General features: G+C 39.2%; 2 protein-coding genes and 1 pseudogene across 5 annotated transcripts in view; 2 read left to right on the forward strand and 1 right to left on the reverse strand.

Moving 5' to 3' along the window:
* Positions 1 to 2156: 2156 nt before the first annotated feature.
* Positions 2157 to 28124, reverse strand: LOC135713402 (negative elongation factor E-like; annotated as a pseudogene).
* Positions 28125 to 30517: 2393 nt separating this feature from the next.
* Positions 30518 to 32754, forward strand: LOC135713412 (zinc finger protein 3 homolog). Of its 2 annotated transcripts, none has more exons than XM_065236523.1 (3): positions 30518 to 30748; positions 30804 to 30925; positions 30983 to 32754. In XM_065236523.1, the coding sequence occupies exons 1-3, from the start codon at positions 30626 to 30628 to the stop codon at positions 32343 to 32345; spliced, it is 1608 nt and encodes a 535-aa protein (XP_065092595.1). In that variant the 5' UTR covers positions 30518 to 30625; the 3' UTR covers positions 32346 to 32754. The 2 variants fall into 2 exon arrangements, with proteins under 2 accessions (XP_065092595.1, XP_065092596.1); XM_065236524.1 differs by having other exon boundaries at positions 30986 to 32754.
* A 15050-nt stretch (positions 32755 to 47804) lies between these two features.
* na (sodium leak channel non-selective protein na) overlaps positions 47805 to 72089 on the forward strand; it is a 26940-nt gene continuing 2655 nt past the window's right edge. Inside the window, exons 1-12 of one of the 3 annotated variants that reach the window (XM_065236502.1) lie at positions 47805 to 48319; positions 50695 to 50880; positions 50950 to 51302; positions 51366 to 51514; positions 51571 to 52538; positions 52593 to 53500; positions 58113 to 59163; positions 59231 to 59425; positions 59483 to 59700; positions 65690 to 65913; positions 65980 to 66253; positions 66312 to 66471. In XM_065236502.1, coding sequence (XP_065092574.1) covers positions 48218 to 48319; positions 50695 to 50880; positions 50950 to 51302; positions 51366 to 51514; positions 51571 to 52538; positions 52593 to 53500; positions 58113 to 59163; positions 59231 to 59425; positions 59483 to 59700; positions 65690 to 65913; positions 65980 to 66253; positions 66312 to 66471 — 4788 coding nt within the window. In that variant the 5' untranslated portion in view covers positions 47805 to 48217. Of the gene's footprint in view, positions 48320 to 50694; positions 50890 to 50949; positions 51303 to 51365; positions 51515 to 51570; positions 52539 to 52592; positions 53501 to 58112; positions 59164 to 59230; positions 59426 to 59482; positions 59701 to 65689; positions 65914 to 65979; positions 66254 to 66311; positions 66472 to 72089 lie in introns of those variants that run through there. The other 2 variants (XM_065236503.1, XM_065236504.1) reach the window with 2 other exon arrangements.

Below are 72089 nucleotides of genomic sequence, written 5' to 3' on the forward strand. Positions count from 1 at the left end.
TTTTGTTTTATATCTACTATGAACCTATTTGTTGTCAAATCATGACCGAATCGTATATGTAAGTTTGTAAATCGTCGAGGACATCAGTTGATTTGTCTACTAGATCAACCAAGACTACAATAATGTCTGTAGTATCGAAAAATGTCCAATCATATTCAAAGTGTCTATGTGGATCATGCATGATCTATTTCCGAGTAATCCAGATGTTGTAGGTTCTTCAAATCGTCCTGGAGTTCAAATAATTTGATCTACTAGATCAACCGAGATTGGGACAATCCCCCTTATTCTGCGAGTCACGTGACTCTCTGTCACCGGTGAGGTGACAATTGTCACCTCGTGTGAGGTGACTCTCCGTGCAAATCAAATGGGGAGTCACCTCACACGAGGTGACTATTGTCACCTCACCGGTGAGAGAGAATCACGTGACTCGCAGAATAGGGGGGAATATCTTTAGTATCGAAATATTTCCCGGCAGATGCACAATGTCTATGTGGATCATGAATGAACTATTGCTATGTATACCAGATGTTTTAAGATCTCTAAATCATTCTGGAGTTTAGATGATTTATTCTACTAGATCAACCACCACTGGAATAAAGTCTGTAGTATCGAAATATGTCCAAACAGATTCATAGTGTCTATATGGATAATGATTTATTTCCACGTATACCAGATGATCTAGGTTCTCCAAATTGTCCTGCAGTTCTAGATGTTTTACTAGATCAACAAAGACTGGGATAATATCGAAATATCGATATGGAAATCCTAGAACATTTGACTTGCACGAAAATAGGTCGGGCACGATCCACATAGACACTTTCCCCCCTATTCTGCGAGTCACGTGACTCTCTCTCACCGGTGAGGTGACAATAGTTACATGGAGAGTCACCTCACACGAGGTGACAATTGTCACCTCACTGGTGACAGAGAGTCACGTGACTCGCAGAATAAGGGGGTTTGAATCTGTTTGGACATATTTCGATACTACATACATTATTGCAGTCTTGGTTGATATAGTAGAACCTTGAGTAGAACAAATCAACTGAACTCCAGGACGATTTAGAGAACCTAGAATATCCGATACACATGTCAATTACTCGCATATATACGATTCGTGTATGATTTGATAACGAAAAATGTTATGTTCATATTGAAAATAAAAAAAAAAACCATGAAAATGTCTCACATTGGACAGACCCCAGGGAATTTCCGTGTAAATCCGGACGTATGGAATTGAGATCATTTCTTGATTATTTGCAGGGTGTTTGGTTTGAACCGGTAAAAAATTGAGAGCCAAATGAACAACAAAATTGATGACAGCAAAATAATCCGGGACGGAAAGATTACAATGAATTCCACAATTTTTGTGACAGCACATCAGTCCCTTTGCGATTTTCACGACATTTTTTAATGTTTCCGCGACTGAAAGTACAAATCCGCGACAAATCGCGAAATTCGCGAAATCCGCGCCTGTTGTAACAGCCCTGCCATCGGGATCCGTCTAAGGAATCCCCATCGGGATCCGTATTCGGATTCCCCATAGGGATCCGCACTCGGATTCTCCATCGGGATCCATATTGGGATTCCCCATCGGGATCTATTCGTATTCTTATCGGAATCCTTGGTCGTATATACCATCGGGATCCATGTTCGGATTTTTCATAAAATGCACTTCGGATTCCCCATCTGGATATATTATTTTGTTTTCCCCATCGATTCATCTGGTCCTGTCTACGGATTCCACCTCTGTATCCATGTTCGGATGCCTCTTCAGAATCCGTGTTCAGATCCCTCATCGGGATGTGTTCGGAATCCCCATAGTGATCCGTCATCGGATTCTCCATCGGTAAACTAAAAACAAGTAAAAATGTTGATTCATGATACCACGGAATAATGGAAAGTATACTTACTTGGCGGTTTTCTGCGGTGAAAATATGACAAGCAATGCATAAGGTATAGAAAAAACGTGACGAAACGGTGGATATTTTTTTCCTGAATTTCGCGTGACGTACTTAATACATGCTTCCTTAAGGCCCAAGCGCAATGCCAGCGGAAGCGGAACGGCAGCGGCAGCGGAAAAGCCGGATCTGAGTAAGCCTACTTGTCGGATTGAAAACTAGTTAGAACCAAATCGACTTCGGTTAGGCATCTTGATGTCATTTGTGACAACTGTCAAACTTTCCGTTTCCGTTCCGCTTCCGCCCATATTGCGTTTGGGCCTTTAGAGACCGACCTAAAGCTGACCCCGTCGCCGAAGATCCTGCATCGTTGATTGGGTTTATCTGCGGTTGTCGTCTTGCCAGCAGTGCAATTCCTCCAACAGTTTTGCTGTAAATCTGAAACGAAAAAATAATAGTCAACACACGTCTAGTTTTCCCCAAATCATACCAGAAATACCTCGCTGATAGCACGATCATCCGATTCGGTTTTTGGTAAACGTAATAAATCCCTTGCCCTTTCCTTTTTCCAGACATTTAATGTTCAATATTTCACCGAACTCGATGAAATGCTTTTTTAGGAAGTCCTCCGTCACTTTGTTGCTAGAAACGTAAACCGTATTGCCCGAACGAGGCTGGCCCCGGGTGATTCTCCAGCTTTACCCGCTTGTTCCTCTTTATGGCGTTCATTTGCAAACTGCTGATACAGATTTTGCACGCGAGCCGGATCTTTCTCCGTTGGCGTATCGGGGCTAGTAGGTACAACCGGATTGGCGGGAGGTGTTTCAACTGATGAAAACGATTGATACGACTGAGTACCGGGACATCCGAAGCCATCACTTCGTTCGAAACACTGTAGCAGGAAGGAGGAATTTGTTTTCCGGTTACTCTCCTGCACCTGCGCTGCCGACTTATTATGAATGTTTTTTAATGACGGCTGACATGACAGCAGAGACCGCACACTGAAAAAAAGGATAGTACAAAGTGGATAAGAAATATTAGGTGGGTTTGAAAAGATTAGACGAGAATCAAAGATATTTAGAAAGGATTAGAATATATTAGCTAAAGTATTAGATATAAATATTACAATGTCTTGCCCCTCGAAGTAATGTAACTTTCTATCCTGGAGAGGAAAAATAAAATGGTTAATTGCACTGTCATATAAACGTTAAACATACATTAGATAACATCAAATGATGTTACGTTGCTTCTTCCAGTTCCACTCTTCCACTCCCGCAAACAATGCACCCCATCCCCAATTCGGCGCAACCAGCATCCCGCCCACGCATGCCAACACCACCATCAGATAGGGGACATTTTCCCCTACCTATTGGCGGCGCCACAACGCGCGGGCGAGCCACCAACCACACCAAACCGACCATCAAACGCACTGCCCACAAAAGCAGACACGTCCCCTCGAAAATGCAATCGAGAAATGTATAAGAACAATCTTCAACTGGAACAGATCATATTATATGTATGTATGTAAGGTAGCCACCATCCCTTCAAAGATCTTGTCTTGTATGCAGCTCCACTTAATAGCAAGATCAATTTGAGCTACCGATCTGAATTCACAATATCACTGTATGAAGGGCCAAAAACAGAGGTGCGGACCCGTAAGCAGAGACACTTACACGAAATCCACGGGAATTTAAGAATCTCATTCCAACGATACGATCCAACAAATCGAATAACACAATTCGCAATACTTATTAAGCTTCCTACAGGATGGTTTGTAAAGAAGGGCGCATCAATCTCACTGAAACTGTTGAAGTAGAATTCACACCACCACAATCGAATCGGTAGGATAAAGAAAATGATAGTGTTTATTCCCTCCTAGACTCCGGTTGTCATACCACTCCATCGTCCAGTCCCAGATCAAATGATACCCTGATGCTCCCTCCCAACTCAGTATTTATTTATATAATGAAAATATATGTAGTGGAGAAATGAAATATATCAAAACATTAAATATGAAATAATGAATATAAATTTATATAGATAAAATAATTGATATTCTGATAAGATGCAGCTCTATGTTTCCTCAGCTCACAATATCAAGTGGATGTAACACTGAAATTTCAAGGTTACATTAAGCAAATATATTGAAGTAATGAAATTGGGTTGTTAGCGGAATGCTAAATAAAACAGCAAAAAAGGTTATCTTCCATTTAATTCCACTTAATTAATTTTGGTATCCATGACAGATACGTATTTCGACTACAATGTGCAGTCTTCATCAGTGTCATTCCCACTAAAGAACTTATCAAAATCTAACCCCCTTAAGTACTCATCCCCTAGGTAAAAAAGTCAAGATCATAGGTATAAAAATGAAACTACAATGTGTTGAATCGGAACCTACCTAACTAATAAAAACCAAAGATTTAAGTAAGCTAAAGGAGAAAAATCTATACAACTCTCTAATAAGGAAAATCCCCAAAGGCTTGGTAGCCATCATAATGAAGTAATGAAATTGGGTTGTTAGCGGAATGCTAAATAAAACAGCAAAAAAGGTTATCTGCTGCTACTTCTTCAAGCGGTGTTAAAAACAGCACTCTCGCCTTTCGGTTCTCACACAGCAGAGCAAACCCCATCCACCACGAAATACACTCTAGAGGGATCTCAGCAGAGGAAAAAAGGACTGCATCCACTTTCCATCACCAATCACTCGCGACGCCAGCTCCGATCACTTTTGTAAGCCGTAAACTACTGATTCACGGTAACTTCGACCACCGAATCACCACTAAAACTCGCGACGGACACATTATATGCACTTTGCCCGGCTAATTTTCCAACTGGACCGTGTTCAAACTCGCACCCGGTGACGGCAAAAAAAGGAATCGGTGGGCAATTTTGTGATACGGAATTTCCACAATAAACCGGGAATGCACGAATTTCACCACATCCAACTGCGAAACACGTTTAGGAGCACTTTTGGTACACTTTCGATCGAACAAACTAATTTTTTTTTTCAAAAATAGTTGCGAGTGAACCAACATCATTACCGCGTAAATAAACTAAAATTAAAATTATCACTCGCGATGGCACAAGTTTCTGGTCCGGGAGAAAAAATCAACCAACGCAGATAGCATGAAATCTTCTGTTGCTTGCAAACATGATGAATCATGTTTTCTTTTTCGATTCTAAAACTTCTCGGAAAGCGAGAAAACCAATCACACACGTATAACCGTCCGGGAGGCAGAGTGCCAGCGCTAATCCGGCAAATGCAACCGAAAACTATGAATGCGAACGCACGCACAAAACAGAGAACAAACTTAAAACACAACCGTATCCAAAGGCATTCGAAACTGAACTGTGTTATGAGAAACGAATATTTCAATATTACAAAATACAAATATGGAAATGGCTCTAATGTTGGCCTATGGATCCAAGATTGGGCCTATAGTCAAAAATCTGCTATTTATCAATTTTATCTACATGAACGCGTCATTGGGACGGTCCCAATGGATATTCCTGGTCGCTATAGAAAACTTAGTCGATTGCTGAATTTATGTATGGGCCCAAATTAGGGGCATTTAGGCCGACATTACATCCATTAACCTTATTTTCCTGACAGAATAATGTATGTATGAGGTAAGCTTAAAATAGGAAATCATAATGGTAAACGTCCATTGATGTTGCATAAACAAAAACCTGAAATAAACTATAATGATATAAATAGATGGGTTCCACATTGTTTTTGTAATATTGGTATCCAATAGATTCTGCTGTTCTTCTGAACTCTATATGTATACAAAATTTTATTGTGGTTTATTAACAATTAGAATAAATAGAAATAGATGGCGACATGCTGGATTAATATTCACTAAAGAAGTATTATCGGATAATTTTGCAATTAAGACTGATAATACTACAGCTTTTTTTAATAATTTGGGTATCATGTAACAACGCATGCTTGGCTTATAATTAGATTGATGATCACAAACGAGTTAGTTCAACTAAATTTACTTGAAAATGCAATCCTATCATCGTCAAGGAATAACTGAAGTTCCAAATAAAGTAGCGTTCAGCCCAGCTCTCAAGGGCTTTCTTTGTTCACATATTGATTTGCCTTCGAAAATTACTAAGAAAATTTGGGATTAATTCAGATCTTAATTTGATAACACAATTGAAAGCTTTAATCACTTGACTAAGATCTAACCAATTCGTTTTACAGCAAGCATTTAAGGATCGTTTGTTTTTATCCATTTGTTTGTATTATTTACAGAAAATGAAATACCTGTAACAATGAAAATTATGGGAAAATATACATGCAGCCTGGTTGAAAACCTAAATGAAAAAGTGGATTTAATAAATGTATCATCATTTCCACCACTTGTTTTTTTTTTTTTTAATTCAGCACATAAAATAATAAGATTTCATGACTCAGACCTGTTTATAGAACAGCAGAATACATTTGATGACGAATTCCTGCTACTTGCTGCCCTCTCGCGTAGCTGTGCACCACCAATATCAGGCATAACATTTGATAACGGCACAAAAGCATTTGTAAACAAACCCTCTAAGGCCCTTTACACGCGAACCAAAGTACGCCCACGCAAACCATCAACATCATCGCATAGGGGCAACTATCACCTTTCCGTAAGTGGTATTGGTTTGCGTGGGCGTACTTTAGTTCACGTGTAAAGGGCCTTAGAATGCTTGTCCACAAATGCCCCTGTGCCGTTATCAAATGTTATGCCTGATATAATGTCAACTTTCCTGAACGGTTCAAAATAGACCTATAATTGAGTGCGCAGAACCGGGTCTAGGTTTCAAAATATTATTTAATAGAAGCATGAATAAGGAACAAAAGGAAAAGTAATCATAAAACCAACCAACAATTAATTTAAATGATCATGAAATTAGAAGTAGGTAACAGAAATGAGAATAAAAGTTCGAAAAATGATGGTTTACAAAATCACGACAGCACTGTGCAACTGAGACCCTAACGCACCAACACCAACATAGTTCTCCAAACCTAAAACACTTCTCTGAACGCTCAAACGTCAGCGTACAAAGTAAGCAACTCCAAGTACATATACCATCGTATCTACACTCTAACCAAGAGCTCCAACCAACACTTGGAGAGTCGAGAGTCCAATCCTCGCATTCCATTCTATACTGTTCTATGTAAATCCAGCTCTAACCGCCGTGCCACGTACTCTGTCACTGTATGCTAAGGCCATCCATAAATGACGTAGCATATTATTGACGAATTTTAAACCCCCCGTCCCACCTCGTAGCGTATTTAACATAGCCGATCACAACAACTAATAGCGGCTCTCCCTCCTCAAATGCTAAATCATTTATGGATGATCCCTAAAAAGAAAGGGAAGGTCACATCGCTTTCTTTTTATTCCTCGTGTAATATCCAAGGGGGGGAGGTGGCTGTCAAATACGAACAATCGTCGCCTACCTCGCATGCCTCGCAAAACTGGTTCCAAAGGTAAACAAGCCATAAGAAACCTACAGCGATTGTTTACGTTTGGAGCCAGTTTCATACAAGAATGATCAGTAGGCTGATTTGACAGCACGTCCCCCCTTAGGTAATATCTACTCTCTCTACTACGGCTCGAGCCTCACACTCTCGAGTCCTCAGAATGATTCGGTCTAAACGCGCACCTACACAAACAACCAACCCATACACTTTCACGCAAATTCTTACATACACTTGACGGTGTTGCGGAAGTCAATAGTCTATGGTGGTTTGAGATAAATATACAAAATCTGGTCTTGCAATAGACGAAACACTAGGGCACTTCGTATGAAGCACAACCTTTAAAATATAATAATAATCAATAACTTATCTGTGTTGATGTCATTCCGCTTGTTAGCCACGTCACTCCGCAACACCCTCATAACAGCCCGTTCAAGAATACACATCCTTGGGCTTTGCCAAAGAAAGTGAAACAGCAAATACCACTTAACGGAATGCTTTTTAACACTAACACGACGTCTCTGCCGCAACCGTGTATTTTTTTTCTTCGGAAGCAACGCACTCACACCAACATTCCAAAAATCATGTTTAGCCCTGTTTTACCATATGCACTTCTTGATTTTCTTCTTCTTTAGTTCCGTTGGCTCAAGATTAGCTGTAATCAAGCATCTATTCTTTCCAATGCTAACATGATCAATTATCTTCTGAAACACAATATCGAATCCTAAAACCACAAACCAAACCAATGAGAACAGATCATATTATATGTATGTATGTATGTAAGGTAGCCACCATCCCTTCGAAGATCTTGTCTTGTATGCAGCTCCACTTAATAGCAAGATCAATTTGAGCTACCGATCTGAATTCACAATATCGCTGTATGAAGGGCCAAAAACGGTGGGGTGGACCCGTAAGCAGAGACACTTACGCGAAATCCACGGAAATTTAAGAATCTCCTTCCAACGATACGATCCAACAAATCGAATAACGCAATTCGCAATACTTATTAAGCTTCCTACAGGATGGTTTGTTAAGAAGGGCGCGTCAATCTCACTGAAACTGTTGGAGTAGAATTCACACCATCACAATCGAATCGGTAGGATAAAGAAAATGATAGTGTTTATTCCCTCCTAGACTCCGGTTGTCATACCACTCCAATCGTCCAGTTTCAGGTCAAATGATACCCTGATGCTCCCTCCCAACCCAGTATTTATTTATATATATTGTAAACATATGTAATGGAGAAATGAAATATATCAGAACATTAAAATACGTAATAATGAAAATACATTTATATGGATAAAAAAAACTGGTATTCCGCAATGAAAATAATAATTATTTTACATACAATATGATGCAGCTCTATGTCTCCTCAGCTCCCAATAAGGAAGATGTAACCCTGAAATTTCCAACAAAAGACACAGAAAAGGAGATTTTGTTAGTAAGTTGGGTTCGTTGGATCAGGATTCACCTTGATAAGTGATGCGACCATGGTTTTAAATGAATCAGTGTTATCATGCATTATACTTGGATTTGCCCGAAGCCAAAACCAAATGGTGTATCATTGGGCCTTATTACGGGTGTCACTACACGGTGATAAGAAAGTGATACTCAGAATAAGAGCCGTGATTACCGTACAAATCAAATGGGAATCACTTCACCGTGACGACAAGTGACAACTTTTCACCGTGATGTGACATCCGCAATAAGCCCCATTATAATACAAATCTGAAGACGTTCCATCATCGAAATGCTGAAAATGAACTTAGAGCATGAGCATGAGCAAAATTGATCGCCCGCGACTGCCAACACCAAAGAGCTGAAAACCAATTCAAACAAATCAAATCAACAGACAAAACCAGGGTGAAAGCTGTAAGAGCGAATCATTACAGTATAAATCTAGTGATGTTCCGTCATCAAAGAGCTGGAAGAAAACTCAAATAATTTAAATCAATAGATCCAGTCTGAATGAAGGCTGCAAAAAGAGAATAATTATACAGCAATGACCCCATTTTGTCAGCTAGCAAAGTATGTGTATCTTAAACATTCATCTTGAAGGAGGAAGGTATGAAATTACAATTATGTGGAATTATTGAAAAATAACAGTCTGATGCGCGGAAAGATTGACAGGATCGGGTCATAACTGTAATGTGAATATTAGGAAGATTTATCATCATCAAACTATTCTTGAATTGACCTGGAAGAATGCTTGTGAATAATTGTTATACAGATAAATTAAATTGATAAACTAAATGGTTCAAACAACAACTCCAGCCTGTAAAAAAGCTGAAAATAGGGAATCTTTACAATGTGGATCCCCGACGGTCTTCTACTCAGTAAGCAAAAGCGGCAGCCACCAGGCTAGTCGATCTGCTGAATTTAAATATTGAAACCTTATTTTATGAAGTTCTTAAAAATACCAATTGAAACACAATGTAAACAAATAAAAGTTAAGAGTCTCATCCGAATCAAATGATTCCAAACGATACGCATTCATAGAAATTAAGTTTAAATAGACAAAAGTAGAAAAATGGAACAATCTCACCAAATCAGTCCAACTGAATCCCTTGCAAGCAGCTATGTCACGCTTGGTGTAGTAGCTCCGATCATAGACCCGCCCTACGGGGATCAATCCTCTGGTCGAATGTAGTCGATTGCTCCATGACGCGAACACGAAGCGACCGCTCACAAAATCATACAACGCGTAAACAAACTGAAATCAAAAACTATCACACGCGACGCCACAAATTTCTGTACCGGGAGCACAAGCGAAGAAAAAAACAAACAACGCAGATAGCGACACTTCTTCTGATGCCTGCAAACATGATGCATCACGTTTTCTTTTTCGATTCCAAAACTTCTCGGAAAGCGAGAAAACCACCAATCACACACGTATAACCGTCCGGGAGGCAGAGTGCCAGCGCTAATCTGGCAAAATCAGTGAACGCACGCACAAAACAGAAATAAACTTATACACAACCGTATCCGAACAGGTTCGAAGCTGAACTGATGAGAACAGATCATATTATATTATAATAAAATAAAATGTAAGTAATACCCTGGACAGACTATGGCTTATATCATGTAATATAGGCTGTCTTGAAATGAGCACTCATACATAGGATTTCCAGTGAAAACTAGATGTATGAGTGCTCATTGCAAGCTAGCCTATATTACATGATATAAGCCATAGTCTGTCCGGGGTATAACAGTGATATGATTTAATACACCTTCTGGTCGTTCAGGATTTGGATAAGACGGAGCATCTGCTCTAGCAGTATAAAGCACAGAAATGGCTTACGGAAAATATTTCGTAAATTTGGGAGGAAGAAATTTGGCCCCCAAAGCAGTCCCGATATCAATCCGTTGGATTATTTTGTATAGGGCGTCGTCCAACGGGATACCAATAGAACCCCTCACACCACACTTAAGTCGCTAAAAGCTAAAATCAAGGCAGTGATGACATCTATGGATCGAAACATTTTAAAACGTGCATACTGCAGTTTCCGGAAGCGTCTAACTACACAGCAAAAAAATAATTTTGATATCACGTCAAAGTGGATGCACTACAATCATGTCGAAAATATGGTGTGATATTACTTGCTAAAAAGGACAAAATTATCATTAATACAATGCATGAACTGACATTACGCTGCTTTTACTGCATTTGTTTATTTATTTGGTCATAAAAATTACATGAAATTTTCGACATGATTGTAGTGCATCCACTTTGATGTGATATCAAAATTATTTTTTTGCTGTGTACAGTCGTCGAAAGGGAAGGCAATTTTTTTGAATAAATTTACTTACAACTTCCATATGTTGCGAAAGAAAATAAATCGCACAAAATTCATTGCTAGAATAACTAACTAGTGTATTTTTTCTCAAATATGCCATTTACTGCAAAAATTCGTCACGCACCCGTAGGCGAAAATTTCGAACTCATGTTTAAATCATCATCACTTTAACATAGTTCTCAATTGATTTTAGTATAGGTCCTATGTCCATTTGTCGATTAAAGAATCGATAAACTTGATTCGGTTTCTATCCCCGAATAGAAATTTACATTAGCCCAACGTTTGATTTTGATGTCTACATCAGCATCGAAATCAAATGTATGCCTGATGTCAAACATTAGAAAACATTATGATTTAGTTGTATTTAAGCAACGTAACATGGTGTATACATCAGAAATTTTGGAACAAAATTTTGCCATTCTAATGTCGGTCTGACGTCAAAAATTTCAATCTATTGACATTAGAACCAAACGTTTTAAGGATGTTTTCGGATGTACAAAACGTTAGAACTAAACGTTGTTCGGATGTTTTTATATGTAAACGTTTTCTGATGTTTTCATATGTAGATGTTTCCTGATGTTAAAACCAAACGTTTTTGGATGTTTTCAGATGTAAAAAACGTTAGAACTAAACGTTGTTCGGATGTTTTTATATGTAAATGTTTTCAGATGTTTTTTAATGTAGATGTTTCCTGATGTTAGAATCAAACGTTTTTCGGTTGTTTTCGGATGTAAAAAACGTTAGAACTAAACGTTGTTGGTATGTTTTTATATGTAAATGTATTCTGATGTTTTCTAACGTAGATGTTTCCTGATGCTAGAACCAAACGTTTTTTGGATGTTTTCGGATGTACACAACGTTAGAACTAAACGTGGTTCTGATGTTTTCAATTGTACTTCGTGTTTGTTGTTCTCTGATGTTTTCAGATGTACAAAACGTATGAAGTAAACGTTGTTTGAATGTTTTCAAATGTATAAACATCTACATTTGAAAACATTCAAACAACGTTTCCTTTAAACGTTTTGTACATCTGAAAACATCAGAGAACATGTTTTTAGATATACAGAACACTAGAATCTTACTTTTCAAATGCTTTCAATTATATTTACAACACATTAGAATTAGAAACATGATCGTGTGAACACTACACACCATAATTGTTAGATAACATCATAAAAATGCGTACATAATAGTCAATGCTGAAGCTCCCGTTTCCCACCAGTCAGTTAACTGACCTTAGCTAACCTAATATCATTGCGGCAACTCTCTATGCGGCAGGGGAACTATGCCATTAGCGCGCTAAGAGTTGTTAGACCACTGACATAGGCGCCAATTTGTAGGTGACGAGGCACTTGGTGACATTACAGCGAGCTTGACGATTGTTGCAGCATTTTTTTTTAGCAAACTACCAGTTAAGGTTTGTAGTGTTTACAAGATCATGTTTCTAGCTGTAATGCTTTGTACAATTGAAAGCATTGGAAAAGTTAATTCTCATGTTTTGCACAACCAAAACCATCAGAAAACATAAAATTGTACAAAAAAAAACATCCATTCTGGTAGATTATCTCTTAAATGCATACAGAATAGCCATTGCTTAAGCTCCCGTTTCCCACCAGTCAGTTAACTGACCTTAGCTAACCTAATATCATTGTGGCAACTCTCTATGCGGCAGGGGAACTATGCCATTAGCACGCTAAGAGTTATTAGACCACTGACATAGGCGCCAATTTGTAGGTGACGAGGCACTTGGTGACATTACAGCGAGCTTAGCGATTGTTATAGCATTTTTGAGTAAACTACCAGACAATCATGACAATGTGATAGCTGCGCCTCCAGATCTCCCTTTAAATCGACCCGCTGTGCCAATTTGCCAATAATGCAAGACACTTTGGACGGGGTTGCTGGCTTGTTTGGTCCACTGTTACAAGTGGCAAGCCTTCCACTTCACGGATCGCTCCAAAAATTGCTGCCTGTTCCACAGATGATCCAAAAATGCGGAAAGTTTTGGGCTGCCTTATTGACGAACTGCAAATATATAATAAACAAAATTATTGTGCACGAAAAATATGACAATAGACAATGCTCGAGAAGCACTGGGAGTTTTCGAACGACGCGTGCTTAGGACCATCTTTGGCAGGGTATATGAAGTGTATGTGTATGGAGGAGAAGAATGAACCACGAACTGGCGTAACTTTATGGCGAACCCAATATCCAGAAAGTCGCTAAAGGTGGAAGGGTACAATGGGCGGGACACGTTGTAAGAATGCCGGACAACAATCCCGCAAAAATTGTGTTTTCCTCAAATCCGGCCGGTACAAGACGCAGAGAAGCACAGCGTGCTAGGTGGTTAGACCAAGTGGAGCAAGATGTAGGAAGTGTGGGACGCTCGAGAAATTAATTATATGATTTGAGTAGTAGCTATGCTGAAAATCCGAGAGATGTCGTCCCTTCAGTGGTAGGAAAATCATTTTTGCAGTATGAAGAATATCAGAAAATCCACGATTTGTGACTAAATCAAGAGCAAATTTTCATTACGTCGAATGTAACAAAGGTAAACAAAGTCGAGCTATCAGTGTCAATCGATGCTCCTGCTATTACACTATATATTGTCCGAATATAGGATCACATCCCATTTTTAAATTTATTTACCAGTCAAATTGCTTTTTGACGTAATCACCTTCCGATCAAAATAGTTTTCGATGTTACTTACGTCACCCGATTTCTATGGACATGCCGTTTGCCTTAAGTAACAGCACTGAGAAACCCGTGAAAAGTGTACTTTCGTCGTTTCGCTTTCTCATTATTAAAGTGAATAAATCGAAGTGTTTGTTGCTAAGATGATTTCGGTGGTCCTAAAATGATGAATGGGCTGCACGTAAGGAGACATAATTGATAATTCTCCCGAATATCCTGGTAAATGCACTTTGACTTAAGTAACAATAGGGGCCACTAAACGACGTATAAGAACTAGCTAGCGATTTGCCTTTGTATGATTAAAACCCGGCTAAATATGTTAAACATTGCTATCACTATGAGATTATATGTGTTTAATTGGAAATAGGAATAACTTTTCGGTCATCAAAACAAAACTTTATTTTTCTCGGATCGGTGCGAATGTTACTTACGACATAATAAAAATTTGCTCTTGAAATATGCTTTCACAGAAGGAAACAAATAAACCAGTGTTTACCTTATCACTATAGTAATGTACTCGTGCAATTTTTGGGCACCTAAAACTGCCCATAAAGACGATAATGAATAAAAACTGGAAATTTTCATGCATTTCCAAATGGTTTCCCACCATAGGCGAATCCAAAAGAAACTAAGCGATCGTTTCAGCCTCTTGCGGTTAATAGGGGAACCCTCAAAAGAGTGATGAGGGTGGAAATTTTCACCGTGAAGCATAGGAGGAGGTCAATATTTTCACCTTCCTGATTAATTCATCCACCGCAGGTGCTTGAAATCATCATCCACGTGGAATATTTTGTTTTCCGTATCGGGTTTGCAGTGATCTGGCTGGTGCTTCCATATATTTTTGATAAGAAAAATTAAGATTTATTAAATTGTCCCAGCGGTTATGATCTTCCGGATTTTTAATGTGTGGTTATTTCAGCTGTAAATCAGTTCAGATCTGTAGTTAATCGAACAATACGACCACTCCCGATGGAAATTTACAAGTTGTGCAATAAAATGTAGATTGTTTTGAGTTTTGAAAATCGTCATTATGATGTAAACAAATGGATTGGATGACATTTCCTTTCAAAATCGGCTAGCGCACTCTACATTGATGGTGTATGAAAAGAGCCTATTCCCATACATTCGAAGTGACTGGCCCTCTGGATTTGGATGATGTCAAAAACCACAAAACATGATTAATTGGAGACAAGCAGCCAGGGACCGAGTTAGTTGGCACAACTTTGTTATACAGGTCAAATCTTGAGGGACATCGGACCAGCAAAAGTAAAGTATCTTATACGTTGGCCAAATTGTTATCCGAACTGCTTAAAAATTCGAAGAAATAGTTATTGAAGTACAGAATTCTAAATTGATGTTATTTATGAAAAATTTACATTAGAATTCAAGAGCAAATTTTCATTATGTCGTAAGTAACATTCGCACCAATCCGAGAAAAATAAAGTTTTGTTTTGATGACCGAAAAGTTATTCCTATTTCCAAGTAAACACATATAATCTCATAGTGATAGCAATGTTTAACATATTTAGCAGGGTTTTAATCATACAAATGCAAATCGCTAGCTTTCATGCTAAAAAATACTGGTTTTTGAGTCAAAAGTTATTATACGTCGTTTGGTGGCCCCTATTGTTACTTAAGTCAAAGTGTATTTACCAGGATATTCGGGAGAATTATCAATTGCGTCTCCTTACGTGCAGCCCATTCATCATTTTAGAACTACCGAAATCATCTTAGCAACAAACAGTTCGATTTATTCACTCTAATAATGAGAAAGCGAAACGACGAACGTACACTTTTCACGGGTTTCTCAGCGCTGTTACTTAAGTCAAACGGCAACTCCATAGAAATTGGGTGACTTAAGTAACATCGAAAACTATTTTGATCGGAAGGTGATTACGTCAAAAAGCAATTTGACTGGCAAATAAATTTAAAAATGGAATTTGATCCTATATTCGGACAGTATATAGTGTAATAGCAGGAGAATCGATTGACACTGATAGCTCGACTTTGTTTACCTTTGTTACATTCGACGTAATGAAAATTTGCTCTTGAATTGTGCTTTCTTAAATCTCAGTCTTTCCCTGATTGCGAACCACACTTTAAATTTTATATAAACTTGTGGCCCATTTTGTGTACCATCATAATGCTTGATGAAACTTATTCCGCCCGGAAACATGTTTTTTCGGAATTATGAAGTCATTATACGTTATGATGACATTTTGTATTTTTAAGTTACAAGAGGACGTTGCAAAGGATGAGTTTGACGTATAAAACCTGGGCATTTAATTTTCAGAGAGTCACAATCAGCGAATTCATTAAAAATCACTTATGGCTGTACACAGCAAAAAAAAATGTAATATCGATCAACGTAATTCAAGCTGATGTATGAAATAATGATGTAATAGCAAGAAGCAGATACAATAATAGCAACAATCAATACGAAACTAACGATTTTAAATTGGCTGAATACTTGACTAGCCTATTGGTCCCAAGCAAACGATTAACGTACCCCATTCTAGTCAAAATTCTAGTACTTCACAATGTTTGTTTTGATTCGCTATGAAAGTTTGACAGATAAAATGAGGGGTTAGATAATTCGAGGGGTGAATCGATTAGCTTGGGACCGAAGATAGTACCAGAGCTGAGCCAAAAAGTTGAGCACGTTTCTTCGGGACCTACTAGTTTCCCCATCGGGATCCGTATTCGGTTTCCCCATCGGGATCCGTATTCGGTTTCCCCATCAGGATACGTATTCGGAATCCCCATCGGGATCCTTCTACGGAATCCCAATCGGGATCCGTATTGGATTTCCCCATTGGGACCCGTATTCGGTTTCCCCATCGAGATCTGTATTCGGTTTCCCCATCAGGATTCGTATTCGGTTTCCCCATCGGGATCCGTCTATGAAATCCCCATCAAGACCCGTATTCGGTTTCCCCATCGGGATCCGTATTCGGATTCCCCATTGGAATTCGTATTCGGTTTCCCCATCGGGATCCGTCTACGGAATCCCCATCAAGACCCGTATTCGGTTTCCCCATCGGGATTCGTATTCGGTTTCCCCATCGGGATCCGTATTCGGTTCCCCCGTCGGGATCCGTATTCGGTTTCCCCATCGGGATTCGTATTTGGTTTCCCCATCGGAATCCGTCTAAGAAATCGCCATCAAGACCCGTATTCGGTTTCCCCATCGGGATCCGTATTCGGGTTCCCCATTGAAATTCGTATTCGGTTTCCCCATCGGGATCCGTCTACGGAATCCCCATCAAGACCCGTATTCGGTTTCCCCATCGGGATTCGTATTCGGTTTCCCCATCGGGATTCGTATTCGGTTTCCCCATCGGGATCCGTATTCGGTTTCCCCATCGGGATCCGTATTCGGTTTCCCCATCAAGACCCGTATTCCGTTTCCCCATCGGGATTCGTATTCGGTTTCCTCATTGGGATCCGTATTCGGTTTCCCCATCGGGATCCGTATTCGGTTTCCCCATCGAGATCCTTTTACGGAATCCCAATCCGGACTCGTATTGGATTTCCCCATTGGGACCCGTATTCGGTTTCCCCATCGAAATCCGTATTCGGTTTCCCCATCGGGATTCGTATTCGGTTTCCCCATCGGGATCCGTCTATGAAATCCCCATCAAGACCCGTATTCGGTTTCCCCATCGGGATCTGTATTCGGTTTCCCCATCAAGACCCGTATTCGGTTTCCCCATCGGGATTCGTATTCGGTTTCCCCATCGGGATCCGTATTCGGTTTCCCCATCGGGATCCGTATTCGGTTTCCCCATCGGGATCCGTATTCGGGTTCCCCATTGGAATTCGTATTCGGTTTCCCCATCGGGATCCGTCTATGAAATCCCCATCAAGACCCGTATTCGGTTTCCCCATCGGGATCCGTATTCGGGCTCCCCATTGGAATTCGTATTCGGTTTCCCCATCGGGATCCGTCTACGGAATCCCCATCAAGACCCGTATTCGGTTTCCCCATCGGGATCCGTATTCGGGTTCCCCATTGGAATTCGTATTCGGTTTCCCCATCGGGATCCGTCTACGGAATCTCCATCAAGACCCGTATTCGGTTTCCCCATCGGGATCCGTATTCGGATTCCCCATTGGAATTCGTATTCGGTTTCCCCATCGGGATCCGTCTACGGAATCCCCATCAAGACCCGTATTCGGTTTCCCCATCGGGATTCGTATTCGGTTTCCCCATCGGGATCCGTATTCGGTTCCCCCGTCGGGATCCGTATTCGGTTTCCCCATCGGGATTCGTATTTGGTTTCCCCATCGGAATCCGTCTAAGAAATCGCCATCAAGACCCGTATTCGGTTTCCCCATCGGGATCCGTATTCGGGTTCCCCATTGAAATTCGTATTCGGTTTCCCCATCGGGATCCGTCTACGGAATCCCCATCAAGACCCGTATTCGGTTTCCCCATCGGGATCCGTATTCGGGTTCCCCATTGGAATTCGTATTCGGTTTCCCCATCGGGATCCGTCTACGGAATCTCCATCAAGACCCGTATTCGGTTTCCCCATCGGGATCCGTATTCGGATTCCCCATTGGAATTCGTATTCGGTTTCCCCATCGGGATCCGTCTACGGAATCCCCATCAAGACCCGTATTCGGTTTCCCCATCGGGATTCGTATTCGGTTTCCCCATCGGGATCCGTATTCGGTTCCCCCGTCGGGATCCGTATTCGGTTTCCCCATCGGGATTCGTATTTGGTTTCCCCATCGGAATCCGTCTAAGAAATCGCCATCAAGACCCGTATTCGGTTTCCCCATCGGGATCCGTATTCGGGTTCCCCATTGAAATTCGTATTCGGTTTCCCCATCGGGATCCGTCTACGGAATCCCCATCAAGACCCGTATTCGGTTTCCCCATCGGGATTCGTATTCGGTTTCCCCATCGGGATTCGTATTCGGTTTCCCCATCGGGATCCGTATTCGGTTTCCCCATCGGGATCCGTATTCGGTTTCCCCATCAAGACCCGTATTCCGTTTCCCCATCGGGATTCGTATTCGGTTTCCTCATTGGGATCCGTATTCGGTTTCCCCATCGGGATCCGTATTCGGTTTCCCCATCGAGATCCTTTTACGGAATCCCAATCCGGACTCGTATTGGATTTCCCCATTGGGACCCGTATTCGGTTTCCCCATCGAAATCCGTATTCGGTTTCCCCATCGGGATTCGTATTCGGTTTCCCCATCGGGATCCGTCTATGAAATCCCCATCAAGACCCGTATTCGGTTTCCCCATCGGGATCTGTATTCGGTTTCCCCATCAAGACCCGTATTCGGTTTCCCCATCGGGATTCGTATTCGGTTTCCCCATCGGGATCCGTATTCGGTTTCCCCATCGGGATCCGTATTCGGTTTCCCCATCGGGATCCGTATTCGGGTTCCCCATTGGAATTCGTATTCGGTTTCCCCATCGGGATCCGTCTATGAAATCCCCATCAAGACCCGTATTCGGTTTCCCCATCGGGATCCGTATTCGGGCTCCCCATTGGAATTCGTATTCGGTTTCCCCATCGGGATCCGTCTACGGAATCCCCATCAAGACCCGTATTCGGTTTCCCCATCGGGATCCTTATTCGGTTTCCCCATCGGGATCCGTATTCGGTTTCCCCATCGGGATCCGTATTCGGTTTCCCCATCGGGATCCGTATACGGTTTCCCCATCAAGACCCGTATTCGGTTTCCCCATCGGGATTCGTATTCGGTTTCCCCATTGGGATCCATATTCGGAATCCCCATCGGGATCCGTATTCGGTTTTCCCATCGAGATCCTTTTACGGAATCCCAATCCGGACTCGTATTGGATTTCCCCATTGGGACCCGTATTCGGTTTCCCCATCGAGATCCGTATTCGGTTTCCCCATCGGGATTCGTATTCGGTTTCCCCATCGGGATCCGTCTATGAAATCCCCATCAAGACCCGTATTCGGTTTCCCCATCGGGATCCGTATTCGGGTTCCCCATTGGAATTCGTATTCGGTTTCCCCATCGGGATCCGTCTACGGAATCCCCATCAAGACCCGTATTCGGTTTCCCCATCGGGATTCGTATTCGGTTTCCCCATCGGGATCCGTATTCGGTTTCCCCATCGGGATCCGTATTCGGTTTCTCCATCGGGATCCGTATTCGGGTTCCCCATCAAGACCCGTATTCGGTTTCCCCATCGGGATTCGTATTCGGTTTCCCCATTGGGATCCGTATTTGGAATCCCCATCGGGATCCGTATTCGGTTTTCCCATCGAGATCCTTTTACGGAATCCCAATCCGGACTCGTATTGGATTTCCCCATTGGGACCCGTATTCGGTTTCCCCATCGAGATCCGTATTCGGTTTCCCCATCGGGATTCGTATTCGGTTTCCCCATCGGGATCCGTCTATGAAATCCCCATCAAGACCCGTATTCGGTTTCCCCATCGGGATCCGTATTCGGGTTCCCCATTGGAATTCGTATTCGGTTTCCCCATCGGGATCCGTCTACGGAATCCCCATCAAGACCCGTATTCGGTTTCCCCATCGGGATCCGTATTCGGGTTCCCCATTGGAATTCGTATTCGGTTTCCCCATCGGGATCCGTTTACGGAATCCCCATCAAGACCCGTATTCGGTTTCCCCATCGGGATTCGTATTCGGGTTCCCCATCGGGATCCGTCTACGGAATCCCCATCAAGACCCGTATTCGGTTTCCCCATCGGGATCCGTATTCGGGTTCCCCATCGGGATCCGTCTACGGAATCCCCATCAAGACCCGTATTCGGTTTCCCCATCGGGATTCGTATTCGGTTTCCCCATCGGGATCCGTATTCGGTTTCCCCATCGGGATCCGTATTCGGTTTCTCCATCGGGATCCGTATTCGGTTTCCCCATCAAGACCCGTATTCGGTTTCCCCATCGGGATTCGTATTCGGTTTCCCCATTGGGATCCGTATTCGGAATCCCCATCGGGATCCGTATTCGGTTTTCCCATCGAGATCCTTTTACGGAATCCCAATCCCGACTCGTATTGGATTTCCCCATTGGGACCCGTATTCGGTTTCCCCATCGAGATCCGTATTCGGTTTCCCCATCGGGATTCGTATTCGGTTTCCCCATCGGGATCCGTCTATGAAATCCCCATCAAGACCCGTATTCGGTTTCCCCATCGGGATCCGTATTCGGGTTCCCCATTGGAATTCGTATTCGGTTTCCCCATCGGGATCCGTCTACGGAATCCCCATCAAGACCCGTATTCGGTTTCCCCATCGGGATCCGTATTCGGGTTCCCCATTGGAATTCGTATTCGGTTTCCCCATCGGGATCCGTCTACGGAATCTCCATCAAGACCCGTATTCGGTTTCCCCATCGGGATTCGTATTCGGTTTCCCCATCGGGATCCTTATTCGGTTTCCCCATCGGGATCCGTATTCGGTTTCCCCATCGGGATCCGTATTCGGTTTCCCCATCGGGATCCGTATACGGTTTCCCCATCAAGACCCGTATTCGGTTTCCCCATCGGGATTCGTATTCGATTTCCCCATTGGGATCCATTTACGGAATCCCCATCGGGATCCGTATTCGGTTTTCCCATCGAGATCCTTTTACGGAATCCCAATCCGGACTCGTATTGGATTTCCCCATTGGGACCCGTATTCGGTTTCCCCATCGAGATCCGTATTCGGTTTCCCCATCGGGATTCGTATTCGGTTTCCCCATCGGGATTCGTCTATGAAATCCCCATCAAGACCCGTATTCGGTTTCCTCATCGGGATCCGTATTCGGGTTCCCCATTGGAATTCGTATTCGGTTTCCCCATCGGGATCCGTCTACGGAATCCCCATCAAGACCCGTATTCGGTTTCCCCATCGGGATTCGTATTCGGTTTCCTCATCGGGATCCGTATTCGGTTTCCCCATCGGGATCCGTATTCGGTTTCCCCATCGGGATCCGTATTCGGTTTCCCCATCGGGATCCGTATTCGGTTTTCCCATCGAGATCCTTTTACGGAATCCCCATCCGGACTCGTATTCGGTTTCCCCATCGGGATCCGTATTCGGTTTCCCCATCGGGATCTGTCTATGGAACCCGTCATTGGGATCCGTCTACGGAACCCGTTATCGGGATCCGTCTACGGAACCCGTTATCGGGATCCGATTACGGAACCCATCATTGGGATCCGTCATCGGATTTCCAACGGGGTCCACTTCCACTTAGTATTTAGTATTTACCGGAGAACTTTGAGATTTGGACGTAATTGCTTTTGTAAACAAACACGTCTATCGCCGATTAATCGTAAATTGAAACTTATTATCGCGAACAAACCATACTAAATGATAAAGGAATCATTTCTCTACCTGTTTGTGCCGTTAATTTTTTAGATTGAGCTTTAATTGGCGAGAAATTGGCGATTGACGTGTTTGTTTACAAAAGCAATTACGCCCTAATCTCAAAGTTCTCCGGATTTATTTATTTATTCGTCCATAAAAAAAAACACATGCACTAACCTGCAGAGATCCGGCTTCGTACTCCCCGCCGGGTTCCAGCGTCAGACTTCCTACCGGGATCCGGCTTCGGACTGGTGCACTTTTCTAAAAAAAAAACTTAATTACATTAAATAGGTACATTAATTCACATTTACTTACCTGAAAAACAGCCTTGCTGATTTACCACCACTTTCCCGGACTAATTTGCCAAAACAACACACACCGCGAAAACACGGCCAATGTGATCGACGCAAATTTGAATACAGTGTACTCAAAATCAAAAAAAAAGTGCAGGAACGCAACGATGAGTAAATTTGCCTCGATATTTGCCTCATGTTTTCCTGTGGAAAACCTTAAAAATCTTCCAGAAAATTAGAATTGACGAAAATCCACAGAATCCAATCTTTACTTTTCTTATTTTCGGAAAATTTTTCCTGGAAAAACCTGGAAAACCTGGAAAAACAGAGGGAAATTAACTCAAAACTGAGTTCCTGTACTTTTTGCGATTTATGAGTGATCTAAACTCAAATTTGGGTGTTCTCATTTGCCGTGTAGTGCTGACTCGGACAAAACAAACTTTGCATGCGCAACACGGTGTTTCTTGAAAACCCATTTATGGGTAAAAAAAAATACCCATTTTCAAACCATGTATGCAGCTGTCAAAAAATGGGGGAATTTGGAAATCATAAAAAATCACCCATTTAATGGGTGAAAAAATACCCATTTTATGAATCAGTTCACGATTGCATAATGGGTATATTTTTTACCCACTAATGGGTGAAAAAACACTTCGAAATTTTATCGTCTCATTCCGTCACCGACCATTAAAAAATGCAAACAGTTTCTGTCCGCTTTTTTTTTAGCAAAAATGGACGATCTCCGGAAAAGGTTAGATTCCGAAACATTGGAGAGGCTTACGGATAAGTCTATTCAGTTTTATCCAATATGGTATTGTAATATCTCGTGTAATTTTTTTTTTCGCTACAACTGCATTTATTTTCAATGTAAATATTTGAAAGTTTTTTATATCAACGAGGACAAATAACCCAGCACCAGCATCCTCCATTTGAAGCAATGGGTATTTTTTACCCATTTTACGAAAAACACAATTTAAGAAGATGGGTAAAAAACACCCATTTATTGACAGATCCCCCTTTTACCCATTAATGAGTAAACCATAGTTTACCCATTAAATGAAGAGGGGCACTTTTAGCGGAAATGGGTGTTTTTATACCCATTAATGGGTTTTTGCGAAACACCGTGAAGGGCCTCAGGGACTCTAGTTTTCTTTTTGCGATTCAGCTAATAAACGCCAAATAACGCGAATTATTGACAGGTCAACATCAGTTGTTTGTAATGGAACGTCCATCTGACACCTACACCCTGAATAATTTTGGTATACGCTAATGCAGCAGCGATGTATAGAGCTTTACTTCAAAAATGAGAACGACAATGACCTTTCTGTCGTTCATAACACGCACACTTGCGCAATCCCATTTTCAAGTGCGAAGTTTGTTATCCTCACTTTCGCTTAAGCCAGATATGCTGGTTTGTTATTGTTATCCTCACATTCGGACCATCAATACTCGAGCGCATAGAATGTACCGAGGAATGCATATGCATGCAGGCTGCGCCGGCCCATGCAGGGTTTCTAGATGGTTTTCTTCGTTTGCCTTGGAATTAATATTATCGTTTCAAATGAAAACCTCGTTGAAAACGTTCTGTATACGTTAAACATAACGTCGGACATAGTGTGCTGTATTCGTACACTGATGCGGTATACAGCACACTATAGAGATTGCTGACGTTTATCGTACGCACACTACGTCACGTATACGTATACGCAAAATGTTTTCATCGGGAAAAAAAACTTCATAGCAGAAAATTTTCCCGATGAAAACAAATCACTGACACAATCATACTTTAGCAATCTCTATGGCCGACGTTATGTTTAACGTATAGAACAAGAGTAAAATCGGGTTTCAATTGAAACGATAATAATCAATTAAAACACTAATTAACTCTTGCACTGTAACGTCACCAGGGCATTTGTTTTACATACAAATAAACATTGACCACAGGGCATGCCACAATTTCCTTCAGTGATTTGAGGCTATGTCAGTCGTGTAAGAGTTAATGATGGTAAGCTCTACCTTGTAATCGCAATGTGCTATTTTATATGATTGCGCCGAGAATTGCGCATTGGGCACGGAAACACTAATAAAAGTGCGGTTTTACGTTAAATTGTTGTTGTGTCTTCATCGCACTTATTCCTTGGTGAATGAATAATAAGTGCGCAGAAGGCGTCAAGACGATACAACGTCTAAGTGCACTTTTATTAGCGTCTCCACTCTTCTAAAGAGTTCAATTTTATTTGCAATTAATAATGTCACAAAACTATGCATAGGAGGCATCACTGCACTGCAAGCCTCTTTTTATTGTTGTGTCATAGGATGTATTCTAATGTTTTATGCGTGCAACAATTTACATCGTGATGAACTTTGATTCTAATGTAACGTTAGGTCCTGTTGTCATTGGATGTATTCTGATGTTTTATGCGTGCAACAAATTACATCGTTATGAAGTTTGATTCTAATGTAACGTTAGGTTCTGTTGTCATTGGATGTATTCTGATGTTTTATCCATGCAACAAATTACATCGTGATGAAGTTTGATTCTAATGTAACGTTTGGTTCTGTTGTCATTGGATGTATTCTGATGTTTTATGCGTGCAACAAATTACATCGTGATGAAGTTTGATTCTAATGTAACGTTAGGTTCTGTTGTCATTGGATGTATTCTGATGTTTTATGCGTGCAACAAATTACATCGTGATGAATTTTGATTCTAATGTAACGTTAGGTTCTGTTGTCATTGGATGTATTCTGATGTCAAATTTTACATCGTCAAGACGTTTGATTCTGATGTAACGTTTGAGGCTAATGTATTTTTATGTACTTGGACGTCACACTGAAGTCTGAATACATTAAGGGTACAGCAATACACGTTAAAATTTAATGTATTGAAGATGTCTGCTGATGTTTTCTACATTACAATTTCTATTCGGGTCGTGAGCTGAGCTGTGTGTTTGCAATATTTTTGTATGCAACCAAGTTTAAAGTATGATATTTTGATTTCAAGTATCAATATAGCAAATCCACCACTCAAATCGTGGTAGAATGCGAATATCGTTAAGTTAATCGATTAATGAATCAATTAACAAATGAACAAAGTGCCAATTTTAAAATCATTCGAAAGTTCTTCTATTCTCTACGGGGGCTAACCTCGGGGCTATTCTTTGGTGCAAGCAATGGAAATATTTACCTTATTTTACAAAAGTCGGGTAGATGAATCGAAAATACTCAAGTTGATAGCCCCTCGACGTCGGTGCTATTACTTTGATTCGCCAGTATACATTGCAATTTTCCTCGCAATCTTCTCAAGCTTGCAATTGCTCATTACAGCTAAAATGCTATTTTTCGTAATTATGACACTATAAAATACTAAATCTATAAGAAGCAAGAAGAGGCGGTAAAGTTTGTGTATGATAAATAAAATTTGTCAATTTTGCTTTCAGAAGGTCACAACTAGCGATTTTATGAACGCTGATTGCTCACTCATCGTTAGAGATCATCACTATTGTGACCCTCTGAAAGCTAAATTGACAGGTTTTATTTGGCACTTTACCTTCTCTTCTTAGATCTTGTAAGTAAGAATTATCATTAATATATCTCATAGCTTCAAACATCCGAAAAATAGCATTTTAGCTGTAATGAGCATTTGTAAGCTTGCTTCCACCATCACGTAATATTAGAATAGTCCACTGATCGAGTATTTGGTTATGCTGCATAGGCCATGACCGTTAAAAAGTACACGCTAAGATGCACATACCTAAAAGTCGGTAAAGAATACCTAGATATCGGTAAAAATTACCGATAATCGAAGAGAGTGCACATACCTTGACGTTAAAAATGTCCTAATTTATAGTAAAAAATAGCCTAACTAGAGTAAAGAGTAACGATTTTTATCGATAAAAAGTACCGATAATTTTAGGTAATTGTAGCTTAGAGTGTAGAAAAGTAATTTTCTACTGACACGCTATTTCAAAACTTCCCAAATTTGGGTTCAATCCACCCAGATCGGTCAAAACTAAACCCACCCAAAAATGGGTAAACTGTGTTGGGAGTGACAAGTTGACAAATGAACAACATTCCCGCATAAACAATAACCATAAGAAGCGCCTAACCACCAATTCGGGATATCATCCCAACTTTATGTGGGATAGTCGTACCATCTATGATATCGTTAGAGTATGGTACCCGTTTATTAGGGTTGACATGAATCCGATCGACGTTGTTCATTTTTCAGCAACACAGTTTACCCATTTTTGGGTGGGTTCAGTTTTGACCGTCTGGGTGGATTGTACCCAAATTTGGGTAGTTTTGAAATAGCGTATATCTTGACGATCCTCACGCTCATTCTGGTCAATTTAAAATTGAGTCGAATGTACTCATCTCAGCGGCAAGTACGACTACTCAAAATTGAGTAGCCTTATGTTGGCTCACTTTTGAGTAATCGAAGTTCTTACTTAGACTGAGTCAAATCCATTCGATGATATTTTCAGTTGCGGGGAAGGTTTTTGTTTTGATTTTTATTCAAGGAAATGGAAATTTCCTGCTCGGGATGCATTCTACAGGAGCAGAAAATAGTAACGCCGTTTCCATACACGCACTTCAGCTTACTCACCGGGTTAGACACCGTCACAGCGACTGGCGTTTATGAGGCACAGCTCCTCAGGCCAACAAATCGAAACTCCAACAACAGCAACAACACCGGGTTAGTCGAAAAAATGCCAGTCGGAGGAAACGTCATAAGAAATGTTACTCAAAACCAAGGGGGGGAGGTGACTGTCAAATACGAACAATCTTCGCCTACCTCGCATAACTGGTTCCAAACGTAAACAAGCCATAAGAAACCTACAGCGTTTGTTTACGTTTGGAACCAGTTTCATACAAGATGATCAGTAGGCTGATTTGACAGCACATCCCCCCCAGCTCAAAACCGGCTGAAATGCCTTCACGGTAACCAGCGTAAACACATAAATGAGTAAAAATAAACACATTTTTTTATATTTATATGCAGCTGTCAAAAAATGTGTAAATTTGGAGACCTTAAAATGTGTAAAAAAATACACATTTTAAGAATTTAGTACCAGTCAAAAAATGTGTATTTTTATACTCATTAATGGGTAAAGGCTGTCCACGAATCAAATTTCAATTGCCACATACAAAATTGATTCGCAAAATTCGAGTTTTCATCCGATTGCCATCAAATTTTCAGGGATTGAGAAATAACTATTAAACTTCATTTTACCATTTTACTCGTATTTTATTTACAGTCCATACGCAAATGCCCGCACCTTGGCCTTAACCCCGGCCATAAGATTCTGCACAACCTGTGAATCAACCGTTTTTTGCATGTAAACCCATACTTTCTTCAGTTCCTCGACTGTCTTCACTACCTTAGGTCGTTTAAGAAGGTGCTGCTTCATAATCGCCCAGTACTTCTCGATGGGGCGGAGCTCCGGAGTGTTGGGAGGGTTGAACATTTTCGGCACGAAATTGACCTTATTGTCCGCATACCACTTCAGCACGTCCTTGGAGTAGTGGCATGAGGCCAAATCCGACCAGAAGATTCTTGGGACGTTGTGAGTCTTCAGGAGAGGAAGCAGCCGCTTCTGGAGGCACTCTTTTATGTACACCTGTCCGTTCATCGTGTCCTGGGTCACGAAAGGTGCACTTCGCTTCCCGCACGTGCAGATGGCTTGCCAAACCAGGAATTTCTTCGCAAATTTGGACATCTTCTGAGTGCGGACATGCTCCGGAACGCTGAACTTATCCTTGGCCGTGAAAAACAGGTTGCCGGGGATCTGTTTGAAGTCGGCCTTCACATATGTTTCGTCGTCCATGATGTAGCATTTAACTTTCGTCAGCATGTTGAGGTACAACTTCCTGGCACGGGTTTTGGCGGACTTGTTCTGCTTCTCGTCGCGATTAGGGGCCTTTTGTACCTTGAACGTTCGAAGCCCAGCCTTAGTTTTGGCCTTCTGGACAAAACTTCGGCTTAGGTGCAGCTTCTTAGCCACATCCCTAACGGAGGCGTTCGGATTTCGGTTGAAGGCCCCAACTACGCGGTTGTGATTTTTGGTGTTGTACGGAATACTTTTTCCTTCACTTCTGGGCTTCCGATCGGTGGTCAACCGTTCCTCGAACCGCTTAATCACTCGCGACACCGTGGAATTCGCGATTCCCAACGTTTTAGCGATGGAACGATGCGAGAGATCCTTGTTCTCGTGATGAATGCGCAAGATTTTATCACGCACGAGCTGTTCTTTCGACTCCATTTCCGCGAGTTTTGATCACAGGACTTTAAAACTTGCAGGATGTAAATAATGCACTATGAACTAAATCCACCCAAATTTTCATTTAATTCTACCCAACGGTTAAAAAGTTAGAGCAATTTCATAGTGTGGCAATTTCATCGTGGACACCCTTTAAAACAAAACTTCAAGCTTTGCTGTATCCTGTCTTGTTTACGCAAGTAATTTGCATATATTTAAGTGACAGTACAACAGGAAAATGAAGGAACTACGGTCCAAGCTGGACAGTGCAACGATGGACATACTAGAGGCACAGACAAACAGACGTAACTCTTCATTGTGTATCTTCGTTCACGCATTTAACGGTTGATTTGAATATTATCAGTTTCGCGAACTACTCGCCGCTGCGCTGGCATCGGATCACTTTGACGTTTCTATACATTCTGTAGAACTTTCATGCAATATTGTTCGCGAGTTAGGGAGCAAGCTTGTTTTCCGCGAGAAGCCTGATAGATGTCGTTACTGAGGTCCTATGTTTTGAGATACTATGTTTTCAAGAACAACTTTTTCAAAGAGTTACGTCTGTTTGTCTGTGCTAGAGGTATTATTTTTTTTATATTTTCACATTTGAGTTTTAGAAAAAAAAATAATCACTGTCCGGTGTCTCGCTGCTTGCTTCATACTGATTTTTGTTTTTTCCTTGATTTGTTTTCCGTGCTGAGCACCAATGCTACTGACGCCAGGAAGGCAGCTTCCACACCTGGATCCTACCTATCGATCCATCAACTCATGAACCGGGAACCAATGGCTTTACTTCCCTTCCGAAGGCGTGATTCTCGGCGTGATCAGAGATATTATGCCTCAGAACATCCCATCGGTGCCGACTGGGATTGAAATCAGGCCTGCTGGGGTAAGAGGTAATCACGCTTATCACTACACCACCGGCGCCGCTACGGATTTTTTTGGCATACCTTTTTTTTAATAAAATATTATTGTATTCGTGCAATCTTTATTTTATCATTGACACAAATAAGAAAATTCCGAAGTTAATAAAAAACCATGCGCACCCATTATATTTCTAGAAATGATTACTTTTTACACATTTTGTTGTAAAAACCGTTCTTGGAAAACGTGTAAAAAATACACTTCTATTGACGTTTGCTGGATTTACACATTTTATGAGTAGGCCCCTTTTTCACGAAATGTGTGAAATTTTACACATTAATGTGTTTACGCTGGTTACCGTGTTCAGGTAACTAGTAATTGCTTACACGGTAACCGCAAAATACCCAATAATGACTACAAAGTAAGCATTTTCGAGGGAGACTACACAGCAAAAAAAAATGTGATATCGATCAACGTAATTCAAGCTGATGTATAAAATAATGATGTAATAGCAAAAAGCAGATACAATATTACATCAATGGATGTAATTTTGTTCGCAAAATCGATGTACATCGTACAATGTGATATTACACAACCGATGGATTGACCTGGTTGTAAAAATCTTACCCATTTATGAGTATTTGTTACTCAAAAATGAATACTTACTACTTGTTTTTGTAGTTGTAATTACTCATAAATGGGTAAAATTTTACTCATTTAATGGGTAGTCCCAGTTTCCCTCAAAAATGCTTACTTTGTAGTCATTATTAGATATTTTGCGGTTACCGTGTAGGGAAACGGTGTTGAACTATTTTCTGACTATCCAGCTCTCGATTATGAGTTGTTTCGATTTTCCGTGTGCGTGCTGATTAAACGTCAAAAAGCTCTAAAAAATCCCCAGTCGTCGTTAAAAACAAGACAATAATTAAATTTTGATTCTAGATTTCTTTTCTTCTAATAATTTACTGATACTCTCATGGTTTGAACTGTGCGGTTTTTCATCAATCAAAATGTTTGAAGTTTGCTGCCGCCTGTGTTTGGAACAGGCACCCTTACAAAACATTCACTCGCTCTACGGTAAGCACAAGGAATTCGTGATACGAGACAAAATTTATGAACTGTTTCAAATTCAGGTAAATCTATCTAGCCTTGCCCTAATGGTACTTATTTTTAAAAGGGTTTCATCAGTTTTCAGATACCGAAAAATTGTCGACGGTTTGCAATTGCTGTTTGGGAAAAATTGAAACTGTTGATGGCATCCGTGACTTCTTCTTGGAAGCAGACAAGAAGTTTAAACAGTTTTTGGCTAGGTAAAAAAGACAGTCGTATTTTATTTTCTATTATTAATATCTAAAATATAATTTTAGTAGTATCGAAGATCACGATAAGAAGGTTTGTGCCAAGCTCGTCACCGATAAGCATTTGAATGACGACTGCAAAACTAGCGTTTTCGCCAAAGGTAACAACAGTGCTTTGAACATCGTGGAAGAGCGGCTAACTGATGAAGATTCGAGTGAGGATCAACCAGCAGTTAAAGAAGAAGCATCGCAGGAATGTAGCAATCATCGAAAGTTAGTAGAAATTGAAATGGTTCACAGTGAGCATGAATCCGAACATGATCCGGTTATGGTTGACATATGTGAGAACTATTCCGAATCAGAAATATCGGTGCTTGGCGTTGACTTGGCCTCGAATCTCGCAGAACATCAAAGCGGTAAAATGGAGGATGATGAATTCAGTGATCATCAGGATGTAGTAATATACACTTCCGATCAAAGTTGCGAAGGGGTTATGACCTACGAGGAAACAAGGATGTCGGACATTGCCACTGATGATGAAGAGATTAATATGAAAGATTTAGTAGAAGTGGACAATGACAGAACCGCTTCGATAGGTGCTACAGGAGATGAGGAATTCAGCATTGTGACTATTGAATTTCAGTGTAATGTGTGTGGTGAAATATTCGAGGACGATATTTCTTTTATTCAGCACACCAATACATTCCATTTCCCAGAGTATCCACACCACTGCAAGCATTGTTATTTGGTTTTCAAGACTAACGATGAACTGACTACACATGAGTGTGCTAAGAAACTCAAAATAATGGTTTGTTCAGAATGCCCTGAACGTTTCCAGACCATTAAAGATTTAAGAAGTCATACTAAAAACATCCATGGACCTGGTCACGAACCGTCTAGAAAAACGAACCTTTTCAAGTGCGATTTTTGTGATTCAACCATGACTAACAACCTACAACTTATAAGTCATGGTCAGTTTGTCCATCCGGATGAGTTTGAATTACACCAATGTGATCGTTGTGAAAAAACCTTTGGAAATATGCAAGCGCTACGAGTTCACATGGCAGCTCATGAGCGAAATTTCGAATGTAGCTTCTGTAGCAAGGTGTGCCCCACCGCAGTAGCATTGGCCGGTCATGAAAACACCCACACAAAGGAACAACCGTTCCAATGCTCCCAATGTGGACGAAATTTTGCTCAGTACACCAGTATGCGAAGGCACATGAAAATCCACTTCAACGAGAAGGCGTACCAGTGTGATTTTTGTTCGAAACGATTCCGTCAAAGGACAGTTATGCTTACCCACAGAAGAATCCACACCGGTGAGAAACCGTTTGCCTGTGAAACATGTAGCAAGACGTTTCGGGACCACAGTACGCTGGCCAAGCATAAGAGAATTCACGAAAAGAAACAAGCAAACAACAAAAAGTAGGTGATTTCAACCATGTAATAGAATTAATTTGAAACAATTATGTTAGCAACAATTACCTACTTGTCTTCAAATGGTCAATGGATTTAGAAAGGAAGCGAATAACTTTTGTTTTGCTCATATTGAGCATCCATGAGCTCTTGCCCATATAATAAAGATAATTACAGTTAACTCTCAACAACTCGATGTCCACTAATTCGATATCGAGCTATAGAATCATTGTAAAAATTAATTTCCTGGCTACTGTGATAGCGATTTTGTATGGGATTTTTTATTCTATATCTCGATGATGGTCCCTTCAATATCGATTTGTAGAGAGTTTACTGTATTCAATATCATTAGCTCTGCGTTTATTTTATTGAGAAAAAAAAGATTTTTTTGTTCATGTTGACACCTTAACGCGAAGCTTACCGCTGCCGCTGAAATAAGAATGTAAAAGCAATAAAAACTGTTAAAATTTAAAACTTAATTTTTCTACAAATTCTAAAGAAATAATGACAAAAGCACAGACAAAAAAAAGTTTACACTGAAAACGACACTAAGTCAGAGATTGGGTCACTTTCACTCAGCTGTATAGATGAATTTCTAAAAGCGTAAGCTATTCATGCGCAGGGTTGGTAGCAGGTCAATTTTTAGTGACTTGGTCACTATTTTGAAGCCAGTCACTATTTCTTTAAAAATAGTCAATTTTTCACCACTAAAAACGAGTGAAATTTAAAAACATCAACAAAATGTTTGAATTGAGTACTTGGCACTAAGAAAGTTTACAGTAGTTTAACAAAATATTCATATCTGTTAACAAATTGAAAATTTTAACCCCGTGACCAGTGAACCGCAAAACTTTAGAACACCAGGAAAACTATATATTGGGAAATGCCTTCAATTTCGCTTAAAATCGGTAAACCCAGAAGATAAATTGTAAACCTTGGAAAGTTTCCAAAGGTATTTGTCTGTGATAGATTTTCAAAAGTCTTTCAAGGATGTTTAGAACTTTAAAAAATCCAAAGTAAATTTTAAGAGAATTTTAAAGGATTCTAGGGATGATACCAAGATATATCAGAGAAACATACCAAAGTACAGACAACGGAAGTCTCATGTAAAATTAAGTGCTCTGAGGACCGACTGGTTTACCAATATAGTTAAACTTGGCTTAACACATACGAGCGTCGCTTTTGATTATTGTTTAAATTATTAGAGACGCAAAATTCAGCTCCGAAACAATTCCAAGATAATTAAGAGTGCATTTTAACGAGAGTTCTAAGAAGAATTCTATGATGATTGGACTGCCGGTAATCGCAAGTCAGTCCCATCTGCGTTTTTATCAATTTTGAGTAAGCATCATTATTCAGTTTATCTTTCTATGTTTTTTTAGATGTGCTATTGAAAAAAGGTGGTTTGTTCAAGAAAAATGAAAAACAATACCAAGTCAAATTGTCCCACAGCTAAAAGTAACCGCAAGTCAGTCCCTTTTAGAAAACAATATGTTAGAAATGTTAGTCAACACATCGTATCATGAGATTTGTCTCAAGATAGATTTTGTCCACTTCTGAGTATCTTACGATACTCAGTTTTGCCGCCAATGGATATGGCTTCGAATTCTCATGTGATTTGATGTATCGCTTGAAGCATTTTGATTTAAATAGGATTTACCACTTCCCCGGGGATACCCGGAACTTGTTCGGGTGTGGCCTACATGGTGCTGGTCACTCATCATAACTCTTATTGATCTTGCTTTTGAATTCTCATGTGAATTGATTTATCTCATGGTGGGTTTGGCACGTTTATGAAAAGCTCTGGTCTGATGAAGACCCATACTCACCGGAATATGTTCCGGCCATTGCTCTGGAACCAGCGGAACAAATCCAGAAACATTCAATAACGTTCTATGGAACCATGCTATCTTTCTACTGTTCAATACTGTGCTAAACTGATGCAGCATCATCATGGAATTGTGACTGACTTGCGGATATTTTTCTCATTGACGTTAAATGTAATCGCTAGTCAGTCCCACTCAGATTTTGGCCAAAAAAAAAATTCACGATGTTTTTCCAATATGTTTGGGTAAACATTGCACATTGCACTATCACATTGCACGTTTATTTTTAAATCTATAGAGATTGCTAAAGTGTGATTGTGTCAGTGATTTGTTTTCATCGGGAAAATTTTCCGCTATGAAGTTTTTTTTCCCGATGAAAACATTTTACGTATACGTATACGTGACATAGTGTGCGTACGATAAATGTCAGCAATCTCTATTCCTCCAAAATACACTGAAGTCTTTTTTTACACGGTTTTCTACGATTTACACGGTACGTTTTTAACGATTTATCGACAACGATACAACCTATCGACTTGATTCCAATCACATTATCCATTTCAAGCTATAGGTAATCGAATGGCATACTTAAAAAAGTCACAATTTTTGGTTTAAATACAGAAATTTTTAAAATATGTCTATATGGACCATATCATGCTTTAATTGCAAATGGCATCAAAATCCGATTTTTCTTAAAACATTTAAGCAAGCGAAAAATCAAAATCTCGTAGGTTTTTGTTACACGGTACGTATCCCCTGTGTAAAAAAAGACCTGAGTGTAAATGTCAAATCAGAAAACTTGTAAAATCTTTGAACGCCGTTTTCTCATTTCCAGTTTTTTACAGATGGGACTGACTTGCGATAATGGGCAGTGGATGAGGATGAGGTCCAATTTTAATAAGAATTCAAAATTAGTTCTGATGAAAATTCCATGAAAATCCCGTGAACTCCAAAGATGGTATCTGCGGATAGTTCTAAAAGAATTCTGGGGTAATTTCTGAAGATACTTAAAAGAGAATTCTAAAGAGTTCAAAATAAATTCCGAGAAGAATTCCAATGGAATCGAATTTTGAGGGTTAAATCTCAAAGGAATTATGAGAAGAGTTTCATAGTTATTCTGTGATGGATTTTTGTTTTGAGAATTCTAAGGAAATACTATGGGAATTCTAAGGAGAAAATGAATTGAATTTTCAATTGAATGCAGGGGAGAAGTCCATGATTATTCTAAGCAGAAATTTGTGAAATTTCTGAGGAGATTCAAATAAATTTAAATTGGATTTATGGAAGGAGCCTTCAGGGATTTCCTACAAGAATCAATAAAAAATCGAAAATAATCTACTTTAACTAATCATGTGCTATTACTTCATGCGTGAATTTAACGATTTACATAGTCGGAGATGCTTAACGTCAAATATCAGACTTGAAGTGCAGATTTTATACGATAGATGAGGAGATTAAATTATAGAGCTCCGTTATAGTACGGCAGTGTGAAGATTGTATATACAAAGTAGAAAGCGAGCAAGGACAATTTTGAGGGAGGTACGTATCAGGTATATCGTTCAGCATGGTAATTCGCATTGTGATGGTATAATGAGGCCGTGGTTGGAGCATTGACCCTAAACAATATATTTTTTTAGGTTTTTTTGCGCTTTTGTAGCGAGCGTTTTGTCGGCTCTCAATTTAGTGTTCTAGATGCACTTCCAAAGTTATTAATTGAGAGCTTTCTATGCCAATCAAGACATGAATTTGTATATTATGTGGCAAGCACAATGATACTCTATCATTTATCATTTAACAGACTCAATATAGCCCCAATGATAGATTAAATTAAAATTAAATTTAATCCTGCTTCGACGTCGTCTTGGAAAATTCCTCTCGATCCTTCGGATTCTTATAGTAATCTGTTTGGAAGTCTATTTGAAGAAACTTTCTTCTGTCGTCATGGCGCATAGATGTAAAAGAAAAGTGCAATCTCTTGATCCCCCTTCTGATGAAATTGATTTGAGCCATCAGTTTGATATACCCACGGATGATCCATCATCCTGGCAAAATTCCAGTGTAAAGCTTCCCAGTTTAATGCCAAGAAATAAAAGATCATCATATTATGTCTTCATTTGAAACCAACATTTTTGAAACTTTGGGAGTTTCTGTTGAAACAAAATTTGTACAACTTATGTTTATAGCTCAATTTTCTCAAGAGTGACCTTCAGTAACTTACCCGTCATAGGTCTAAATTGTTCATTATTTGTTATTTTAATGCAAAACACTGCTCATAGAATAATGCTCAAAGCAATTCCAATGGTAATATTCTGTTAGATGATTGTTCTGCAGGTTATTACACTATTCAATATCCAAACAGCCCAACATGCTTTTCTTCAGCAAGAAATCCCTCAACTATTGATTTGGTCTTAACTAATTCATGTCAACTTTGTAGCCAAATGGTTACCCATGCTGTCTTCGGTTCTGACCACCTTCCAGAAACTTTTGAAATATCCCAATAAATAATTTCTAATCCTAACAGTTTTACTTCCAATTACCATAGAGCCGATTGGGAGCAATATCCGAACCTTTATGGATTATAATTTTTATTCAAATATTCCTTTGCAAACTTTGCAAAGATGATGTTAATTATGCTCTTGAATCTCTGACTACTTCTATAGTTGAAACAAGAGCTGCCTCAGTATCAAAATGCGAGGTTAAATTCGATTCAATTATAATAGACGAAGATCTTCAGCTCTTGATCCGTCTGAAAGATGTCCGTATGAAAGATGTCCGTATGAAAGATGTCCGTATGAGGAAATATCAAAGAACACGCGATCCTGCTATGAAAGTTATCTGGGGGGATTTGCAAAAAAACAAATTAAAAAGTGATTCTATAATAAAGAATAAAAAATAATAATAATAATAATAAATAAAGTGATTCTCTGTCCTGAGGAACAAAACATTTGAAAATATTGTTTCAAAATTAGACCCGACTTCTAAACCCTTTTGGAAGCTCAAAAAAAAATGAAAAAAAAACCTTAAAAGCCTATTCCAGCGCTAAAGGGGAAGTTTATCGGACCGAAAATAAAAAAAAAATATTTTCGGTACGTTTTTATTTTTCTAAAAGTATTGGGGAAAAAATATCAAAAATCCAAGAAAATCAGTTTCGTTCTTAGATTTTTGCCAAAAATTACATGTAAAAATAGTTTTTCTATTTAATCATGAAAAAAATATTGGACTCTCAACCAAACCGAAAAGTTGATGTTTTGTGGTTTTTTGAGTCCAAGTTTACGCCATAATGATTTATAAAAAATGTTTTTACACGTCACGTGAATTTTCTTTAAAAAATTTAAAAAATGTGATTTTTTTTAGATTTTTGACACATTTTTTCAAAATTTTTAGAAGTAGGGGAAGTTTACCGCTAACCGATAATTACATTTTGATTTTTTTTTTCTAAAAATATTGAAAAATATATCAAAAATCTAATCTTATACATGTAGTTTTTGTCAAGAATCTAAGGAAGAAACTGATTTTCTTTGATTTTTGATGATCTTTTCCAATATTTTTAGAAAAATAAACTTCCCTATAAGGGGGAGTTCACCGCTCCGAAGAAAAATAATCACGTGCTAAATAAATCAAAAAATAAAATAATCAATGATTTTTCTGGAAGGTGGTAAAATTTTGATCACAAATTAAGAAAAAAAGTTCAGAACCTTGCTAACCAAATCGAGAGTCCCCATAATTTCAGTTTGGAATCAGGTTGCTCGGGATTATCCCCGTAACGTGGGTAGATCACCTTTTCGTGGTACGTTACGGGATGTAAGATCTACCACCGATTCCTAGTCCTGACTACTTCAAACTAGGGGAACAGGTTTTTTTTTCAGTAATCAAAGGAACACATCTTAGTCCTTGCTACTTTTTATGCCTTGTTGATAGTGATAAGTACTCGGGTTGCCTGGACCAAGGATGATCTTGAAACAAGGAAAAATGAGTTAGTTAGTCTTCACCTATGTATGTGATTCCTAATCTTCTATTCGTTGTTCCCTAGTTTGAAGTGGTTAAGACTAGGGTTCTGATGCATGGTCATTATCGGTTTCATAGCTTGTTTTTGTTGTTAAGGAATCCAATTTTGACTGACAAAGGGGCGCGCCTTTGGAGGGTGTTTCAACACTCCGAAGGGTATAAATAGCGGAACCTTTCAGTTAGAATCGATTCCGTGCGATGAAGGCAAGAATGACAACTGTATCAAAACCGAATACTTCATCATTTCTCAATAGTGATGGAGTAATACGACATGCACTAAACTAAGGATACGGGATATACTACAATAGATCAAGTGACTGGTAGCAGTGGTGTTATGTCCCGAACAGAGGAAAAAAAAAAAAAACCAAGTCGAGAGTCCCCATAATTTCAGTTTGGACTCAGGTTGCTCGGGATTATCTGAATATTTTCTGTGAAGTAATGAAATTGGGTTGTTAGCGGAATGCTAAATAAAACAGCAAAAGGGTTTATCTTCCATTTAATTCCACTTAATTAATTTTGGTATCCATGACAGATACGTATTTCGACTACAATGTGCAGTCTTCATCAGTGTCATTCCCACTAAAGAACTTATCAAAATCTAACCCCCTTAAGTACTCATCCCCTAGGTAAAAAAGTCAAGATCATAGGTATAAAAATGAAACTACAATGTGTTGAATCGGAACCTACCTAACTAATAAAAACCAAAGATTTAAGTAAGCTAAAGGAGAAAAATCTATACAACTCTCTAATAAGGAAAATCCCCAAAGGCTTGTTAGCCATCATAATGAAGTAATGAAATTGGGTTGTTAGCGGAATGCTAAATAAAACAGCAAAAGGGTTTATCTTCCATTTAATTCCACTTAATTAATTTTGGTATCCATGACAGATACGTATTTCGACTACAATGTGCAGTCTTCATCAGTGTCATTCCCACTAAAGAACTTATCAAAATCTAACCCCCTTAAGTACTCATCCCCTAGGTAAAAAAGTCAAGATCATACCCAATTTCATTACTTCATTATGATGGCTACCAAGCCTTTGGGGATTTTCCTTATTAGAGAGTTGTATAGATTTTTCGATATTGGTCGATATTTTCGAGAAGGAAGACATGGTGATTCTGAATGACGGTGTGCCCACGTACTTTAACGGGCGGCATACTTCTGCCATCGACGTCTCTGCTGTCAGCCGCTGCTTTGCCGGAAAAACTCAGTGGAGTGCGAACACTGATCTCTATGGTAGTGACCACTACCCCATCAAAGTTCAAATTTCGACCGCCATCTTCCCGATGACAACACGGAGGCCCCGATGGCGCTATGAACAAGCGGACTGGGATAGCTATGGTGAAGCCTTTCAGTCCTTGTTACTACAGCGTAATCCGAACAGCATTGAAGACTTTTCAGAAGTGGTATACGAAGCAGCAACAGCAACCATCCCAAAGACCAGCAGCGTTCCGGGGCGAAAAGCGCTACGCTGGTGGAATGAAGATACGAGGAAAGCCGTTAAAGCCCGGCGTAAAGCACTTCGCCGTGTAAAGCGCCTTCCTATCGGACATCCCGATCGCGACGACGCTCTCCGTCACTACCATGAGTCGCACAATCAATGCCGGCAAGAAATCCGTGTGAAATCTCTCTAATAAAGTAAAAAAAAAAATAATAATTTCAGGTAAAAATCGTTGCAATCCTCAATTGCAACGATTAATTCTATTTATACTTAGATAAGATTTAGTTATAGTTTTTATTTTTAAGATGTCAATTGTTATACTACCCTCCCCTTGGCTAGTTTTTGCTGTTTTTGCCTTGGCTGTTGGTGCGCGGGCCTAATTTCATGCTAGTGGAGTGTTGGAGACGGTAGGTTTATGGTCGGCGTTGCTGGCTCATGCCGCGATAGAATGGCGTCATGGGCAGGTAATGGGGATTGCTAAGCTTCCCTTCTCTGATAAACCACTGCATGAGAGAACCAAAGATCTAGTCTAGCAGTGATAGTATCACACTTGTTACTCCTTTTATTGAGAGCCGCGTCGTAGTACGCTTACGTATAGGCACTGACGTTGGGTGTGATACTGGCGGGTTTTGCCGCAAATCACTCTGATTTTATTTATTTTTACGCAGATAGATTTATTTGGGTTTGCAAGGGAACTATTGAAATATTTCAGAAAGTGCCCAACGGTGCTCCTTCTATTTGCGTGACAAGCTCACAGTTTTCATTGAAGTATTACTCAGGAAACAATGTTAAACATCATTTTTGTACATGGTATTGTAACTAATCTTATATGAGCTTCATTTTGATTTAGGATAAGTGTTTGAACTATGGCTCGGGATTTCCACTGTGGTGTGCTTCTATTGTGACATACCCATATGTATTTTTGTTGTGCCAGATAGTGGAAACGTGAGAGCGTAATTAGAACATTTACCCTATACAATATACAATTTAAAATTAGCTTGGAAACTAACTTCAAAGTGAAACATTTTAGTCACTTGAAGGTGTCACCTGGGACGAACAAAGATATAATTAATATATGTCAAAGCCAGAAGTACTTGAAACACGTTAAATTTTTGTTTAAAAGCATGGGTTATGATTGTGTAGGTAGATTAGAGATTTCAGTTATTTATTAAATAAACTTTAATTAGAGAATTCAGAAAGTTAATTAACAAGAGATAGGACGCGGGGGGTCCGCTTAGGGAGGCGACTAGCCTATGAAGTTGTATAATAAATCTTCCTATTTAGTGTATCTGTTAATTACAGACAATGTCAATAGCGAAAGTCATATCTTCAACCAGGTGCTTACGAACAAGTGAAGTTTTAGGAAAGATGTATTAAATATGTTGATAGGTTTGAATTAAGAATTAGGATTGTTGTGCTTTAGTTTTCGGTAAGTATGATGTGTCAACAAAACCCTTTTGAGCAAATTTTCAAACATCAAATTGATTGAGTGATTTATTGAAAGACATTGGGTTGCGAAAATTGACAAGTCATACATCTAACATAGTAGTAGTAGCAGTGTCGCATAATTTTATCACAATTGCTGCAAATAGTGCTGGAGGGGCCGGCAGGGCTGAATACGGATCAAAACTAACATAACTACTAACACTAAAATGATCTCGGAACTAACACATATCCATTGCACTTTTAGTTATATATTAGTTTTATTTTTCTACTAAGTCATCTATGCTTCTTTCTATTCTTTGGATCAAGTACAACTACTAATCTACCTTTATGTATGTTTTACTCCCTTTTAACCCATTATCTTTATGAATGGCGAATCATATGACGTGAGACACGTACAAGCTGGAACTCAAAGAATTACTTCGAACAGGATATCAAACAAATTCAGGACCAATCCAAATGAGACCAGAAACCAACAAGGCATCGGGACGTTATATACTCGGAAAGTTAATTGATAAATAATCAAAAAGTGGTAAGTTAAAATCATAGTGGAGCCAAGGATCATGAGAGGTAATTGTCAATAATTCATTAATTAGTAGAAATCTCGATAACTTTTTCAAGGGAGCGTATCGGCTTTTGTAGGCGGTGCGTTTGGTCGTCGATTTGGCGTAACTGGTGGCTCGCCCGCGCGTGCTGGCACTATCATAAGATAGGGGAAATTTTCCTCTACCTGCTGGTGGTGTTGATAAGCGTGTGCGAGCTGCCGGTTGCGCCGGATCGACGATCGGATGCATTGTTTGCAGGAGCTGGTGCTTCCCTTTGAAAAAGTAATCGAGAAATAACCATATTATCCTGTAATTGATATTACTATTTTAATATATCAATGAAATTAGTCATGACAGAGTAACAGAACGAGTTTAAAAACAGATGGGGAAGGACAATAGACACAAGTTGACACAATAAACAAGACAAAGTGGGGGTTAATACACAAGACAAAATGACAAAATAAATGACGACAGAAGACAAGACTGGGACAAAAATCAACCTTTTAAAAAAACAAGAATGCGCAATTATATTATCAAAACTATTTGGATCAACACAAAAACAACAGTGATTAAACGGGCACCCTAGCCTAGGAACGTCTGTGTGTTGATTTAAAATAAAGGCTCATAGAAGCAAAATTTATCAATAAAAGGGGTCCAGTGTGGAGTTTAAGCAAGTTGCTGCCACTGTGATTACCACAAAAAAAAAGATGTCAATTGTTATACTAACATGCAGGGCAGGTTTAAAAAACCTATTTAAAATACTGAATTGCCAAAGCAGGAACAATGGAAACACACTTAGAAATATATCATAACAATTAAGGTTGATAAGTTACTATAGTAACTTTTTTTTCCCTTGATTTGTTTTCCGTCGATCTTGTTTTCCATGCTGAGTACCAATGCTACCGACGCCAGGGAGGCAGCTCCCACACCTGGACCCTACCTATCGACCCATCAAATCATGAACCGGGGACCAACGGCTTTACTTCCCTTCCGAAGGAAGGCGTGATCAGAGATGTTATGCCTCAGAACATCTCGGCGGCGCCGACTGGAATTGAACCCAGGTGTTCGTGCCCGAGAGAGCACTTTAAAATGTACAGATCACGGAGGTTTGCTTAACGGCTTCAGCCTCTGGCCAAAAGATGATCACTCGATCACCGCGGTCACACTAACACAAAGCTACCTGGTATTTGCTACTTCGCCACAACAAAAATGCTCTTTCCGGTGCCCCCTGTCCCATTCAGGGTAGCTGATCACTCCAACCGCGCTAGGAAAACATTAAATCCACACCTCTGCTTCGGACTTAGTGGGAAACTCGTGGGCAAACACACTTCACCCGCGACGAAAGATCACAAGTCCCTTCTTAATTTCAGACTTTGCAGAAAAACAGAACGACCGAGCAATTTCACTGACTTTAACTTTATTCGATTGGGTACGGGTACGTGGTTTTTTGTGCAGAACTGTTGCTGCCGAAGTATCTAGGCGAACTAACTCCTACCGTGGTACCGATCACCTATTTCATTTCTACCATTTCTTGTGTGTGGTGCGTATGTGTATGTAAGTAGTGTATATAAAGAGTGATCAACGATCGGTTCGGTATGACGATCTATTCTCTACCTTCTTGCATGTTACATTTAGATTGCTTTCAAGTCATTGAGGGTACAGTAGTAATAGTGGACGTTATTTTATTAGAATTAAGTTTAGGATAACTTCAACAAGATACAACAAATTTAACTGAATGCTAGCTTAAGCAATTCCTAATTTAAGCTTGGTTTGATCCCTAACACCAGGCCTTCTGGGGTGAGAGGTAATCACGCTTACCGCTACACCACTGGTGCCGCCTACTATAGTAGCTGGAGCACCTAGATTAAAATGTAATGTAATTTAATTTGAATGTGGAATAAATAAAAAGTTAAAAAAGCTAAATCTTTAAGAGTATTGAGGTAAATGCATATGCGTAATCTGCATTAAAAATGGAACCGAAATAAAAAAAATGTCATCAATTTTGGTACGCTGGAACTATTTTAAATAAATTCGATTATACTAGCGAAAATCATTATCTTAGCATGCTCATGTTTTTGGCTCAGTTCTGGTACTCTCTTCGGTCCCAAGCTAATCGATTCACCCCTCGAAACATAGGAAAATCCACTAACCCCTTATTTTATCTGTCAATCCTTCATAGCGAATCAAAACAAACATTGTGTAGTAGTAGAATTTTGACTAGAATGGGGTACGTTAATCATTTGCTTGGGACCAATAGGCTAGTCAAGTAGTGAGCCAATTTAAAATCGTTAGTTTCGTATTGATTCTTGTTACTACTGTTGAACAATAACCAGTCCTACACAGAAAAAAATCTGACTTTTAATTATCGCGTAAAATCTCCCCACGTTTAATTTTGAGCTATACTTGGCATTAACAGCGAAATTGTTTACAAACTTGTATACAATATTGCTAATTTATGTGATATTGAACTTAAATTTAAACGAAATATCGCGTAAATTTATGTCAAATCTAGCGTTAATTTTATGTGCGCTATATCTTGCAGAAATTTATATGAATTTTTCGAACGGTGTAGAACCAGTCACATATTATTTAATTATACATAAATAGATGCATGGAAGTGTTTTATCGCCTATCAATTAAAACGTAATTATTCTTACCATGTGTAATTATTTCATACGGCGACATTTTTTCGTCATAGCTTGCTGCTCCTTAAAAATGCCTCAATATAACATATTCTCCTGGATTAGAATTCTATAGCATAACATAAACCTAATGGTTGTATCTTACCATTTCCTAGTCCAACTTGAGAGCGTTACGTTATATTTAAGCTCTATAGCTAGCTTGCTGGTTTTATTAGGTACATCGAATCAAAACAAAACAAAAACCTTCGCAACCTGTCAAAAAGTTAACATTCCAAGCGATCCTCCTATTTTCTATTGTAATCAAGATGTAAGAAATGCTCATCGACTCCAATAAAAGCTTTTTCAATACAAGGCATAAAGCCTTGATGCCAATACTGGCCATCTCCAACCAGATTTAGTGAAACTGTCTGTGTTGTTTTAAAAAAGGTTCGTGGATCTTTTGGAAGTGTATCGGAAAGCCGTTTGTTCAATATTTTAAGAGCTCCTTCACCGCACTGTGCCTTATGTTATATGAGGGAGCCCACAAATGTAGATCCTCCAGGAGTTGCAGATTGGCTATCGTCTCATTTTCATCGTGTTCAAAAGCACTGAAGGCGTTTTCATTTCATGTATCTGAATCGATTTGTATTTTTTTTATGTTGGTAACAATTTCCAGAGTATTTTTTGTTATTGTTGTCGTATAAGTATTTCTTATCTGTGAATCTTAGGTCTCTGATAAAGATGATAGTTGGGCTTTAATGAAGGTATAATAGTGCTTCAAATTTTATTTCGGTCATGAAATGTATGCCATAAAACAAAATTACATCTTTTGTTCTGGTTTTATTTTTTTCCTTTGGTTTGTTTTCCGTCGATCTTGTTTTCCGTGCTGAGCACCAATGCTACCGACGCGCCAGGAAGGCAGCTCCCACACCTGGACCCTACCTATCGATCCATCAACTCATGAACCGGGGACCAACGGGCTTTACTTCCCTTCCGAAGGAAGGCGTGATCAGAGATGTTATGCCTCAGAACATCCCGGCGGCGCCGGCTGGGATTAAACCCAGGCCTGCTCGGGTGAGAGGTAATTCTGGTTTTATTCTTCAGTTATAAATAGTAATACAGAACCACCTTACAGCTACCGTTAAAACTATGAAGTCTGAGTCTTAATTTAATAGTAATAAAACAGTTTTACAGACGACTTGACGTCCTGATTTTATGACAACCACACAAAACCGTAATACAACCACAGGCTGCAAGGGATGCTATGATAAAACAATGATAAAATAAGAATAAAGCTTTCAAGCATTTATATTGTTACTTGGGAATTGTCAGTGACAAACATGTGCAGTTTTTGTTATTCTCTAAATAAATCCATGGAGCCGTCAAAGTGCAATAGGATCTACGTTCGTAACTGTTTAAGAATACAGTAATGACCCTATTTTGTCAACCGCCCTTTTGGAAATACTATGTTTTGCGTAAAAGCATATTCAACCATTTGATTTGATATCGATCAGTTGTTGACTTGATAAACATTTTAAAGCATATTCCGAACTTTACAAAATATTGGATCAATCAAGCAATTGTAAACAAATTATGAGAAAGTCACGAACGAGTTCTCATTTTTGCACTGACAAAAAGCGCCAATTTGTGAGCAGTGTTGAGAAGATGTGAACAAATGCAAGAAAATTAATATTTTTCAAGCAAAATTACTCGTGTTGCGAGCAAAGGTGGTTACGAGTTACGAGGTGGTTAGTGTCGTTATGAAACCGAATGGGGGGAAAATGTACAATTTCTATGTCATTTACCACCCATGGACGAAGCAAAATTTTACAACCGTTCAGTATTACCAACAATCAATACGAAACTAACGATTTTAAATTGACTCACTACTTGACTAGCCTATTGGTCCCAAGCAAACGATTAACGTACCCCATTATAGTAGAAATTCTAGTACTAAAGGGCCACCCACATTAGATCCGTTTGCGTTGCGTTGCGGTAAATTTGACAGTTAGACAATAGATTTAGCTGTCACTTTACCGCAACGCGTCCGGTTGGTATTACTTTTTAGCATCAAATTCAACAGATGTCACTACGCCAGTGGTGGATAACCAAGTTTTGCAAGCCCAGGGCTAAAAGTCTCCTTAATAAAGATATACAATTTTTTTGCGGATTTTCAGAAAAGCTCATTTTTTTCAAATATTACTTTTTGCGATGAGAAATTTTTTTAAATTTTGTTTCTTGAACATTTTATAAAAATATGTTGAATTAAGAAAAGGGTGAAGTTTTTAACTTTTTTAAACTATTGATTGGCGAGTACCAGCTGAGTGCAGTGCTGGTAACCGGTCATGTAAATAGGTATAATTAATAGGAAAATACGCTACGATGGTAAAAAGGGGTCTAAAATTGATCAAAAGTATGCTGCGTCATTGAAGTATCCGTCATTGAAATTGTAAGACTCCTCTTGCCAAAGATCAATTCGGGTAGGTTTGGCAAAATTTAAATTGATTATGAAGGTCATATCTCACCATAGGTGGATAAATTCAAGGGCCTCATTATGGAAGTCAAACAAATCGAATGTTGTATGAAATGCTTGTATGGAGAAGTCGTTTCCATTGTCTTACAAAATGTGGCAACCAGGTTATCTGATAAGTACGTTGTAGACCTCGCTGTAGACATGAATGACAAGACTAACACAATACCGTAGAAGAAGTGTAAATAACCTGAGATAAACTCCAGCTTAAAAAGACTCTTATACATCGTTTCTATGGAAACGAAAAATTAATGAAGGAATGTTCCATTCATAGAAATACTACAGTTGACAAGCATTCCATCTGACTACTCCTCAGTGTTTACTAACAAAGTATCTACAAGTTGCCGGTCCAGGCGAAAAGAATGGAAATAGGAGAAAATATGGGGAAAATTCATCGCTCCAATCACTATGCAGTATTTTATAAACAAACCTGTTGTCACAAACACCTGTTGAATACTTGGGGAAAGAGGAAAATTCCAATTTTCCAAGATAATACGCGTAACATCTGATGAAAAAATTAAGTTCAATCGAATTCAACAGATGTCGCCAGTATGAAACATTTGTAATGGCGTTATTTACAGCGTAGAAAATGATTTTAATTGTGTTTTTATAATTGCGCAATCTAGTTGGAAACAGAACAAGCGGATTTGTTTCAATACTTTCAAGGAAAATTATAGGAAAAGAGCAAAACAACCGATATGCGTTACGGGTCGTTATGGCAATGTACGAGTAGGATTGTCATTCTTCATGAAAATCTCTTGTGCGCGGTGGTTGTATCAAGTATCGATAAGTGTGTGTATGTGTGGTTTTTTAGCAGGATTAGGATTATAAATTATAGCATCAGGGGCTTATTCTGTGAGCAATGATGTAAATATGTTCATGTAATTCTTTCTTTCAGCAATTGATCAATGCGCTGAAATGTTTTAAATGTTATCGGCGTTATATTTCAATTTGGAAAACTAGCGCAATATATATGCTACTGGTCTGAATGCGCAAACTCATTTTTAATTTTCCAGGTAATAATCTGCGATGATTCAATACATGTCATATCGATTAGTAATACATTTTTCAGTGCTGAGAAGTTTAGTCGGATAGAAGTTGTAAAACCCATAGTTTTATACAGTGATTATTTAATTAATTGTTGAAATTCGGCAAAAACGTTGTATACCTATGAGGGCGAAGTTTTTTTTTTAGTGACTGGAATGAACGCAAATGATATGTTAACGGAAACACGAATTAAGATTCTATAGAAAGCTCGACTGAAACATTTCTCTAAATTCCACATCTCGAGCCAATAAAAAGTGGTCATGCAATCAAAATATTACACAACGAATTCAGCCAATCAAATTGAAAATCAAATCAATCAGCAGATGCAAGCTTAAAAGAGTAGAAATTTTCTTGTGCTTGTGAAGGTGTGGTCACTGGATGCTAAATTGGATCCAGCCAGCGGTCGCCATATTGCAAAAAGTGAAAAGATGTTGGGCAGAAAGCAGAGTATCAAAGGCGAATCCATACTGGCAGATTATGGCCCGGAAGAATCTCTCAACGAAAGTGCCGATATCGAATGGGTTAACAAGGTTTTCCGTCTGCTTATTAAATTCATTTTGTTGTAAATTTTCATTTCAATGGTTGGTGTTGTGGTTGACTATCGGTGTTATATCCAGTAGTATGTTGATCAATTTTCCCATTTCCACATGGTAGTGACTAGAAACGCGAAAAGCGAACCTGAACATGCGCTGTAGAAGGTACTCTTCCCAGACAGACGAGCCCTTGCAAAAATTTTCTTTTTCTCTTTCACATTTGGATATTACCCACACGAGCATGTTTTCCAGAAAATCTCAGGTTTCATCGGTCCACTGCTCTTTGTTTGTAAACAGTAAATTACACGTACACTATGCTGCATGTATTTTTTTTTTTGCTTGATGTATGAATGGAGAAGTGGCACAGAAAAATAGCAAAATTTTACGCGTTGCATAACTTTGCTACTGTTGTAAAATATTGAAGGGGCACAACAAAATTCAACCCTATCCAATATTGCCATTCTCTCTGCGCCGTTTTCCTAAAACTACACACATATTTTCTTAACTATCAACTTATTAATTTATTATTAATTACTAAATTAAATACTCATTTTTTTGTTTCATCCCTTGTAATTTTTTTTTGCCCCCTTTGAGTAATGTCGGACATAAAATGGAAGTAATATTTCCGGAGTGATTTGAGATTTGGGCGTAATTGCTTTTGTAAACAAACACGTCAATTACTGATTTCTCTTGCATAAAAGCTCTATCTCACAAACAAACTATACCAAATGATAGAGGCATCATTCTGCTACCTCATAGTGTTATTACTTTTAGAAATTGTGCTTTTATTCGCGAGAAATCGGTGATTGACGTGTTTATTTACAAATACAATTACGCCCAAATCTCAAATCACTCCGGATTTGCATCAGCCTTAAATGCTGTTGTTGTTGTTGTTCAATGGCTATAAGCAGGAAGTCAGTTTATCACTAATGATCGGTAGTAGTAAGTCATCCTACAGCCAGTGCCACACACTTAGAAAAAATCTTGTAAATTTAGGTGCTCTGAGACTGACATATACGAGCGTCAATTCTGACATAAATTTGAGTCATAACAGACACGAAATTCAACTCAATCAAACGTACTTTTCGTCGAGTAACGAACTTTTCAGTCTCGGAGCACTTAATTTTACATGACATATTTGTTTACGTTTGATCCTTTCTGTCAAATATGGATTCCGTCACGTGTAAAATTAGTTATTTCGAAGTGTGCAGATTTAGGATCCGAGGGCCTATATTAGCTGCTTTCTAAGTTTGAATCTCAAATGCGCGATCGTATTTTTCCTCCTACCATCTTGATATAACAAAAATGTTTTATAAAGTATAGAAAAAAAAAATCAAATAAAGATATGGAAGAGAAACCTTGATGGCATTTCATTATGAAACTCCAATGGTAGCTCTGACGAGTTTCTCTTTACAAAAAAAGTAGATTTTTCTGCATAATTTTCAATTTTAATTAATTGACAGTCAATAGCTTATTTATTATTTATTATTACTTTATTAAAAACAGTCAATAGCATTCAATATCAATCAATATCCTCAATGACCTTGCTATTAATTAAAGCAAATTTGCTGAAAGATATCTTATCTCAACTCAACAATTAGTGACCAACAACTTCAGATATATTGGCAGACCAACGTATAAAATTAAACCAGAAGTTCAAATCTAAACTTTATGATTGATCGAAAAATGAGAATGATTAGCTTCAACAGAAAAAAAATGATAAATTAAAAAAAAACAACCAATATTTGCTCAGGTCGGTGGACTTTCCAAGCCCAGAGCAATTGTCGCCTTTTCCCCTCCTCAAATCCGGCCCTGATCCATCAATCAATCAAATTTTACATCAACAATAGAAAAGGGCCCATCAGCATTTGTAAACAAACCGTTCCAAAGCCCTTTACTTACAAAGCGAAGGCCACCCACGCAAACCAACACCATCATCGGATAGGGGAAACTTCCACCTACACGATGATGGTGTTGGTTTGTGTGGACAGCCTTCGATTTGTGAGGAATGGGCTTTGGAATGGTTTGTTTACAAATGCTGATGGGCCCTTTTCTATTGTTGATCCAGAATTTTTCTTTTGTATATGTATCTCCATATTTTTTTACACAAGCATCATATTTTTTTATCAATATTTTATTTTATATTTCTTATTGTTTCCAATGTTGTATGTAACTAAATAAATACAGTTCTAAAGTTCTTTCATTTCACAATCATTAACCATTCGTTCAAAAACTTATCGTTTCAAACATCGCATGATGTTAAATTAGAGCATGTTTTTGTCAATTTTCACTAGCTTGCGCATTCAACTTGTACATATGTAAAATAATTTCAAATGATCGATAATTTAATCATGGAAGTAACATCATTCCAGCTATGGGTTCGTCGATTGATGCGTTTGTGCGCATTGGTATCGCTCACATCGGTATCAATGAATACGCCAAAAACATTCGAAAGATACCCGTTTCTACAGTACTTCACATTATGCAGCGATATCGTAGTCACCCTGCTGTTCACGGCAGAAATGATCGCCAAAATCCACATACGGGGATTGTTGAGGGTAAGTTGAGTAAGTTGAAAAAAATCTGTTGAAAAGATGTTTTATGTCTAACAATCCTGAACGTTCCAGGGAGAAGCCCCATACCTGAAAGATCATTGGTGCCAGTTCGATGCTTCCATGGTGTTCTTCCTCTGGGCGTCTGTAGTGCTGCATATTTTCGAAATGCTTGGTATATTGCCAAAGTTTCACTACCTCACCATCCTTCGAGCACCGCGACCACTGATAATGATTCGCTTCCTGAGAGTCTTCCTTAAGTTTTCGATGCCAAAAAGTCGGATCAATCAAATATTCAAACGATCTAGCCAACAGATCTACAATGTCACATTGTTTTTCCTGTTTTTCATGTCTTTGTATGGGTTACTGGGAGTACAATTCTTTGGCGAACTGAAGAATCATTGCGTTCTCAATACCACTGAACCAGAGTATGTTTTGTAGTTGGCTGACCCTAATTGGCTTACATTTGATATGGCGTGTTTTATTCTCAGAGGTCTCACGATCAACTCACTGGCCATTCCGGACACGTTCTGTTCGACAGATCCTGACTCTGGATATCAATGCCCCACCGGTATGAAATGCATGAAAATGGACTTTCTCTCCAATTACGTACAAGGATTTAATGGATTCGAGGATATAGGTAAATCGCAGGTGCATTAAACTTACTACAATGGTACTTAGCGTTGTATATTCCAGCTACAAGCATTTTCACAGTTTACCAGGCAGCATCCCAGGAGGGATGGGTTTTCATAATGTACCGTGCCATAGATAGTCTTCCAGCTTGGCGAGCCGCATTCTACTTTAGTACGATGATCTTTTTCCTGGCGTGGTTGGTTAAGAACGTTTTCATCGCTGTCATCACCGAAACGTTCAACGAAATTAGAGTTCAATTTCAGCAGATGTGGGGAGTACGGGGACACATTCAAAATAGCACAGCTTCACAAACCATAACCGGAGACGATACCGGTTGGAAGCTTATCACCATCGACGAAAACAAACACGGTGGTTTGGCTAACGAAACCTGTCACACTATATTGAAGTCTCCCTACTTTAGGCTGCTGGTGATGTCTACAATTTTAGCAAATGGAATTGTGACGGCTACTATGCACTTTAAACACGACGGAAGGCCGAGACAAGTTTTCTACGAGAAATATTACTACATAGAAATGACGTTTACCTTCTTACTGGACCTGGAAACATTGTTCAAAATCTATTGCCTAGGCTGGAGGGGATATTTCAAGCATTCGATTCACAAATTTGAATTGCTACTAGCTATTGGGACAAGCCTTCACATCATTCCCGGACTTTATCTCTCTGGGTTCACCTATTTTCAAGTACTTCGAGTGGTGCGTCTGATCAAAGCATCACCAATGTTGGAAGGTTTTGTATATAAGATCTTTGGTCCTGGCAAAAAACTTGGCTCACTGATCATCTTCACCATGTGCTTGCTAATTATTAGTTCCAGTATTTCGATGCAACTATTCTGCTTTCTTTGTGACTACACCAAGTTTGAAAGCTTTCCGGATGCATTTATGTCTATGTTTCAAATCCTGACACAAGAAGCCTGGGTTGAAGTTATGGACGAAACCATGATACGTACGAGTAAAACACTGACTCCATTGGTTGCCGTATACTTCATACTGTATCACTTGTTCGTCACTCTGGTAAGTTGCTCTAAAACTATTCTCATCATGATGATTCTTAACATACGATTTCAGATTGTGTTGAGTTTGTTCGTGGCGGTCATTTTGGACAACTTGGAGTTGGACGAAGACATAAAAAAGCTAAAACAGTTGAAATTTCGCGAGCAGAGTGCAGAAATCAAAGAAACACTTCCTTTTAGACTGAGAGTGTTTGAAAAGTTCCCAGACTCACCGCAGATGACAATCCTGCACAAAATTCCCAACGATTTCACATTGCCGAAGGTTCGTGAATCTTTCATGAAGCAGTTTGTGATTGATATGGACCCAGAAGATCCATCGTTAATCGAGGGCTACAAGCGTCCAGTATCGGAATGTTGGGAGTCGAAGGTGGTCTATCGAAAGCAGAAACCGGTCAACGTGATGAATAAAACGGCCAAAGTTCGATCGGTGGGAAATAGTTTGAGGAAGATGGCAATTACACACATAATCAATGATTCAAACAACCAACGGCTAATGCTAGGCGATTCAGCAATAATTCCTGTCGCGGGAGCCAAATCCGGTCTCAAATCACAAGGCACCATAACGCAACACAAACCATGGAGAATGGATCAGAAGAAGTTTGGTTCCAGGTCGATCCGACGCAGCGTGCGTAGCGGTTCGATAAAATTAAAACAAACCTACGAACATCTTATGGAAAACGGAGACATCGGTGGTACGGGTCGAGTAACATCTTCCCGAGCGAGACCACATGATTTGGACATAAAAATTTTACAAGCAAAACGACAGCAAGCGGAGATGAGAAGAAACCAACGAGAGGAAGATCTACGAGAAAATCATCCATTTTTCGATACACCTCTTTTTGCAGTGCCGAGAGAAAGTAAATTCCGGAAAATTTGCCAACGAATCGTTCACGGCCGGTACGACGCGAGACTTAAGGATCCACTGACTGGCAACGAGAGAAAAGTGCAATACAAGAGCATGCAGTAAGTATTATTTCTGAAATCTCTAGAATGCGACGCGGTAGTACCTTACACCCTGAATGACGGGTCCAGTCGAGGATATATTCGGGTTAGAAATTGTGTTGACTTAGGATCGCTTATTGTTTAAAAAGTTGCAAAGTAATAAAGTTCTTTGGTTTCCATGTATATTTTTCAAGAAACTCCAGTATGTAATACATTTCGAGAGTCTGCCAATCTATGAAGTTGCCGTCTTCGATAAAGTTGTTCACATGACCAATGCCTTCTGTATGGTAGACATACAAGTTCAGAATTCTCTCACTATGTGAGTTTTTGTGTAGGCTACATCTTTGAGACCCAGGTAATCTAGAAAGCTTCAGCAAAGTTGTTGAGGAGAAGGCCAGTCAAGTTCGGAATCATATCACTACTTAGCGCTATGCATAGTATGCATAGTATGCACAGTATGCATACATGCGTGAATTCCATGTACATACTGTGCCTCGAGATCCTCATCATCTATAAATAAAGCTGCTGTCTTTGGCAAAGTTCATCAGGAGTTCTATATGATTATATTCAGAACAAGGATGACGTTTACGAGTCTGACATCAATTTGAAATCCAAGATAGCAACTTCTGTTTATAGGGTGTCCATAATTTCGCTGTACCACTGTTTGGTGGAATTTGAGTAGTTACAGCTTGCCAACTCCGGCCATAATAGGCCTTATGCTGCTCCAGAAAAGGCAGTAGAGACGTCTCTTCCGTAAGCACTCCTCCTGGTAAATTTACTGGTTCGTGGTTCCAGAAGTAACGAAATTTTCGCTTTTCAGTTCACAACTGCAGATTGCTTGCCAGACAAGGAACTTTTTGGGAAATTCCGGCTTCTTTTTGATCAACAGAGGTAAATTCTTGCCCAGGACAGTCGCGCACGGAACCCCTTTGGATACGGTTGTGTTTGTTTTGTTTTGTGCGTGCGTTCGCTTCAGAAGATTTGGCGCTTTCTGCGTTGTTTGATTTTTTTCTCCCGGACCAGATATTTGTGGCATCGCGAGTGATAATGTTTCATTTCAGTTTATGTACGCGCTGCAAGGTGCGTGAAAGAGCTTGACACGATCGGTGTTGATGTTGGTTCACTTGCAACTATTTTTGCAAATAAAAAAAAATAAGTTTTTTCGAAAGAAATTGATATTGAAAGTGTACCAAAAGTGCTTCTGAACGTGTCACAGTTGGGTGGTGAAATTCGCGGTTGTTTTCAGTGAAAATTCCGTATCACAAATTTTCTCACCGAGTTCCCTTTTTTTGCCGTTCGACGACATCGGGAATGCGCTCCGGGATATATTGATTTGGTGAGTACGTTCCAGTTGAGGATTGTTCTTGTACATTTCTCGATTGCATTTTCGAGGGGACGTGTCTGCTCTTGTGGGCAGTGCGTTTGATGCTCGGTTTGGTAGTATTCTTTTAAATATAATCTCTCATGTCCAAATAACCTCGATTTTCGGTCTATTGATTCAATACTTTAGTATTATATTTTCAAAACATACAATGATGCATTATGTCATTTCATGGCACATAAAACAAAAAGTGTGTGTATAGGACCCAATAATCTAGGTTATTTATATTTTGTAAAACATCTTTATTTTTTATTATATTTTTTCATTTTACTACATATTTTATATTCATTATATATTACATGATTATATATAAATTCATAATGTAAATTACAATAAATACTGGGAGGGGAGGGAGCATCAGGGCATCATTGAAGTTGTAACTGGACAATGGAGTGGAGTACCAACCGGAGTCTAGGAGGGAATGTGTACTGTCATTTTAGATAGTTACATTTCACTCCAACAGTTGCAATGAATTTGACGCGCTCTTCTTAAACAAACCATCCCTTGGAAAGCTTAACATGTATTGCGAATTTAGTTATTCATTTTGTTGGATCATATTGTTGGAAGGAGATTCTCTTATTCCCGCGGGTTTCGCGTAAGTGCCTCTGCTAACGGGCCCGTCCAACCCTTTTTTGGCCCTTCATACAGCAGTATGTTGAATTCAGAATGATGACGGAATTTGATCTTGCTGTTGAGTGGAGCCGCATGCAGGGCAAGACCCAAGCTAGGATGGTGGCTACTTACATACATACATACATACAGAGGTAAATTCTTGCCCAGGAATGTGATCGAAAACTGTCAGGAGCGGATAGAACGGGATTTTCATTTCGAGCGTGCATGATCGAATCGCGACGTGCTTGCTCCGGTGAAAACATGATGTAAACCAATGAACTTATCCTGACAACACAGAACAGAACAAATCGGTGAATCAAAAAGTGGTACGTTCACAGTCCGCATCGTACTCTCTTGCCGTGCGGATCTATTTGCTTTTTGCTGAAGGAAGTATTACTACTACCTAAAGCTACAATAAATTAAAACAGCACTTTTCAGTGCTCAACCTGTAAAATTTCTACCTTGTTCAACTCTTATTCCTCTTCGATCCTTGTTTGGACCCTACCCGAGGTAATCCTTCTTGGATATCGATTTGGAACATTCTTCTTCGATCCTTCAGATTCTTATAGTAATCTGCTTGGAAGTCGATTTGGATAAAAATTTACTGCCGCCATGGCGCCTAAACGCAAAAGAAAGGGGCAAACTCTTGATCCCCCTTCTGATGAAATTAATTTGAGTAATCAATTTGATTTGCTCACGGATGATGAGAATGATCCATCATCCAAGAAAAAATCTAGTAAACTTTCTCGGCTTAATGCCAAGAAGGAAAAGTTTCCCCCTATTGTGATAACCACTTCCGATTTCCATGCTCTTCGCATGGAACTTTTGAGTTTCGTGAAAGTTAAATTTTCATTACAAATTGGACGTCGGGGTGAATGCCGTGTATTGGTTGAAACCTTGGACAGATTTAAATGTCTTCTCAAGTATCTTACTGAGAAGCAGCACAATTTTTTACGTACGACATCAAAACTGAACGTGTGTTCAAGGTTGTCATGAAAGGACTACCCAGTGGTGAATCCCTGGATCAGTTCAAAGATCAACTGGCAAAATTACTTGGAGTTGTGCCACTCCAAGTAATCAAAATGAATATGAAATCCCGTCCTGGTGATTCGCGCAACGGGATTTCTAATGATTTTTATTTAGTTCACTTCAAGTCTAGTGAACTAAACAACCTTAAGGCCTTAGAAAAAGCTAACCTTATGCTCCATGTCCGAGTGAAGTGGGAACACTTCATGAAGACTGGAAGAAATTTCCAAAACATCACCCAGTGCCGTAAGTGCCAGAGATGGGGTCACGGAACTAAAAATTGCTACATGCCAGCTAAATGCATGAATTGTTGTGATTCCTCTCACGCAAAGGAAGACTGTCCTGTGAAGGAAGATCGTAAGAAATTTAAATGATTAAATTGTGGTGAAAACCACAAATCTAATTTTTGGGCATGTAAGACTCGCAAAGCGATCCTACAATATGGTTCTAAGCGACAGGTAGGAAACGCTCCACGTTTTCGATCAGGTACAAATTCCTCTGCTGTTAACAACGGTCAGCGAGGAACAAATTTTACATTCCGACTCATAGGTACAAATATCACCCCTGGTTCAAGTTATTCATCTATACCTACTCCGCTCGCTGCTAACAATGTTCAGCGAGTTAATGAAGCTACCTATGCTGCTATTGCAACGGGTAGAAATCAAAACACTATCCAACGTAATTCTAACGGAAATTTTGAAAATTTTGATTTAGGAAGCATTACGCTCCTAAAATGGAATTTTTACAGAAATCATTAATTGACATGATTTCTGATATGCTTAAATCTAACTCCATGAAATATTGTATACAAGTTTGTAAACGATTTCAGTGTTTATTCCAAGTATAGCTCAATGTTAAACGTAGAGAGATTTTACGCGATTGTTAAAATTCAGAATTTTTTTCTGTGCGCATAGTACTTTTTCAAATGTACATTTACCACCTCTGATTGCGACATACAACACTTTTTACACAGAAATCATGCGGATAACAATATATTCCATGCATGGAGATGAGAAATGCATCGAAAATGATATAAAAACAAATATTCAGCTATCAATCTATATGCAAAATAATGCTAATATTTGGACATAACAAATGGCCAAGCAGTTTAAATGTTTTAAAATTTTGTAGGTAGAACTTAGACAATCATATTCAATCGACTACAAAAGGGTCGATTATTCGATTTATTACAAGCAAAAAAATGGCTCCTTCCATGTCGATCAAGCACCCGTAAGATCAACCCTTTCTATGTATCCTATGGAGGTTCCGGTAGGGGTAGTCCCGGATGTAAAGTTTGACAAACAGTTATGAAGCAACAATAGAAAAGGACTCATCAGCATTTGTAAACAAACCGTTCTAAAGCCCTTTCTCCAGAAAACGAAGGCCGCTCACAGAAACCAATAACATCATCGTGTAGGGGAAAATTTCCCCTACCCGATGGTGATGTTGGTATGCGTGGACGGCCTTCGCTTTGCGAGGAAAGGACTTTAGAATGTTTTGTCTACAAACGCTGATGGGCAATTTTTTATTGTTGTCCCTACAATCCCCACCCCCACCCCCTCACACACACATACACACATTCACAAACTCTAACATTAGTGTATTTAATTCCAGCAATTTCCTCGGCCTTGTGACCTATCTCGACTGGGTGATGATCTTTGTGACGACACTTTCCTGCATATCGATGATGTTTGAAACTCCGCAGTACAGGGTGATGGAACAGGTGACACTACAACTCGCCGAATATATTTTCGTCATATTCATGAGCCTCGAGTTGGCACTTAAAATACTGGCAGATGGATTGTTCTTCACCCCCAAGGCCTACATCAAGGATGTAGCATCGGTGTTGGATGTTTTTATTTACATTGTATCGCTTTCATTTATAATATGGATGCCTCGTCAAGTGCCTAGTAGTTCATCTGCTCAGCTTTTAATGATCTTACGTTGTTTGAAACCGTTGCGTATATTTACACTGGTGCCACACATGCGTAAAGTTGTGTATGAACTTTGTCGTGGCTTCAAGGAGATATTACTCGTATCGACATTGCTGATTCTGCTGATGTTTATTTTCGCTAGCTACGGAGTACAACTCTATGGAGGCCGTTTAGCACGATGCAATGATCCAACGATCATCAAGCGAGAAGATTGTGTCGGCGTGTTCATGAGACGGGTATTCGTAACAAAGATGAAACTAACTCCTGGCGTAAACGAGTCGTACCCGGCAATGCTTGTGCCACGAGTATGGGCCAATCCAAGAAGATTCAACTTCGATAACATTGGAGATGCCATGCTGGCACTGTTTGAAGTCCTGTCCTACAAGGGTTGGATTGATGTTAGAGATGTTCTCATCAAAGCACTTGGTCCAGTTCACGCAATCTATATTCATGTGTACATTTTCCTTGGTTGTATGATTGGATTGACGCTGTTTGTAGGTGTAGTGATTGCCAACTATTCTGAGAACAAGGGAACAGCACTGCTTACCGTAGATCAGCGCCGATGGTGCGATCTGAAGAAGAGATTGAAGATTGCCCAACCTCTTCATTTGCCCCCTCGTCCTGATGGACGTAAATTCCGCGCTTTTGTGTACGACATAACTCAACATATAGCGTTTAAGCGGTGCATTGCTGTGGTGGTGTTAGTTAACAGTATGCTTCTATCAATAACGGTAACACTGCGCATCACGTAAGTAAGTCTGAATTCCATTCTTGTGACATTTACCATTTTTTTCACAGTGGACAAAAGACGAAGTTCATACGGAGCGGCTGGTAATCGTGAGCACGTTCCTCACATTCGTTTTTGTTATAGAAGTAGTCATGAAAAACATCGCCTTCACACCTAGAGGATACTGGCAGTCTAGACGTAATCGATACGACCTATTGGTGACAGTGGCAGGAGTAGTATGGATTTTCCTCCAAACAACACTGAGAGTAGGTGCATCGATATGAAATAGATAATCAAAAAATTAAACTCTTCCATCATTCTAGAGCGACCTATCATATTTCATTGGTTTTATGGTTGTCATATTGAGATTTTTCACAATAACTGGCAAGCATACGACCTTGAAAATGTTGATGCTCACGGTCGGTGTATCAGTGTGCAAGTCGTTCTTCATCATCTTCGGAATGTTTCTGCTAGTGTTCTTCTATGCGCTAGCAGGGACGATTCTGTTCGGTACAGTAAAATACGGCGAGGGAATCGGGCGGTAAGTACCCTCCTGCGATGGATATGTAGCGTCCCATTTGATTTTTTTGTTTTACCATACACATTCCCATCATCTTTCGAGCACCTTTAATCGCTAAGAAAACAAAAGTAAGCAAAATTCACTCCGTAGTTAAACGTACTCGTGACTGTCCCCGCAGCGAGTAGGGAATTATCCGATGAATTAAGTCCAAACGGGCCTCGTATTTCACCGGGTTATATCTCTCGAGATATCAAGTCCTGGGTGAGGTAAACCAAAGAAAAATCACACTTTCGAAACGAAACATTGCTTAGTTCATTCGATAATTCCCGAGTTTCTTGGTTCTACAGGCTGAGTCTTGCTTTGGAGTCAATTCATCAAACTTAAAAAATAAAGCTAAACACATTTGATGACTAACGGTATTGCCAAAACTCTGAGATACATTAAAAAATAATCAAGATGCACCAAAATAAGCGGATCTTGTTTTTTTTTTTAATTGCAATAACCGAATTGTGGAATTACTGATGCCTTATTGCAAACGTGATACTTTTAGCTATAAATGGTAGGTACGAGAGAAAAAGACATTAATTAGCAGCGCGACACAGAAATCATTTCGGAATACCTAAGGTTGTGGGTGATTTGCAATAAAATTGGTGTGACATACATTTTACTTATTCTCTTAAAACACGATTTAACACGTTTCAATCGTTCAATCAGTTGAAATTAAATCATAATAAAAAAAAACCTTTAAATTTCTTAGCTTTTGCACGTATACAGAATGTGCACACAAAAATGGGTCAAAACTATCGACTAAACTAACTAACTATTTTTGTGGGATTTCATTCAGTTTTTGTGAAATGGCGTCGATAAAAACTTTAAAAAATGTACACATGTGTTTTGCACAAAGTGGTGAAAATTACAATTTTTGTTACACAAATCACATGAAAAGTCGGCAAACCATAACCAATTTTCTAATGATCATTTGCTTTTATTGTATGATTAAAAAAAAATATTTCAACGCTTCCGGTAACGGATTTTCATCCACTTGTTTCATGTTGTGATGGTTTTAAGATAGCATTACTTTGCCAACCATCTGAACAAGCTCAGAAATTTATGATCAAAAGTCCAATTATGTTAATTTTTCCACTTTCATTTAATAGTATACAGCCAATAATACTCAATTATGCAGTTTTGGACTATGAAAATGCCTTTTAATCAAACGAAAATGGGCGTAGAATGACACAGTGCAAAAAAAGCATTTTTTAAGAAAATAATAATCTATTAATTGGTAATATGGTATTGTTTACCTCAATCAAAAGGAATCTTCGAATCATGTTTAAGCTTAAAATACATTAAAGTAAACCATAAGCTAGTCAAAAATTGTTCTTATGTAAAAATAATCGCTCAATTGAAAATGGAGCCTAGATACAATGGTTCAATGCTGGCTACATTTTGACAACATGATTGACCTGCTGCACCAATTTTTGGTGTGTACATTCGTTAGTTGTGGTAGAGTACCTATAGTTGTTGGTAGGTCATATCAGGCTACCTGGGAATCGGGAAACAGCTGATGACTCTTCCCGGGAATAGGTAAATATTTGTATCCAGTGACCAGATATAATTTTCGATAGTTATTTATTAGAATTAGAACTTCTGTCGGTCGACTTATGAAGCATAAACATATTTCACAAATGTTGATATTGTGATTGCGATTGCTTGTGTCTTCTGACTCCTTAAAATTTCTTTCAACTTTCTCTTCCAAATTTCCCTGGAAATGTTTCAAAGCTGGCCCTGGAAATGTCTAGTTTCTTCACCGGAAGCTTTTCTGACTTCGCACTTCCAACTTTCGCAGGAAATTTATTTCAACTTTCCCATAAGATTTTCCAGTCCTATAGTGGTTCCGGAGACGAACCAGCCCAGGACTGAAAGTCCCCTTAATAAAGATATAAAAAGTCCTGCAGTGTATTTCTACTCCTCCGGATTTGTTTTACATATTTCCACCTGAAGTTTTTTCTGACTTCTCTTAGAATACTTTTTCGACTTCACCTTGAAGTTTCTTCCTACCTCCCCAAAAGTCCTTCTGTCTTCCAATTTTTACGGGATGTTTTCTCAGAGTTCCCCGGAAATTGTTTTCGATTTTTCCTACTTTTTACAGACACATGATATCGAGGCTATCTGTTGATGAAGGTCAAGGTCCGGAACGCGTTCAGTTTCGTGCGGTTCGTGTTGGTGCCGGTATTGATGGACGAGATGTTGTACGACGTGAAGCGAATTCCACACGTTTCAATATATTTACGCGAAGGGGAATTATTGACAATAATATTTATGTGAATACAGAAATATTGTCAATACCGATTTATTGACGTCAATATTAAATGTATTGATTATAAGTTTATAGTCAATAAAAGCAATCATGTAGGGTACACTTAAGAGCCATTTATGGGCGGTGTTCCTCATCCCTCTCGTTGTTGTCATCCCGGTGGGGTTTTTTACCAGCGGGTCGTCCTCGGTTTCGTCTGCTGCTCGTGGAAGCGGAGGATTCATCGGTTTCGTTCCTGATGTCACTCTTGCTCTGCGATCGCAACGCACTTTTGGGTTTTTTGAATACGTCTTCCAGACTCACGGCAGTTTGGGGTGGTGTTAAGTGCACCCCAAACGACAGAAGTTTTGTCAATATTTCCATCAATATTTTCATGTCAATATTATCAACAATAGGTGGAAGCGATGAGTCGCTCCTCACTAATATTGTTGTAGCTGCTGGCATATTCCGAATCAAATCACAACCCAATGACGTTTATATAAGGTCTGGGCCAAAAGGCTTATTGGTGTTAGTGAAATGTGCAAATGTTTAGTGGTGTTCGTATTTTATTGCAATGTTTATCTTTTTACACGAAACAGCTGTTGGCAGTGACGTATTTCTATCTGTTCTCAGTATGTTGGCAGTGACGTATTTCTATCTGTTCGGAGATGTTCAGCAATGTTTACAACATTTTGCTTCTAACACCAGCAAGCTGCCTGTTGGCCCAGACCTTATATAAATGTCATTGATCACAACCACCTTGACAAAAGACGCCAAAGAACAGGCCCCATCTGCTGCTGTAGTCATACAGAAGGGGAAAATGAGAGGAAATATTGAAACATGAAATCAAACTTTTTTTGTTTTTTCGTCGTCAATATTTGTATCATTATGATTGTCAATAATTTTGAGGAATCACCCTGGCTCGAGAACTGCAGCAGTTCGGGAAAAGCTTTCGACGACATCGATGGTGGAGCGGTGGATTTTTGACCGATTGGTGTCGTGTTTGATGGTTTCGCACCCGCTGGTTTCTTAGGTCGCTGACTGTCCCCTCCAATCACGTTCACGTAGCTTTTGTGGAATACTAGCTTTTTGTTCTGAACACATGATATGCCAGTGTGCGCTTGCTCTTTGCAGTAGCGGCTGGATTGCAGCTGTCCCTTGTAGACAACGAACGCGTGCTCTCCGTTGATGTTGACCCACAATCCACTCCGCTATCATACGTGCAGACCATATGCCGAGCGGAATTCCTTAACATTCGATGCTCTCTCCCCACTATACCTCGCGAATCGAGAACCCGTTTAGAAATGGCAGACCTTCAGGGAGGTCGTAAACCCTCACTTGAACATTACCATCTTTCAAAGTAATCCGAATCTTGAGTTTCTTCCCCTCACCACACTCAAATATCGAGATTCTGATCACAAAGGAGGCTGTTCTCTTTGGCAAAGTTTTTCTCATGGGGACTGGTGAACATAATTCAGTTCAGACTTATAATTGCTTGCTTTGACTTGATAGAATGTCGCTGATTTTTGGAAAAGTTGTCCAGGTAGACAATACCTATTGGATGGTGGTCTGAATTTATATACACACATATATTTTTTTACGCGGTTTTTTTTTACACGGTTTTTTTTTAAGGCGGATTTCAGAATTTACACGATTTTTTTTTACGCGGATTTCGGAATTTACGCGGTTTTTTTACGCGGATTTTGGTTTTTTTACGTGGATTTCAGAATTTACGAGGTTTATCGTTATACACTAGAGTCGCTTTTTACGCGGTTTTTTTTGACACGGTTTTTTTACGCGGTTTTTTTTACGCGGATTTCGGAATTTACGCGGATTCCGGAATTCACGCGGTTTTTTTTACGCGGGACGTATCACCCGCGTAAAAAGCGACTCCAGTGTACTCAGTTGTCATAAAAACTGGGGTTACTCAGAGCTTTGAGTAATTCCCGTTTTTAAGACAACTGAGTAATATTTCATTAAGAGAAAAAAAGATAGTAATACAATTTTACTAAGTCACTGAGTAAGACTGTGTGACTAACGCATGAACTGAACCTTAATTTGGGAAGTAAAGGTGTGCACCTTTTTCAATTATGTTTTTTTTGTTTTCTTTTTTTATTATTATTATCACTTTAATACTCTTGGATCATTCGTGACTTTTCTGGGAATGAGATTTGAGCTCGTGACTTTGGCGTGAGAATTATGGATGTTAACCACTACGCCGGAGCCGTCCCCACTATGGAAGAGTTAAAAAGTTCAAGATCTGCGACAAGGTCAAATCTTGAAGGGTATTCTGTATAGGTAGCTCAAATTATCACGATAATAGAATATTAACAGATACATAGTCCATACATATGATACTCCATCGGACATCATATGATACTGGAGAGCCTCGAAAACGTATGTACGTAACTAATTAAAAAAAAGACGATTACCTTAAAACTTTACATTCTCTGTTTTGTACTAGGTCTTTAGATACTGCAGTCTTATAGATTATTTCTTCCAATCCAAACCTTCCATCGCTAATCAATTTTCCTATTAATTTGTTCAAACCAGTGTTACTTTAATTGTCGATGTTGTATTTCTACTTTCTTCAAACATGAACACATAAACTAAGCAAACCATTTATAAGCCTTTTCCTCAAATGCTCATCAACACATAAAAAAATGCATGTTGGAATGCAATTCAGTACCAAGTTAACCAAGCTGTGCAAATTATACCATTATTTTCCTCGCTGTTTTAATATGTTACATATAAAACAAACTATCAAGGGTTCCGAGGCCGTTTGCCGTTTGACATAGTGACCATTTGGCATAAACGCGAAAACATGCATTTTTTTACCTTTATCGAACATAACTGCTTATTTTTCATGATATGTTGTTGAAAAAATATGAAAGAACAGCTCATGTTCAAAAGAAGGGAAAATATTTATTAAATGATAATTTTCCCTTCTTTTGATCATGAGCTGCTCTTTCATATTCAATTGAAGTACAGCCCATGAAAAAGAAGGCCACAGAACTATTTATCGGTATAAGAAGTGTATTTCCGCCTTTATTTCCAAACGACCATTATACCAAACGGTATTATGCCAAATGCGGTACTCAAGGTTCCGCACCACTTCGTCGTATGAGTTAAAACCAATTAACACAAAACGCTGCAGCTACCTTTGATCATCAACTTATTTGCTTACAAAATATAGAGATGAACTAGCCGCAGGTTAAAATTTCTATAACATAGTATAAAAAAGCTTGCTAAATAAATTAAAATTGTTGTAAACAAATTTATATTGGACCGTGAAATGGTCTTTTCCATGTGGATATGATACAGCGAAGCGAAGTACGACGAAGTGACGCGACACCTTATCGTTTGATTTTACTTATTTGAAATTTCGCTCCTCGTGTTTACCGGCCGATTGTATTTTGTATATGACTATTGTAATTCCCGAAACATGTAACCAAAAGGGTTTAATGTCCCTCTTACCGCTTTCCAGTTTTTTCGATGTTCTAGAAAAGTATACCAATGTTCTCACCTATCTCAACCAACTCTACTCCACCGCTAGTTTGTTCACTTTTATTCTTTCACCGAGTCATGTATAGTTAAACGTTCATATGCTATTGCGAAAAGTTGTATCATCCTTGTAGTTGTTTCGAACACGTTGCTTATTTCTTTGATATGTGTTTCTTTCTCTGTTATATGTATGAATCTGAACATTTTTAGCCGAGCAAACTTCGGCACACCCGTCGCAGGAGTGGCAATGTTGTTCCGTATTGTCACCGGCGAGGACTGGAACAAAATCATGCATGACTGTATGGTTCAGCCTCCCTACTGTACACCGGCTGCCAACTATTGGGAAACAGACTGCGGAAATTTCACCGCGAGCTTGATCTATTTCTGCACTTTCTACGTTATTATTACCTACATAGTACTGAATCTACTAGTCGGTAGGATCACAGACGCAGCCGATCTAGGGATAGAATAAGTCAAATTGATGCACTTTTTTCTTGTAGCTATTATTATGGAGAACTTTTCGTTATTCTATTCGAACGAGGAGGATGCCCTTTTATCTTACGCTGATATAAGAAATTTCCAAAATACGTGGAACATCGTAGATATACACCAACGAGGAGTCATACCGGTTAGAAGGGTTAAGTTTATCCTACGACTACTGAAGGGAAGACTAGAGTGCGATCCTCAAAAGGATCGACTTCTTTTCAAGTACATGTGCTACGAGCTCGATAAACTGCACAACGGAGAAGATGTAACGTTCCACGATGTTATCAAGTAAGATGATATATTAGATTGTATTAATTTTATTTTAACCGAATACATATGATTCCAGCATGCTATCGTATCGTTCTGTGGATATACGAAAAGCGTTACAGTTGGAAGAACTACTGGCACGTGAGGAATTTGAATACATTATCGAAGAAGAAGTTGCCAAACAAACCATTCGAACGTGGCTTGAGGGATGTCTTAAGAAAATTCGAGCCAATAACCAGGTGATGCGAAAATAACAGAGTAGTTCCACGCCAATTGACGAATCGGAAAAATTCTACCTTCTCCTATTTGTATAAAACTTTGCATATTTGTCTAAGCTATGTCCTCAATCATATATATATTGCAACAAAGTAGGCAAGCAATATATTATTATCCTTCTACCACTATGATCGAGCTGTGTTGCAGGGAGAGTTTGTCGTGGTGGTCGTAGCAAGCCTTTTGTCTGTATCGTTGGTTGGTTTATGTGTTTAGATCCGCTGTTATGGGCTCATTCACATTTTTACAAAAATTCTGCCGTTTTGGATGTCGTAATTTTTTTTTTCAAAATGGCGTTAAAGCAAATTTTTCAATAAATTCAGGGTTATTCTGCGTGGCGTATGAGGTGAGACGACAATTGTCACCTCGCAGTCACATGACTCTTCTCACTCTATTCCGACAGTCGACTCGGGTGAGGTGAGAGGTTCATTCTTGGGTGAGTTGCAAAGTGACTCGGTGTTCATTCGCCGAAATGTCAGTTTGCTTTGTTTTCCGAAGAAGGCCCATGCAGTTTTTGTAGGTTCATTTGTCAGTTTAATCGCAGGTTTTTATTTTTTACTATGAACATGCGTTTCGAGTCGTATTTCATGTCAAACAAGGTAGATTAAATATTTTATTATTTTCTTAAACATAATCCGCGTTCACATGTTCGAAATCATGCATAAAAACATCATTTAAATGGATTGAAAATGTTCGGCCTGTGCTAGACCCTTTCAGTTTTGGCTGTTTGTTGTTTTCGGTTGCGGACGAAGTTTTTTTTTCCAATCGTGGTTTTTTTTTAATTAGGGTCCAGGTTCCAGTGTATTCCTCCATTTACGAACCACACCGGCGGTTCGTAAATCGAAATAGACGTAAAAAACATTATTTGCGATTTATTTCCAAAAAAGTTTTTGGAAAATTTTGTCGAATACCGCACAAAATGGGTATTTTTTGGTATCTGGGTGACTTACGGGGACCGGAAATCAACGCCTGACGTTATTTTTATTTCAATATGGCGGCTTCCGGTTAGAGAAAAGCTGGGAAGTACTGCAAAATAACCAACAACATGGGTATTTTTGGAATCTTGGTGACGTGTAGTGACTGGAAATCGATGTCTGAAGCCTTTTTGAAATTCAATATGGCTGCTTCCGGTGCGAGAAAAACTTGTACATTCTGTCAAATACTCCACAATATGGGTATTTTTGGAGTCAGAGTGACGTTTGAGGACCGGAAATCGATGTCTGACGGCATTTTGACATTCCATTCTGGTTAAAGAAAAACTTGGAAATTCGGTCAAGTACCCCTCAATATGGGTATTTTTGGAATCCGGGTGACGAATATTTATTTATTTATTTCATCAACCGATGTAGACTAGTACAAATACATATACAAATTTGTTTTTCTTAAGAGTATTAAAAAATATATTGTCAGCTATTATATTTTTACTTCCTACGAGTTATGATTCCGTATGGAGTTAAAATATTGTTTTAGTTTATGCCGAGACATTGAAAAGTCAATGGTTTCGCAGTATTGATTGTAAGACGCCATCATGCGATTTAATGGCCCAAATTTTGCATAATTTGTGCGATGATGGGTTACGGCAAATAAATTTCGATTTCTGAGTTGTCGAGTAGGTACATAAAAATTTAATTTTGATAAAAGTTCTGCTGAGTTAATGCGCTGCGAAACGATATCGTTTACAAACGAAACCATTGCATATTCACGACGCTCTTTTAATGTTTGTATGTTTATAAGCATGCAGCGTGCTTCATATGATGGAAGAGGAAATGATGTCCAACCTAATTTACGAAGGGCATATAATAGAAATTGCTTTTGTACTGATTCTAATCTTTCTTCGTGCGTGATTGAAAATGGAGACCATACAATGCTGCAATATTCCAGTATTGACCTCACATAGGCAATATATAGTGTTTTAATTGTGTATGGGTCCTGAAAGTTATAGCAAAAGCGCTTGATAAAGCCTAGCATGTTATTTGCCCTGTGAATAATTGTATTGTAATGGTCTATGAAAGTTAGTTTGGAGTCTAAGATAATCCCTAAATCCCTGACTCTTTCACATTTTTCTACATTCTGATTTCCTAATGCAATTGAAATGTTTGATGGTGTTCTTTTTCTGCTAAATGATATTAAGTTGCATTTTTTTACATTCAGTTCTAATAGGCTTTTTTTACACCATGTGTAGAATATGTGTATTTCACTCTGGAATATATTGATGTCTTCATCATTTTTTATTTCCAAAAAGAGCTTCATGTCGTCGGCATAGATTAGCAATTTTATTTTTTTGAGAATGAAGGAAATGTCGTTTACGTACAGAATAAAAAGAAGAGGTCCCAGATGAGAGCCTTGCGGGACTCCTGAGGTGACTTGAATTGGGGTCGATTTCTTTCCGTTGAATTTAATTATTTGTTGGCGGTTAGTTAAATATGATTCAAGCCATTTCAGGAGTCCTGGCTCAATTCCAATTTTTTTCAATTTGAAAAGAAGCATTGGTATGTCAATTCGGTCAAATGACTTGCTAAAGACGTGTAGGGACTGGAAAACCATGTCTGACGTCCTTCTGAAACTCAATATGGCGGCTTCCGGTTAGTGAAAAACTGGGAAATACTGCCAAATTACCCACAATTTTGTTATTTTTGGAATCTTGGTGAAATGTTGTACCGGATATCAAACACCCCACAATATTGGTATTTTTGGAGGGACCGGACAGCGATGTACGAGGCCGTTTTGAAATTTAAGATGGTGGCTTCCGGTTAGAGAAAAACTTGGAAATACTGCAAAATACCTCACCATATTGGTATTTTTGGAGACGGGGTGCTGTGTACGGACCCTAAATCGATGTGTGAGGCCATTTTGAAATTCAATATGGCGGCTTCCGGTGCGAGAAAAACTTGGAAATTCTGTGAAATACCTCTCAATATGAGTATTTTTGGAGTCTTGATGACGTGTAGGGACCGGAAATCGATGTCTAAAGCTTTTTTGAAATCCAATATGGCGGCTTCCGGTTAGAGAAAAACTGGGCAATACTGCCAAATTACCCACAATATGGGTATTTTTGGAATCGGGGCGACGGTAGGGACCAGAAATCGATGTCTAACGCTTTTTTGAAATCCAATATGGCGGCTTCCGGTTAGAGAAAAACTGGGCAATACTGCAAAATTACCCACAATATTGGGTATTTTTGAAATCTTGGTGATGTGTAGGGACCAAAAAACCATGTCTGACGCCTTTTTGAAATTCAAGATGGCGGCTTCCGATTAGAGAAAAACTGGGCAATACTGCGAAATTACCCACAATATGGGTATTTTTGGAATCGGGGTGACGTTTAGGGACCGGAAATCGATGTCTAACGCTTTTTTGAAATCCAATATGGTGGCTTCCGGTTAGAGAAAAACTGGGCAATACTGCAAAATTACCCACAATATTGGGTATTTTTGAAATCTTGGTGATGTGTAGGGACCAAAAAACCATGTCTGACGCCTTTTTGAAATTCAAGATGGCGGCTTCCGATTAGAGAAAAACTGGGCAATACTGCGAAATTACCCACAATATGGGTATTTTTGGAATCGGGGTGACGTTTAGGGACCGGAAATCGATGTCTAACGCTTTTTTGAAATCCAATATGGTGGCTTCCGGTTAGAGAAAAACTGGGCAATACTGCAAAATTACCCACAATATTGGGTATTTTTGAAATCTTGGTGATGTGTAGGGACCAAAAAACCATGTCTGACGCCTTTTTGAAATTCAAGATGGCGGCTTCCGATTAGAGAAAAACTGGGCAATACTGCGAAATTACCCACAATATGGGTATTTTTGGAATCGGGGTGACGTTTAGGGACCGGAAATCGATGTCTAACGCTTTTTTGAAATCCAATATGGTGGCTTCCGGTTAGAGAAAAACTGGGCAATACTGCAAAATTACCCACAATATTGGGTATTTTTGAAATCTTGGTGATGTGTAGGGACCAAAAAACCATGTCTGACGCCTTTTTGAAATTCAAGATGGCGGCTTCCGGTTAGAGAAAAACTTGGAAATACTACCAAATTACCCACAATATGGGTATTTTTGGATTAGGAATGACGTGTAGGGACCGGAAATCGATGTCTAAAGCCATTTTGAATTCAAGATGGTGGCTTCCGGTTAGAGAAAAACTTAGAAATTTTCTCAAATATCGCACCATATGGGTATTTTTGGAGTTGGGGTTACGTGTAAGGGCCGGAAATCGATGTCTGCGGCCATTTTAAAATTAAAGATGGCGGCTTCCAGTCAGAGAAAAAATTGGAAATTTTGTCAAATACCCCTTATCTAGGGGTATTTTTGGAATCGGGGTGACGACCAGAAATCCATGCCTGGCGCCATTTTGATATCCAAGATAACGGCTTCCGTTTAAATAAAACTGGGATATTGCAAATACACCACATTATGAGTATTTTAGGAATCTAGGTGACGTGTAGGGACCGTAAACTAATGCCTTTTTTTTTTAATTCAAGATGGTGGCTTCCAGTTACAGAAAAATTGAAAAATACTATGAAATACCCCTCAATATGGGTATTTTTGCAATCAAGGTGATGTGTAGAGACCGTAAATGCATGGCTGATGACATTTTGAATTCAATATGGTGGCTTTCCGTTAGCAAAAAACTTGGAAATTCTGTCCAATATGGGTATTTTTGGGATTGGAGTGACGTGCATGGACGGAAAACCCGCCTGTATTTTTCTTTTTTTCTGTAACCGGAAGCCACCATATTGAATTTCAAATTAGCATCAGACATGGATTTCTGGACCCTACATGTCACCCGATTCCAAAAATACTCATATTGTGATGTATTTGACAGAGTTTCCAAGTTTGTCTTCTATCGGAAGCCACCAGATTGAATTCAAAATAGCGTCAGACATGGGTTTCCGGTCACTACACGTCACCCCAATTCCAAAAATACCCATATTGAGGGATATTTGACAGAATTTTCAAGTTTTTCTCCAACCGGAAGCCACCATCTTGAATTTCAAAATGGCCTCAGACATCGATTTCCGAACCCTACACGTCACCAAGATTCCAAAAATACTCATACTGTGGGTAATTTGGCAATAATTCCCAGTTTTTCTGCCACCGGAAGCCGCCATCTTGAATTCAAAATGGCGTCAGACATCTATTTCCGGACCCTATACGTCACCCCAATTCTAAAAATACCCATATTGAGGGGTATTAGACATAATTTTCAAGTTTTTCTCCAACCGGAAGCCACCATCTTGAATTTAAAAATGGCCTCAGACATCGATTTCCGAACCCTACACGTCACCAAGATTCCAAAAATACTCCTACTGTGGGTAATTTGGCAATAATTCCCAGTTTTTCTCCCACCGGAAGCCGCCATCTTGAATTCAAAATGGCGTCAGACATCTTTTTTCGGACCCAATACGTCACCCCAATTCTAAAAATACCCATATTGAGGGGTATTTGACAGAATTTTCAAGTTTTTCTCCAACCGGAAGCCACCATCTTGAATTTCAGATTGACCTCAGACATCGATTTCCAGTCCCTACACGTCATCCCGACTCCAAAAATACCAGTTTTGTTGGGTATTTGGCA

This window comes from Ochlerotatus camptorhynchus, unplaced genomic scaffold (genome assembly GCF_037179485.1).
Source record: "Ochlerotatus camptorhynchus isolate MF236.1 unplaced genomic scaffold, CSIRO-AGI_Acam_v1.1 ptg000554l, whole genome shotgun sequence".
Lineage (NCBI taxonomy): Eukaryota > Metazoa > Arthropoda > Insecta > Diptera > Culicidae > Ochlerotatus > Ochlerotatus camptorhynchus.

Bases quoted from the DNA above. Each gene is read 5' to 3' on its own strand.
- LOC135713412 (XM_065236523.1), top strand. From the start codon at position 30,626: ATGTTTGAAGTTTGCTGCCGCCTGTGTTTGGAACAGGCACCCTTACAA. The intron at 30,749-30,803 runs GTAAATCTATCT...GGGTTTCATCAG, and splicing joins ATGAACTGTTTCAAATTCAG to TTTTCAGATACCGAAAAATT. The intron at 30,926-30,982 runs GTAAAAAAGACA...ATATAATTTTAG, and splicing joins TTTAAACAGTTTTTGGCTAG to TAGTATCGAAGATCACGATA.